A 72,089-nucleotide genomic window follows, 5' to 3' on the forward strand; every position below is an offset into this window, starting at 1 on the left:
TACCCTGCGTTGCTCGGGATTGATTGGGATTTTGACATGAATGCAATCATCAATTTAAAGAAGAGAAGCATGGTATTTGAGAAGAATGAACTTCGAGTAATTGTCCCATTGGATCTTGCTGAAGGTGTGCCGTACAAAGAAATTAATCTTGACTATTATGAAGATGACGACATTGAGAAAATTTATAAGTTAACTGCGTGGGATGAAGATTGGATCAATCCCACTGTGGATGGAAGGATCAATTGAGAAAAGGATAGCTCCCACCAATTCAACTCATATGAAGAGTTAGAAAACTGGCATAATCAGTTGCATGAGGTCTCTACGTTGTGATGCAATCGGCTTACAAAATCACCATGTTGTGTATCTGTTGAGGTACGTAAGTTACCCTATTATGATCGCTTAGGTGATGTAGATTTATTTCTCGAAAATTTTGAAAGAGATGTACCAAAGGAACATCGTTTCTAGGCCTTAGATCTAGCATTAAGATCTACACCTACAAGATGGTGGGGTACACACATGGATAATTTTTCTGATTGGAAGGAATATCGTCGAATGATGTGATTAAGGTTTAGCTACGTGAACACCCGACTCACAGAAAAGTACACAGGGAAGGATGATCTGCACGAATATCTAGTGCGATGGACTAAGGTGTGGGGTGAAATACCTCAACCTGAGTGGGTGCATGTTTTTATTCATACCCTTGATGTTATTCCAAAGAATTGGTATTTAGAAACAGAGATACGACACAGGACCACTGACTAGGATGAGATGAAGGAGAGATTCTTGTTCACATTCAGTTTTGAAGATGGGTTCACATGCATTGATGAAGCGCTTCAGGAGATTAAGGCAGGAATATTCTGAACACTCATCAAACCCATCACATGGGTACAACCTGACTAGAGTACGCAATTGCAACATGCTTTAGAATGTTACAATGTTACAACAGAAGAAGTTGATGAGGATCCAAGGAATATTAATATCCCTGAATTAGAAGGACAATGCGAAGTTGAGGGACCTAATGCGGAGATCCCTGATATTTCGCAACCGGTGTGCACAAAGTAGGTGAACATTGTCTCAAATACAAAATCAAAATTCACGAACATTGGTGGCTATTGGGATGAAGATAAAGTGGATAAGGTAGTTGAATTGCTACGTGAATATCAAGACTTATTTCCAACCAAGTTCTCTGATTTGAAGGGGATAGTAGGATATTTGGGGGTAATGAAGATCAATTTAAAACCCGATGTGAAGCCCGTTAAGCAGTGGCCATATCGGTTGAAACCCAAATACAAGGAAAAGGTACAAGAGGAACTTGAGAAAATTCTCGCAGCTGGAATAATCGAGTCTGTAGAGGAATTCGATTGGGTCAGTCCCATGGTGGTCCAAGAGAGTAAACAAAGGGTGATATCAAGATTTGCATAGATCTCCAGAAGCTAAATGATGCATGCGTCCATGATCCATTCCCTACGCGGTTTACAGATGAAGTTCTCGAGAATGTTGGCGAACAAGAAGCTTACTCATTTATGAATGGATTCTCGGGATACCACCAAATTAAGATCACGCTGGAAGACAGAAGCAAGAATACCTTCGCTACTGAATGGGGGTCGTTCTAGTATACAATTATGCCTTTTGGACTAAAAAATGTCGTGCAATTTTCTCTAGGGTGGTTGTCGCAGCGTTCAAGGAGTTCATTCACAAGTTTTTGGAGGTTTATTTCGACGATTGGACAATGTTTGGGTTGGTCAAGAAGCATGTCTCTAGTCTGCGCTTAATGTTGGATACCTGTAGGAAGTACCAAATCTCTCTGAACTTGAAGAAATGCATTTTCTGTGTACCTTATGGAATATTGTTGGGCCACATTGTCTGTAAGTAGGGATTGATGGTAGACCCTACTAAGATCACTATCATTATCAATCTGGAGCCCCCTAGGAATGTAAAGCAGCTACACACGACATTGGGTCATACTGGGTACTATAGGAAGTTTATTAAGGCATACGTGTAGATCACTGCGCCCATGGAGAAGTTGTTAAAGAAGGATGTTACGTTTTGTTGGGATGACGATTGTCAGAAAATCTTGGATACTCTGAAGGAGAAGATGGTTATGACGCCAATCCTAGTATTCCTCGATTGGAAGAAGGAATTTCATGTGCATGTGGATGCATCTTGCATAGCGTTGGGAGTCGTCTTAACACAACCAGGGGCAGGAGATATCGATCACCTGATTTCCTTCGCTAGTTGAAAACTATCTAAGGCTGAAAGGAACTACTCAACCACAGAGCGCGAAGGTTTGGCCATGGTTTATGCACTACAAAAGTTCAGGCATTATCTACTAGGTGTGCACTTTAAGATGTACATGGACCATTCTTCTTTGAAGTACCTAGTCAATAAGCCTGTGTTGGGGGCAAAATCTATAGGTGGTTGCTCCTTTTTCAAGAATATGATTTTGAAGTCATAGTGAAGCCCAAAAGATTGAAAGCTAGAGCAGACCACCTGTCTCGGATTGAAAATGGTGAAGAGCCTATAAATATTGAGGAAGGATTACCTGACGCGCAGCTCTTTGCTATCAGGGTTGCGGAAGAGCATTTTGTAGACATCATTCAGTTCTTATATACTGGTGTAGCTCCTGAAGGTTATACAACACAGTAAAAGAAGGAACTAGTTGTCAGGGCTGCCGATTTTTCTATGATTACAAGACAACTATATAAGATGGGGTCAGATGAAGTCCTATGCCGATATGTACTTGAATATGAAAGGCACAGTATTCTAGCAGAAGCACATGGTGGTGTCACTGGAGGACACTATGCAGGTAAGGCTACTGTGCAGAAGATCCTATGTGCAGGACTATGGTGGCCAACAGTACATAAAGATTCTAAGGAATATTATAGTGCATGCAATGTGTGTTAGAGGACTGGGAGACTATCGCAAAGGGGTGAACTTCCATTAAATCCATAGGTCACATTACAAGCATTTGATAAGTGGGCGATTGACTTTGTTGGACCTATTTAGCCACCAGGGAAAGAGCCAGGAGCGCGTTATATTATCAGTGCAATAGAATACTTAACCAGATGGACCGAGGCATAGCCTGTGAGGATTGTAGTGCGGACACTACCGTGAAGTTCATATTTGAGTTTATTCTATCAAGGTTTGGATGCCCAAAAATTATGATGAGTGACAGAGGGCCACACTTCCAGAATGAAACAATCACAACTTTAACAGAGGAATTCTAGATGTATCATCAGAAGAGTATGCCATATCACCCCCAGGCGAATGGAATTATTGAAGCTTTCAACAAGATCTTGGAGAATTCATTCACAAAGGTATGTAATGTTAATAGGAATGACTGGGATGTGCATATACCAACAGTTCTGTGGGCCTATAGGACTACTTGTAAGAAATTGACTGGGCAAACACCCTTTCGATTTTTTTACGGACAAGACGCAGTAATGTCAAGGGAATGCATAGTGCCTAGCCTAAGAATCATAGCAATAACCAAGATGGAGGATCATGACATCATGGAGGAACGACTTGTGCAGTTGTTGGCATTAGAGGAAGACCCCTTTTTGGTTAGTTTTCATCAGCGAGTAAAAAAAAATTGAGAAAAGGTATGGCACAATCGAAACATCAAGCAACGCACCTTCAAAAATGGTGATTTGGTACTAATGTATGACAACAAGTTTACCAAGTTTCCGGGGAAGTTTCAGATGCACTGGCTGGGACCCTATATCATTAAGGACATTTTGGATGGTGGCGCAGTTCAGCTCGCGAAGCTGAATGGGGAAATATTTCCAGGCAGGATTAATGGAAGCAGGCTGAAGGTTTATAGGGATGATCTTGCCCCTGCACAATGACTATGTTAGGTCCCTATACTACTAGTGTATACCCTTATTATTATTAGTGCAACCCCCTTATTAGATTATTGTGCCCATGTAGTCCTCATATTGTTATTATTGTGCCCCATAGAAGCCCACTATTATTATTGTTGTGTCCTTACATTATTATTGTTAGGTTAGCTCTGATTATATTATGACCCCTTAGACTCCTATATATAGAAAGTATGTCTTGTCATTTGTATCATCCAAGAATTGTTCATTTGTGTAATGTAAAGGAGGTTTCCCCTCGAAGAGGCTGAATTCTAATGCGTTTATCTTTATTTTCTATCTTTTTGTGAGCTAGTTTCATAACATTTGGTATCAGAGCTTGGATTCTAGGGTTTCGCTGCTCCAAACAAGTCATCGTGGAATTTTCGCTATAATGTTTTCACTACGAAGTTTCAGAAGCTAAAAAAAACCATTTGAGCCGAGATCATTTTGAACCTCAGGTTCGAATTTTAGATTTTTTCTCGCTATATGTTTGGAGATATGATCTGAGGAACTTAGGGATTTTGCAAGCTCCAAAATTCCATCTCAAATAGGTCATCGTGGAATTTTTGCTATAATATTTTTTCTACGACGGATCAGACTCTGCAATTAAAACCCATTTGTGCCTAAATTGTTCTGAACCTTGGGGCCTAATTTCATATCTTGTCTCTCTATATTTTCGGAGATAGGATCTAAGGAAGTTAGGGTTTGTGCAGACTCCCGAATTACATTCCAAGCAGGTGACCTTGAGAAAAGCATCATAACTTTCTCTCTGAGCATCATATTGAAATTTCTTAAGAAGTTATAGAAAGAGGACGTCCTGTAGTTTTATGTGTATGAATTTCAGCTCCGAAGGTCGAAACAATGGTACGTGTCACTTCGTACAAGTTCGCTCTACTGAAAAATATATAATTAGATCATCTTGGGACATTGGGAATAACTCTTTCTTGAGGAATCCAATTGTGATAAGACTGATGAAATTGGAAAGAGGACGCAGAGGGCTACCGCAGGTCGTAACTTTGGACCTTGGAGATTCGGAATTTCAGAGTTACAACATATTCAAGAGCGAGCTCCTAAAATCAAGAAAAGGAGGTATGAGGAAGTTTGATGGCAAGGATCCGGTAAATTGGATACTACATATGGAGCAATATTTTGATCTACATGGTGTACAATTGTTACAAAAGGTACATATTGCATCTTTATATTTAGAACTGAATCAATTTTTATGGTATAAAGGGCTTTGTTCTCGTAAATCGCTTGTCACTTGGTCAATTTTTATGGAGGAAATTATAGCGCATTATGAGGATACAAAGAGCAACACCTTCTTTATCCAATTGATAAATCTCAAACAAAAGGGTTCAATGACAAAGTACATTGAGGACTTCCAAAAATTGAATATAAGGGTAAATGATATTCCAGAGAATCAAAGGATTTATGTCTTCATAGGGACTTTAAAGGATAAAATTCAACATGAGGTTCGTCTTTGGGAACTTGATTCATTGGAGAAGGCATTTAGGTTGGCAAGAAAAATTGAAAGAGAAATTATGGAAGCAAGGAATCCTACCACTCACAACTATAAATATGGAAGTGTTTTTTCTCATAGCCTTCCACAACCTACAAGGTTTACACCACAACAATTGGAAGAAAAAAGAGAAAAGGGGCTTTGTTAAAATTGTGATAGCAAATACACTAAAGGTCATAAGTGTGCTAAGAAGAAATTATTTTACATAGATTGTGAAGAGGAGGAAGAAAAGGATCAAGAAACGTCAAAAGAAGATGATATACACCAGGAACCAACCCCAGAGAAAGAAGAAATGAATCTGACCATATCTTGTAATGCATTGGCAGGAATTACCACTCCTCAAACTCTCAATATAGAAGGACATATCAAGAAGAAAAATGTTCAAGAAGTGAAAGATCTTGTTATCGCTCAAGAAAAAATATTTTAAATTCTGAACATCAATTTTTTAAATTTGTCAAAGGGTTGGTGTCAGTTTTGGGTCTAGTCTTTTCATCTTGTTTTAGAGTCTTGTTAAGAGTCTTGTTAGTATGTCAAAAGCGGTCAATTATCTGTTTTAGTCTATCATTGGTCTCATATCTCACATGAATATCATATGTCGAAACTCATTTCAAAGTTCGTAGTGCAGAAACCCGGTCTAGGTGATTTAGTAGCGCAGAAACCCAGTCTAGGTGATTTCATAGCACAAAACACCGATTTTGCACTGACTGCGCTACGAAATCGGGGATTCGTGCTAATCCATAGCAAATCTCATCCAGCTGTCAAATTTATAAAAATCTATTATCTTTCTACATCATCAGTTATCCGCTCATACACTTTGCCTGTCAATTCAACCGCTTATCCTCATCATTAGGACATTAGGTGTCTTGGTACGCACAGGTTGCAAGTTTTGAAAAGGAACCAAGTGTTCGGAATCCTGATGATGTTTGGGTTCATACATGGGAAGCAAATTTTGTTGAAGGAAAGATGCAGTACTTGTTTGATGAAGATGGGCGATGATACCTGGATGCTTTTGCAGGCATCGTCTGTATCTCCTGTGGGCACTGTCACCCTGAAATTTTTGATGCTATTATAAAGCAAACAAAGCTCCTGTAGCATGCTACCACAATATATCTTCATCATGTGGTCACAGATCTTGCAGAGGCATTAGCTGCAAAGATGCCAGGAAATCTTAAGGTATTTTTCTTTGTAAATTCAGGCACGGAGGCAAATGAATTAGATATGATGATGGCCCGATTTTACACTAGTAACCATGATATGATTTCAGTGAGAAATGGATACCATGGAAATGGTTCTAACACAACAGGATTGACCAGTCAGAGCAAATGGAAATTTAACGTGGTGCAGAGCGGAGTGCATCACACAGTCAACCCTAACCCATATCGAGGGATTTTTGGTGTTGATGGGCCACAGTATGCTAAATATGTTCAATATATTCTCGACTTTGGAACTACTGGACGTGTTGCTGGCTTTATTGCAGAGACTATACAGTGTGTTGGTGGAGCCGTAGGACTAGCACCTGGATACTTGCGAGCAGCTGTTGACATTATGATGCATGTGTTGTACTTGATGGCAACCAACTCGTATAAGATCAACTCACTTATATATATCTAGATGAATCTACGAAAGAGATATCAGATGTAACAGAGTGCATGGGATGCCAGACAACTCAAAGAAATCAGATGACAATTCTCAGGTTAGCTTTGCCATCAAGTCGAAAGGGGGAGATTGTTGGCATTATGAGACAAGTGTTGTCCTTGATGGAAAATCACTCAGATGATAAATTATAGTGCAACAAAGTTATTTTCAAGTTCACGCACTTTCATGCAGAGAAAAGTTTCTTTCATGTAGAGAAAATTTCATGCACTTTCATGCAGAGAAAAGTTTCTTTCATGTAGAGAAACGTTCACACACTTTCATGCAAAGAAAAGTTTCTTTCATGTAGAGAAACGTTCACGCACTTTCATGCAGAGAAAAGTTTATTTCATATAGAGAAAAGTTCACGCACTTTTATGCAGAGAATATTTCCTTTCATGAAGAGAAAAGTTCACGCACTTTCATGGTTGGCTCATGGTATTAGTCTGAAAATTTTTGATCCTATGGTTTTGGTCCGTGGTATTGCATCCAAAAGTGTTGATCTCACGCACCTTCATGGTTGGTTCATGGTATTAGTCTGACAGTTTTTGATCCTATGTTTTTGGTCCTTGGTATTGCATCCAAAAGTGTTGATCCCAAGTATTGGGTCCGTGGTATTGTGTTATTATGGTTTTGGACCGTGGTATTGTGAAAGGCCTAAAACTATAAAAGAGGAAGGAGATCATTTGGCAAAGCATCATCTGAATTATTGAATATCTGATAAAGTGCTAGATCTGGAATACTGTGATTGGGTTATGGTGCAGATCTAGACCTGAGCTAAAGAGGGATCTCACCGGTTGATGGAGAACAAGATCTAAGGATAGATCGGGATCAAATGGTTTGAAATGAACTATCTCTATATATTTGATTATGCTTATTCTAGATCTGTATACTAACGCTTGTAATGATCTGAACTGGGTATAACTTAAGTTTGAAATCGCTGCAAGTCATGTTTGAATATTTATAGATCTGTACGCGGGTTGGCTTTGGTGTAAGCGCGTATGTACAAAGGTTTGGTTCATTGTAGTAGCGTATACAATTTGAGCTATGATATTTGAAGTCACAGGTGGTTCTGGTTGTTGATGGGTTCTGATGACAGTTTAAAGGTGTTAGTATTCTGCATATCCTGTTTGGTTGATTGTGTTTAGCTTCAATATTGATGGATGAGAACTAATATTGGATCAGGATCATAATGACTTATCTTTATGTGATCTGATGGACTAGATCTGGTTGCTAACTCACATATTATCCTTGTATATGTATTGATCTGGTGATTGGGTGATTCAGAAGATTGATTGATTATGTGCTTCAATGATATTAATGGGTCCAGTATGAAAATTGGATGAAACGTGGCCTTTTAGATTATGTGTTGTGCTTCAGGAGTATCCAGTATGAAAATGTATGAAACGTGGTACCCAGAGGAGAGAAGATTGTAGGGCGGCACCTACGTACTAGTATCTTAGCTAGTACAAGAGCAAAGGGGGTAGTAGCTCCCTTCCAGTAGCAGTTGAAAACTTTGGAGCATTGTAGCAGGTAGCAGCCTGCGTACTAGTAAATGGATCGTCTAGTACAAGAACTATGGGGGTTATAGCTCCCTTCTAGGAGAGACTGGAGAACGAGAGAGGGTTGTAGCTCTCTGCAAGTAGAAGCCTGCGTACTGGTATAAGACTGCACCAGTATAGAAATATTGTAAAAGGATTTTCTTATTAAGAAGAAGATTGAGATGACTTGCAGTAGGTGGTTTTCTCCCACATTGGGTTTCCACCTTATATCATGGTGTTCATGTGTGTGGCTTATGTGTGATGATCTGTTCTATTTTACTGCACCTGTTTACTGTTAATATGGTTGATAATGTTCTAATGCACTCATTAAGGATCAACTAACTGAATCATAAGAAGTTGTGGAAGTAGCATATATGAATCTGAATATGGAAATGAAAAAGTTTTATTGATGTGATAATATTGATTCACCCCCCTCTCTCAGTATTATTTCCAACAATTGGTATCAGAGCAGGTCCTTTTGTAGAAGCTTGATCACTTGAAGGAGATCCGTGGAACAATGGGAAAGAAGCTTAAGAAGAAAGCGCCTAAGCAGAAGAAGACATCTTAGAAGAAATATGACAGTGGGAGAATCGATTGGGGATTATGTGGAAGAAGCACTTCAGATTCAGAATCATTTCAGAATGAAGATGAACTATCGGGTATGAATTTGTTATCCTCTAATGTTCCAGCTATCTATCCATTTGGAAAAGATGAAAGTGATAGCGAAACAATTGAATTTGCTTTTATGGGTGATGAGCCCCAATTTTTGGTACAATTTGGGCTCATTTGACCTACTTACCTTGCTCAACCATTCATCTTTTATCACTTATGCATTCATTTCTTAGTATATTTGTGTTATTTGTAGGAAGAAGGGCAGGCATTATATCTATGTGGCTAATACATGATGATTTCAGGTTTTTGGCATTAAAGAGAGCAAAAGACCACGCAAAAGGAGACAAGGAGACAACAAAGGTGACATTACGGGTTCATAGGGAGGCTGTCCACAGTCTTGATGACCTTCCTCGTGATTTTCACCTTAACTTCGAGCTCCAACAACTCTCCCCACTGAGCTTAAAGGCAGCCAACACGTTCTACAGGATCAGCAATTTACAGCAGTTTGACTTTCAGTTGGACAGCCAAGCTCCACGAATGGAGGAAGCCAGCTTGATATTCATTGTGTATAAATATGAAGGCCGTAGCCTTTGTTAGGAGCTTTTTGAACTTTTGAACTGATATTGTAATTTCTGAGCACAGCTCGGTGTTGTTTTTGTAAGCCAGTTTTGGCATGACATTAGACTTTTGATTATGAATAAAGGCAAGCAGATTTGGATCTAATTCTGAGCTTTTAAGGGAGCTATAGATCTCAGGTTAGGGCCCAACCTGAGAGCAATAGATCTCCTCTTCTTGTAGTGTTATTTTCTTTTCTTTCCAGCACTTCGTTTCTTTGTTTTGATATGCATTTCAAGAACACAGTCTGCTGATGTGATTTCTTTAATGAGATTGAGTAGGATTAGCTTATGGTTAAATCACTTTCAGTTGCTTAGATTAGAATAGGAGGATTCTAATTCACTGGAGCTCCAAGAAAAGGTTGTTAGTACTTCACTGCCATCTCTGTTTAGGGATTGGGGTGCAGTCTATACCAACTACCAAAAAAAACGCAGTCTTTTTCTACTTTTATGCAAGTTGCAACACAGTCGTTTTAATCATAGAACCATCCATGCACTCTGACCTTGAGCCATACTTCTTCATTACAACTCCATGCACAACTTCTCTTCACGGTTTACATTGTTGTTCATTGGTTTAATAGCACAGGTAGCACAGGTTAATGGATTCTCGTTTTCGGTGCAAGACATAAGCAATTTGTTTTATTTACACTGCTCAGTATCATTCCACTTCCTTCTTCTTCTTCTTAACCACGCCTAAAGCCACCTACTCGACCTCTGTTCATCTCGTTTACCTTCCAACTCTTCCATTGCCACGTAGCTTCATTTTCTTGACCTTTCGTTGTTTCCATCCTTCTATTCACCAACCAACTCCGTGCACTCTTTCTCCATCTTATTTCTCTGCTCCCGAGCCATCACAAGTTCCATCTCCATCTTGCCCATCCTCCCATACCACTCCTTCACTCCTCCATCACCCAAAACTCCAACCATAGCACATCCTGTAGAAGTTAGCAGACTTCTTGTAGAATTCCTTAGTTTCCTGTAGGATCCCCTGCAGACATCCTGTAGAAGCCTGCAAACTCGATTGCCGAGCACCTGAATGTTGTGGACTCCTGTGGACTGATGCTAGGGACCTCTCCTAGCCCTCATGACCTTTCCCAAGCTTTCTCTCCCTTCGCACCACCTCTGCACAGCCAAACCCTAATAAGAAACAAAACCGTAATCACTCCAACCACTTAAGCAAAAATACAAAAACAATGTTCTTTTTAATGGAAGTAGTTTGAGTTCATGCATTTCACATCACTAGAAGTAATGGCATCATTCTTAGACATTTGCACTCTCACTATTGCATCATAGAGGTTAAACTAGTCAGATTAGGGTTTACTAGGGTTGGCTTTCAGTTCATTTTTGCAAAGTAGATTAATTTCCTTTGAGATAGCCTTCGTCCATCATTTAGAAAGCTTCTTCTAAGAACATATAGAAGTTGGCTTGAGCCCTAGCGGACTTGTGCCAACTGACCAAGTGACAGCTGCGACAAGAGCTAGTACTTGTGCATACAACACCGTCGCTTCCAAGTTTGTACGAACTACCGGGTTGATAAAATTAGAGATAGGAAGCCCCAGGAGTTGTAGCATTATTGCTACAATACTGGAGCCCACCATATTTTTGGCGCCGTTGCCGGGGAAGCGTCAGAGTATTAGTAATTGTTGCTTTTCTTCTATTTTCTTACTCTTGCCTTCTGCTAAGTAGTTTATTTCATTTCCATTCTGCAAAAGTAGCATAGACATTTCCTGCTTTCATAGATTAGCATTTCCTGCTTTCATAGATTAGCATTTCCTGCTTTCATGCATTTCCTGCTTTCATAGACTAGCATTTCATTTCTGCAAGCGTAGACTAGTGTTTCAATTCTGCAAGCGTAGACTAGCATTTCCATTCCTGCAATTTCATTTGAGCAAAGTAGATTAGTTCTTTCCTGCTTTCAGTTTAATTCTGCATCTTTTTTAGTTAGTTGTAGATCAATCTGTTTCAGTTTTGCAGGTACCAAAGAGAAAAAAAAACAAAAGCAATCAAAAAAGAAAGTCTTTTCCATTTCATGCCTCGTAGAAACCGGGATAAATCAGGCAAATTCCTACCCAACACCCCCACCACATCACTGAGTCACCCTTCTCTCTTCTTTGGTGACAGTGATCCAGAAGAACCTATAGGTGAACATCCCGAGATATACGAAGATCCTATAGTAGAAGAAGAGTTAGAGACCACTCCATCTGAAGCTATGGCTAACAATAGAAGAGAAGATGAGAGAATAGAAGGTGCCTTCCCCATCCGAGAGACCAATGGAGAGATGAAAATGAAGAACATTAGCCCCTCCGCCTTACCTCACTTCCATGGACTGACTACTGAAGATCCTGATACCTTCCTGTTTGAGTTTGTTGTCCTTTGTAGAACCTATGACTATACTGAAGATGAGCAAAAGCTGAAACTCTTCCCTTCAACTCTTAAGGATGCAGCATTACGCTGGTTCATGGGCTTACTTGGGAATAGTATCACCACCTGGGCTCAGATGCAGCAAGCTTTCAATACCAAGTACATGGATTACTGTAGGTCCAAGGAAACCAAGGGAGAAATATTTCGGATGACCATGGGAAATGATGAGTCCTTAGAGGATTATGAGGAGAGGTTCCAACTTAGCTATAAGCGGGCCAGGTGCACACTTGACCCTGAATCCCTCAAGTTGGTCCTGCTCCGAGGAGTCCCTGAAGACCTCTTAGATACCCTTCACATGTTAGCTGGGGGGGACATTTACCAACTGCCTTATGAGGACATCAAGACTGTGTTTAGAAACCACTCCAGGGCAGCTCGGAAACGAGGTAGAGGAAACCTCCTCTCAACTAGTGTTCCTTTCTCCAAACATGAGCTTGCAAATCAATTAGAAGATCTTAAGAGTGAGGTGAGACAGACCATTGCCATGCAGCTGGACACATTCAGGATCCAGCAGAAGAAAGAAGAAGCTGAGAGAGCCTTGGCTGTCTTCTGCCCTAGGTGCACAAGGAGACACCCTAAGAACAAATGCCCATTGCATTCGGTTGAAGTATGTTTCGTTTGTGAGGAGGACCATTCCACAAATCAGTGTCCAACCTTACCTGGGTTTAAAGCCATGTACCAAGGGATAGAAGCTCCCACTGAACCTCTCTATTACCTCAACCAAAGGAGGCCACAAGGGTCTAGACCTTATCAGCAGGGAATGCAAGGGGCACCTCAAGCTTATTACAGCCCCAACCAATCGACTCCTATGCCTTCCTGGGGTCCCCCTGCTCATCCTTCCTGGTCCATGCCTCCTCCATGGTCTTATCCACCTCAGTACCCTACTCAACCTACTTCTCATTCATATCATTCACATGCCCAGCCACAGCCTCAGTGGAATGCACCTCAGTCGGGGTGGAGGCCCCAGTACAATACTCCTCCCGCCATTTTGCCTCCACCACCAGTTCAACCTCAGCCATTACCTCCTGCTCCTCCAAGGCAACCTCAAATGCCTGCTCAACCGAACCCAAACCCCAACAATAGACAGGCCCAACAGGTATACACTAGGGAAACCTCATGCCCTACCTATGCTGTGGAGATCTAGGAGATCAATCTTCGATCTGGAAAGACTCTACCAGATCGCCAACCTCCTCCCCCAGAGGATGAGGCAGATAAACAGGAAAGTGAACCAAAGGCTATTCCACCCTTTCCTGAGAGACTAACAGCCACCACACAACCCAACCCAGAAGAGGATGAGCTTCTGGGTGAGCTCAAGCAGTTGTGTGTAAAAATACCACTTCTCCAAGCCATCAAGGATGTGCCAATATACAACAAACTGGTTAAGGAAAAGTGTTTCAAACACCCAGGCAGGCGGAAGAAAGATGCTTCAACCATCAATGTCATAGGACAACTGTCTGACCTTATGTTAGGACAAGTCATCTGCCCAAAGTACCTAGATCCTGGAAGTCCTGTAGTAGATGTCCACATCAATGGCACCATCATACCTCACACCTTGATTGATCTGGGGGCTGCCATTAATGTGATGACCAGGGATACCATGCTCAAACTCAATCTTCAGGGTTCCTTGAGGAAGACCTCGACAGTACTGCAATTAGCAGATCGCTCCACTGTGACTCCCGAAGGGATTGTGGAGGATGTCTTGGTCTCTATCGACTCTTGGGAATATCCTGCAGATTTCTTGGTTCTGCAACCCAAGGCAAAGCTTACTGGATATCCTCTCATTTTGGGAAGGCCTTGGTTAGCTACTGCAGATGCTTACATAAGTTGTCGTGCAGGAAATATGACCATCAAAAATGGTCCTATGTCCAAACAGCTAGTCCTATACCCTCCTGCCCAACCCTCCTTAGAGCATGACTTACCACTCTGGTTAGAGGAAGGAGAGGAAGACGAGGTGTACTCAGCACCTCTGTGCACCCTAGATACCACTAGAAGAGACCCCCCAACCGAGGATGAATTGATCGAGACCTTGATCCAGAATCCACCTTCCAGTGCACTATCCTTAGAGAAATTGGTGGAGGATGCCCAAGCTAGCACCTTAGTGGATCTTTGTACAACCAACCCTTTCACTCCCAGAGTCAAGAATGTGGATTTCGGCCCTGAGAGAATGTTAAAGATCAGCTCCTCCCTATCTCCTTCCCAGGAAAAGGAGCTGTGTAGCCTGTTGGCCAGTCACCTAGATGCTTTTTCTTGGAGCTATAAGGAGATGAAAGGAGTCCATCCTTCGGTCTGTACCCATCACATATACATCAAAGAGGATTGTAAGCCGGTTAGGCAACCCCAGAGGAGAATGAATCCAGCCCTTAAGGACATTGTCAAGGAAGAATTGCAAAAACTGTTGGATGCCGGATTCATCTACCCCATCTCAGATAGTGAATGGGTGTCCCCTCTGGTGTTGGTTCCCAAGAAAAATGGGAAATGGAGAATCTGTGTGGACTACTGAGAACTGAACAAAGCTACCAAGAAAGACCATTTCCATCAACCTTTCATAGATCAAGTGTTGGATGGACTGGCAGGAAAGAAGTTCTTCTCTTTCCTGGATGGGTTTAGCGGGTACAACCAAATCCAAATCAGCCCGGAAGACCAAGATAAGACCACCTTCACTTGTCCTTGGGGCACCTTTGCCTACCGAGTCCTTCCCTTTGGGCTATGCAATGCTCCTGCTACCTTCCAGAGAGCTGTCTTAAGCATCTTCTCGGAGTTGGTCCGTGATGCAGTGGAAATCTATATGGATGACTTTACTCCTTATGGGGCCAACTTCCAGGAAGCATTGTCCAATCTGGGAAAATTCCTAACCAAATGCATTGAGATGAACTTGTCCCTTAGCCCTGAAAAATGTGAATTCCTAATGACTGAAGGGACCGTGCTAGGCCATACCATTTCTTGCCAAGGGTTACAGGTGGATCCTAACAAAATTGATCTCATCAAGAAGGTTCCACCTCCCCAAAAGGTAAGGGATGTCCGGAGTTTCTTGGGATTAGCAGGATATTACCGGAGATTCATTAAAGACTTCAGCAAGCTAGCCTCACCATTGTTTGGCCTGTTGGCAAAAGATGTGGAGTTTAAATGGACCGACGATTGTCAGAGGGCTTTAAATGAATTGAAGGACAAGTTGGTGTCAGCCCCAATCCTGAGAGGTCCAAACTGGGCCCTACCTTTCCACATCCACACTGATGCCTCGAACAAAGCCATAGGTGCAGCTTTAGGACAAGTTGAGCAAAAACTTCCATATGCCATTTACTTTGTTAGCAAAAACTTGTCCAAAGCTGAGCTGAATTACACTGTAACCGAGAAAGAATTCTTGGCGGTGGTCCATGCACTGAACAAGTTCCGACATTATATTACTGGCTATCAAACCTTTGTACATACAGACCATGCTGCAATTAGATATTTAATGAATAAACCAGATGTGAATGCTCGTATTATTAGATGGTTACTTTTATTGCAGCAGTTTGATTTGACCATTGTTGACAAACCAGGTAGAGAAAATGTTGTTGCTGACTTTTTATCTAGATTGGATTTGTCTGCAGATGAGGATGGAACAGTGGATGACCAGATGCCCGATGAACATCTGTTTGCTATTTCAGTACTCTCTCCATGGTTCGCTGATATAGCAAACTACCTTGTTTCAGCACAGTTCCCTCCGCACCTATCTTCAAAAGAGAAGAGCAGAATCATCAGAAAAAGTGCCTCATTTACTTGGATCGGGGGCAATCTGTTCAAGCTTGGCCCCGATCAGATCTTAAGGCATTGTGTAAGGGAGGAGGAAGTCTTTGATATCCTCCTCACTTGTCATGATGGGCCTTGTGGAGGACATTTTGCAGCAAAGAGAACTGCCTTCAAAATCCTGCAGGCAGGCTACTATTGGCCCACACTTCATCAAGATGTCAGAAGATATGTCAGCCAGTGTGACCAATGCCAGAGAATGGGGAAACCGACCCAAAGGGATGAGATGCCTCTCCAACCTCAGGTGACTCTTGAGCCATTTGAGAAGTGGGGTATGGACTTTGTGGGCCCAATCAACCCTCCTTCGAGGCAAAGGTCTTACATCATTGTGTGCACTGACTACCTGACAAAGTGGGCAGAGACCAAAGCAATCAAAGCAGCAACAGAAGAAAATGTGGCCGAGTTCCTAAGAGAAAACATCTTCTATAAGTTTGGCTATCCAAGAGAGCTGGTCACCGATCAAGGGAGCCAGTTCACCTCCAACCTGGTTGAAGATCTACTAGCCCATCACAAGATCAAGCATAGGACTTCCACCCCCTATCACCCTCAAGCAAATGGGCAGGTGGAAGTCACCAATAGAGCATTAGAAGGCATCTTGACTAAGGTGGTGAGCAGCAGCAGAAAGGACTGGGCAGATCGCCTGGTTGAAGCCACATGGGCTTACAACACCACTTGGAAGACCACCACCGGCTTCACACCTTATGAGCTGGTCTATGGGAAGAAAGCTTTGTTGTCCATTGAGTTTTAATACAACACTTTGAGGATGGCAGCTCAGCTGGACCTAGATCTCAGCCATGCACAACAAGAAAGGTTATTACAGCTGAATGGACTGGATGAGCACCGAATGCAGGCCCTCCTTCACTCAGAAGTGGTTCAACTTCAGAGAAAGGTGTGGCATGACCAACATCTCCATGACAAGCAATTTCAGCTGGGAGATTGGGCCTTGTTGTATGACTCCAGATACAAAGATTTCAAGGGGAAGCTGAGAACCAGATGGCTAGGGCCATATTCAGGGGAGAAATGTCATGACAATGGATCTGTTCTTATTCAGACCATTGATGAGGAAGCCATCCCCATGCTTGTCAATGGGCATCGATTGAAGATCTACAGGAAGCCTCTCTCAAGACAAGAGTTCATCAAAACTATGGAGAAGGCAGTGTTGGTCATAGAGAAGGGTTCTGCCCCTGATTTGGGCATACCCTGAAAAATCTAAAAAAAAAAAATATAGAAAGAAAAAAAAAAAAAAAAGTGAAAAAATAAAGAAATAATAAAGATCCTTGGGTGAAAACCTTTCTGAGGCGCCCAAGGCAGGTGGTAGGGGTGAAAACCTCATTGAGGCGCCCCTATTGTCTTTTCAAAAAAAAAAAAAAAAAATATTGGAAAAGATCCTTGAGTGAAAACCTCTTTGAGGCGCTTAAGGTAGATGGCAAGGGTGAAAACCTCAATGAGGCGCCCCTGTTATCTTTCAAAAAAAAAAAAAGGAAAAAATGAAAAAAGAAAAAAGAACAAAAAAAAAAACAAGGTCAGCAGATTCATTATGTAAAATTGCATGCAGGTGTTCTATGGAGGAGAGGAAGCCTCTCAACTCAAAGCCAAAGGTCCTCATCATGCAGTCAGGACACCTCACCAGCACCTCCTCCAAGAATACTCATTTTCTCCAAGGTATGTGCAATTTTATTACAGCTTGAGTCTTCTACAGGAAGACGCAGATTTTCTACAGGAAGACGCAGATTTTCTACAGGAAGATGCAGATTTTCTACAGGAAGATGCAGAGTTTCTACAGGAAGGTGTAGACTCTCTACAGGAACACAACCTTTCTACAGGAAGCTCTGTATTTCTACAGGAAACTTCTTGTAGAAGCTCAGAACGGCCCAGAATTCATTTCATGAGGAGATCTAACGGCTAAGGATCGGTTTGGACGCATGCAAGCCACTGTTGTCACCCTTGCACATTGCTGTTATCTTGTTCCACCATCCTTGTCGACATGCAACAAAGTTACCTGCACCAGCAAAGCAGGTCGATGAGTTCTCAAGAAAAGGCAAATTTTAAATGAAAAAACGCTGGAGATCTCGCACCATATTCATCCCAGTCATCCAGAAGCTCCGGGAGCGTGATCGTGAGGCCATCCATCGTCGTGCAGCATGCACCCAAGGAGGAAGAACTGTTCCAAGACATCCCGCGGGAGTCCTGTAACAGTTAAGCCTGCTAGAGTGGATACCATTCACAGCGCAGGCCATATGCAATGAAACGTGGGTGCATGCAACTAAAGCATCCCATCCATCGTCGGCAGCTTGTGAACATGGACCTCCGGGCCTGTGTAAGTTCGCCAGCAGCAGGTAAATCCACTCATTAGTGTCCAAAGAACCGAAACATCGTGTGCAGTCGCGTAGGTAAGTGTCTCGACCCTTCCTTCCATCAGATTGCATGAATGTTACTTTGATTGATTGCTAAGTGTAAAGGTGAATGGGTTGAGCGGCCGTATGGCCATTTGGCCAGCCACGTCGGCTAGTTAATGGCCTAGTTGGATGTGTGGGTGGCGGCCATGACAAAAAGAATGGGCAGCACGCACGTGAGAGCAATCCCGTCGGAAAAAACGAGTTTAACAGAAGAGGTGGCGACAGATCTGCGGGAATTGATGCGGCAGCAAGTGAACGCGCAGTTGAATGATGGGATGACGTCACCCAATGGTCCGGCGGGGACAGCTCACCCCCGCGCCACGGATTCTGCCGAATTCAAAATCTAATCGGCTAGATTGCACTCATGCATTTATCAACCACCGTTTTGAACTCGAGCGGCTATCCTGATCTTTCTGCAGTTCGATACGCCGAGCCTTTGGCTATCAGAACGATTGTGAAGCACACCCAAGGCGCAGACCGACTGCAGTCTTTCCCGAAAATCGCGCGCTGCATTCTACAGGAATGTTGTCATTCTACAGGAACGTTGTCATCCTACAGGAACGCAGTTTCTACAGGAAAGCGGGTTCCTCACGTAAAAAGGTGGCAAATTAAAAAGGTAACCCTGAACTCTTCATGCAACTGGTTATTAAAGGTGGCAGAATTGTCGTCCACAGTCTGGTCATTCTAGGAACTTAAGTTCCTCAGGGATAAGGTTAAGTTCCTCAGGGATAAGTTTTGTGGATTATGTGCATGACATTCTACGCTCTGTCTCAGTAAACCAAATTTCTTCCACAATCACCACCTCTGGTCCAGGAAGCTGTTTTATCATGCCGAGTGGGTTTATTAGACGAGAACCCACTGATTCAACCAAGTTAAGGGAAAACCAGGAGGTGGTGGAACTCTTCACACGGGTTCAATGGATATCTTTTTGTGACAAATTGCAGGGTTACGACGATGAAGTGGCAGAAGAATTTTTGCAGGCTCTAAGGCCGAAATCCAAGACACTGGCCACAGTGAACTTCAGGGGTCTAAGCCTCAAGCTCACCCCGCAATATATCAGTCGAATTACTGAAATTCCAATGGGTTTGCCATGGGATAAGGAAGAAAGGAAGTTGAGCCAGCAGGCCAAGAAATAATTATTTCCACTGGAGGAGGAATTCTCGGAGGACAAAAATGGGGTGCGAAGAACCAGCTTGCTGCCACCATGGAATGAAGTTAGCCTGCAAATCATGAAGTATATAACCTGTGAAGGCCGTTTTAGCATCGTGTACGCGTATCACTTTCGGTTGCTCACTGAATTGAGGCACCGGGTTGATCTTCCTGTAGAACAGAAACTGAGCATTCCTTATTTCCTGCTACAGTCCCTAATTGAGTGTGCCACAAAGTTAAAAGAAGGCATACCAGATCAGGTAGCCCACCATGGGTTGATCAAACTTCTTGTGGAGGATGCGCTTCATTCATATAAGGTTCCCCTCTCATGGGAATCATTCAGGAATTTGACAAGAGATGGAGACATAAGGATGTTGATTGAAGAAACGGGTTCCTCCAGCAGTGAGGAAAAAGAAGCAGTGGCCGAGGGAAAGAAAGAAACAGGCTAGAAGACCCCGACCACAGTGCAGAAGAAAGAACAAAAGAAGAAGCATGAGAAGAAGGATGACAAAGAAAAAGGTGACACACCCATCTTGTCAGCAAGAGAAAAGAGGTTGCAGAGCAGAACGGACAAAGCTGAGGTGGTCCACATCAGCCCAAGTACCTCATCAGCACCTGCAACCAAACCAAAAAGCAAAACCCATGCAGCAAAGCAAGCAAAGGTGGCGACACCCGTGTCTACAGGAAAGCAGAAACAGGCTTCTACAGGAAGCCCGAAAACAGAGAAAGGGTCTTCTACAGGGAGCCCGAAATTGGCAAAGGGTCTTCTACAGGAAGCCCGAAAATTACCAAAACAGGGGCTTCTACAGAAGGCCCAAAAGTGGGTAAAGCAGGGTCTTCTACAGGAAGCCTGAAATCAGAAAAGAAGGGGCCCTCTACAGGGAGCCCTGAGAAAGCAAAACGCAAGAAAGAGAAGGCTGACATTCTCGAAAAGGAGGCAGCAGCTGCGCTGGCCGCCCTCAGTACACCTCCAAGGCCAAAGGAGAAGAAAGAGAGGAAAATCCCTCTACCTTTTGAAGCTACGAGAAGTAAGAGAATAAAAACACGCAAGCCGCAGCCTCCACCCAGCAGCCAAACCATTTTAGGGGGTGTCCCTACTTCACCCAGTGAAAGATCCCCCTCTAAAACATCGGCCACCCCCGAGGGGGGAAGCCCAAAAATAACCTCCTGGACACGAAGGATAGGCCAATCGGCTTCCGAAGCCCGGCTCAAGGAAACAGGAAAGGGGGAGGAAGCGCCACCCTCGTCACCGCCAGGGGCAGAAGAGGCAGGGCCACCAAGAACAGGAAAGAAAGAGCATGCTCCGGGCCCTAGTTCTCGGCTGAGGACAAGGAGCTGGAGCAAAGTTGCTCAAGGATGAGCAAATATTTTAGCTGGGGGGTGATGATGAGCCCCAATTTTTGGTACAATTTGGGCTCATTTGGCCTACTTACCTTGCTCAACCATTCATCTTTTATCACTTATGCATTCATTTCTTAGTATATTTGTGTTATTTGTAGGAAGAAGGGCAGACATTATATCTATGTGGCTAATACATGATGATTTCAGGTTTTTGGCATTAAAGAGAGCAAAAGACCACGCAAAAGGAGACAAGGAGACAGCAAAGGTGACATTGCGGGTTCATAGGGAGGTTGTCCACAGTCTTGATGACCTTCCTCGTGATTTTCACCTTAACTCCGAGCTCCAACAGCTCTCCCCACCGAGCTTAAAGGCAGCCAACACGTTCTACAAGATCAGCAGTTTACAGCAGTTTGACTTTCAGTTGGACAGCCAAGCTCCACGAATGGAGGAAGCCAGCTTGATCTTCATTGTGTATAAATATGAAGGCCGTAGCCTTTTTTAGGAGCTTTTTTAACTTTTGAACTGATATTGTAATTTCTGAGCACAGCTCGGTGTTGTTTTTGTAAGCCAGTTTTGGCATGACATTAGACTTTTGATTATGAATAAAGGCAAGCAGATTTGGATCTAATTCTGAGCTTTTAAGGGAGCTATAGCTCTCAGGTTAGGGCCCAACCTGAGAGCAATAGATCTCCTCTTCTTGTAGTGTTATTTGCTTTTCTTTCCAGCACTTCGTTTCTTTGTTTTGATATGCATTTCAAGAACACAGTCTGCTGATGTGATTTCTTTAATGAGATTGAGTAGGATTAGCTTATGGTTAAATCACTTTCAGTTGCTTAGATTAGAATAGGAGGATTGTAATTCACTGGAGCTCCAAGAAAAGGTTGTTAGTACTTCACTGCCATCTCTGTTTAGGGATTGGGGTGCAGTCTATACCAACCACCAAAAAAAACGCAGTCTTTTTCTACTTTTATGCAAGCTGCAACACAGTCGTTTTAATCATAGAACCATCCATGCACTCTGACCTTGAGCCATACTTCTTCATTACAACTCCATCCACAAATTCTCTTCACGGTTTACATTGTTGTTCATTGGTTTAATAGCACAAGTAGCACAGGTTAATGGATTCTCGTTTTCGGTGCAAGACATAAGCAATTTGTTTTATTTACACTGCTTAGTATCATTCCACTTCCTTCTTCTTCTTCTTAACCATGCCTAAAGCCACCTACTCGACCTCTGTTCAGCTCGTTTACCTTCCAACTCTTCCATTGCCACGTAGCTTCATTTTCTTGACCTTTCGTTGTTTCCATCCTTCTATTCACCAACCAACTCCGTGCACTCTTTCTCCATCTTATTTCTCTGCTCCTGAGCCATCACAAGTTCCATCTCCATCTTGCCCATCCTCCCATACCACTCCTTCACTCCTCCATCACCCAAAACTCCAACCATAGCACATCCTGTAGAAGTTAGCAGACTTCCTGTAGAATTCCTTAGTTTCCTGTAGGATCCCCTGCAGACATCCTGTAGAAGCCTGCAAACTCAGTTGCCGAGCACCTGAATGTTGTGGACTCCTGTGGACTGATGCTAGGGACCTCTCCTAGCCCTCCTGACCTTTCCCAAGCTTTCTCTCCCTTCGCACCACCTCTGCACAACCAAACCCTAATAAGAAACAAAACCATAATCACTCCAACCACTTAAGCAAAAATACAAAAACAATGTTCTTTTTAATGGAAGTAGTTTGAGTTCATGCATTTCACATCACTAGAAGTAATGGCATCATTCTTAGACATTTGCACTCTCACTATTGCATCATAGAGGTTAAACTAGTCAGATTAGGGTTTACTAGGGTTGGCTTTCAGTTCATTTTTGCAAAGTAGATTAATTTCCTTTGAGATAGCCTTCGTCCATCATTTAGAAAGCTTCTTCTGAGAACATATAGAAGTTGGCTTGAGCCCTAGCGGACTTGTGCCAGCTGACCAAGTGACAGCTGCGACAAGAGCTAGTACTTGTGCATACAGCACCGTCGCTTCCAAGTTTGTACGAACTACCGGGTTGATAAAATTAGAGATAGGAAGCCCCAGGAGTTGTAGCATTATTGCTACAATACTGGAGCCCACCAATGGGTGAGCAAGAAAGATATCAAATAGACGCAGAATTTAAAAGGCTTACAGACAAAATTAGAGATCAACAAGATCTATTGAACAAAAGGGAATGTGTCTTCAAAGAAGAAGCTGCCAAACTAAAAGCTCAACTAGAGGAAGGAAACAAGGTAAGGAAGTTATTCAAGGACAAATATCAAAAGTTGTAGGATGAAGTAACATCACTAAGAGATGAAGTCAATGAAAGAAGCAAAACCATCAAGAAACTTAGAGATAGATCCAGTTACTATGAAAGTCTTGAAGCCACGATCTGCTCGCTAAAAGAAGATCTTGAAGAATCAAAGAAGCAGAATAAATATCTACTCCTAACTATTGAAAAACAGGAAAACGAAGTCATCAGCTTAAAATCTCAGCTAGAATGTGCCTTCAGAATTCGTCAAATGCAGCAGGATCTGAATGAAGAACAAGAAAAGGAGATTCTCAAACTAAGGCAACAAATGGAAGAAGGAAGAAAATCTGAAGAAATTTTGAAGAAGCAATGTCTGGAAAGGGAAGAACAACTTCAGGTTGAGGTAAATATCTTGAAAGGTAAATTAGAAGAAAAGGATAAGCTTTTACAATTTCAAGATAGTACTAAAGTCTTGGATGATATTCTTAATAGTCAAAGGTCTCTTGCTATCAAAACTGGTCTTGGTTTTCATGAATCTATTGATGGTGAATCTAGTTCACAAAGTAAGACAAGGGACTCTACTGCAAAATCTAAAATGCTCAATAAGGAGATGAAAGGTCAATCTCATCATCAACCAAGGAAAGAAATTCTTCAAAAAGAAATCTTTTACTCCTCCTATGAATAATGTTGAATGTTATGTATATCATAATCTTGGACATGTTGCAGCCAGATGTAGAAGAAGAAGGTTTCAAGACCATCATGCAGAAAGATCATCACATTCAAGGTACTTTAATGGATATTGCTTTGCTTGCAATATGTTTGGTCACAGAGCTGTTGATTGCTATAGAAGAAATATGAGACATGTAAGATGTTACACATGTAACAAGCTTGTACATATAGCTAAGAAATGCAGGAACAAAGTATGGGAACCATACCCAAAAGGAGAAAACATCATCATCACACTTGAAGATGTGGAAGAAGAAAGAAGTACAATCAGAAAGAGGCGGCACAACACAACATACATACATAACAGAATCAGAGGGCGCTGGAAGTGTAAAACTTCAGTGTCCTAAATCTCATACGCAAGTTTCCTAAAGAGAAGTTACGTTTATACGCGAGTTGGTTATGGCATAGTCGCGTATATGATTGTTTGAGGAAAGGCAGTAGGGACAGGTTCAGGAAAAGGATCAGTTATGATTCAGTTTATTATTTGCACTGTTTGATAATGGTTACAATTTGATGTGTGGAAATGACTTGATGGTTAGAAGTTTTTTGTTTCTAACTTGATAATGATGATGTCTTCATACTTCTTGCTGATATGCATGATCAGATCTGACAGTAACCAAGATGGCACAGGTTTAGGGGGAGCATATGCTTTTAATGCATTGTTGGCATTATGGTTAATAGTCCTTGGTGATGATGCTTATATGGATAAATGACTCATCTTGCTATGATATGGTTATGAGTTGTTCAGATGATTCTTGGGTTTACATAGTTGATATTTAGATCAGATTTGTGGTTGATTCTCTAATGATGCTTACATGGTGATCTTCATAAGGATAAGGAAAAGTACATAGCTTGAATTCACTTCTTCTTTACTTGATGATGAGTCACTCATATGCTGTTGTCATCATATGCATAAAGATCATATATTACAGTTATGATTCCTATTGTTCTTGGCACATATATGGATGAGGATTGTTGGCTGGATACATGGATGATTATTCAAAGTTGCATTGTTGGAGACATGATGATGATGAGTTCTTACCTATATGATGATAGGTTGTTTCGTACATATGTTGATTGATGCAGATATTCCCAATTGATGATACTTGGTTCATGCAGATCTGGATGGCTATGGTGTTTCTCACATATGATAGAATGTGAATGATTCTGTATATACAGAATTCTGTTCAAAAGGATGAGTTGATACAGACATACCTTGATGATTCATGCACTAATACAAGTTGCTGGTCTAGTTGCTGTTGACAGATGCTATGGAGCAGATCATACAGTGTTGTTGCTGATGTTTATCATGATGTTTGGTCTTTGTTATAAATGTCATGTATATCATTCAATGTAAAGGTCATATCAAGACTCATGATGTAATAGTGTGTCTCTATCTATTGTAGTCATTTGATGAGATCTCTTCAGGTCATGTAACGTCCTATGTTGGTTTCCCCACTATGCCTGGGATGAATGATGTTATTCGCTTATGTTATCATACGTAAACTTTTGGTATATCACCATTGTGATGGGAGATAGATGTATGTATGAGTCTTTGGTGATAGGAAGGTCATTTATGATGTATAGAGTCATGTTCTTCTTGTAGAACATCTTTTTGCAGACCTTGCTTACAGTCAGGGGGAGCATGAAAAAGCATATTTCAGCAGTTCAGAGATTTCAGCAGGTACTCAGGGGGAGTATGGACAGCAAAGGAAGAGAATATCTTGGCCCGCCCTTTGCCCTTGATGTCAAAGGGGGAGAGTGATTTGGTATTGTTGCCATCAAGTCGAAAGGGGGAGATTGTTGACATTGTGATGCATGTGTTGTACTTGATGGCAACCAACTCGTAGAAGATCAACTCACTTATATATATCTAGATGAATCTACGAAAGAGATATCAGATGTGACAGAGTGCATGGGATGCCGGAAAACTCAAAGGAATCAGATGACAATTCTCGGGTTAGCTTTGCCATCAAGTCCAAAGGGGAAGATTGTTGGCATTATGAGACAAGTGTTGTCCTTGATGGCAAATCACTCAGATGATAAATTATAGTGCAGCAAAGTTATTTTCAAGTTCACACACTTTCATGCAGAGAAACGTTTCTTTCATGTAGAGAAAAGTTCACACACTTTCATGCAGAGAAAAGTTTCTTTCATGTAGAGAAAAGTTCACGCACTTTCATGCAGAGAAAAGTTTCTTTCATGTAGAGAAAAGTTCACACACTTTCATGCAGAGAAAAGTTTATTTCATATAGAGAAAATTTCACGCACTTTTATGCAGAGAAAAGTTCCTTTCATGAAGAGAAAAGTTCACGCACTTTCATGGTTGGCTCATGGTATTAGTCCGACAGTTTTTGATCCTATGGTTTTGGTCCGTGGTATTGCATCCAAAAGTGTTGATCTCACGCACCTTCATGGTTGGTTCATGGTATTAGTCTGACAGTTTTTGATCCTATGGTTTTGGTCCGTGGTATTGCATCTAAAAGTGTTGATCCCAAGTATTGGGTCCGTGGTATTCTGTTATTATGGTTTTGGACCGTGGTATTGTGAAAGGCCTAAAACTATAAAAGAGGAAGGAGATCATTTGGCAAAGCATCATCTGAATTATTGAATATCTGATAAAGTGCTAGATCTGGAATATTGTGATTGGGTTATGGTGCAGATCTGGATCTGAGCTAAAGAGGGATCTCACCGGTTGATGGAGAACAAGATCTAAGGATAGATCGGGATCAAATGGTTTGAAATGAACTATCTCTATATATTTGATTATGCTTATTCTAGATCTGTATACTAACGCTTGTAATGATCTGAACTGGGTATAACTTAAGTTTGAAATCGCTGCAAGTCATGTTTGAATATTTATAGATCTGTACGCGGGTTGGCTTTGGTGTAAGCACGTATGTATGCAGGTTTGGTTCATTGTAGTAGCGTATACAATTTGAGCTATGATATTTGAAGTCACAGGTGGTTCTAGTTGTTGATGGGTTCTGATGACAGTTTAAAGGTGTCAGTATTCTGCATATCCTATTTGGTTGATTGTGTTTAGCTTTAGTATTGATGGATGAGAACAAATATTGGATTAGGATCATAATGACTTATCTTTATGTGATCTGATGGACTAGATATGGTTGCTAACTCACATATTATCCTTGTATATGTATTGATCTGGTGATTGGGTGATTCAAAAGATTGATTGATTATGTGCTTCAATGATATTAATGGGTCCAATATGAAAATTGGATGAAACGTGGCCTTTTAGATTATGTGTTGTGCTTTAGGAGTATCCAGTATGAAAATGTATGAAACGTGGTACCCAGAGGAGAGAATATTGTAGGGCGGCACCTACGTACTAGTATCTTAGCTAGTACAAGAGCAAAGGGGGTAGTAGCTCCCTTCCAGTAGCAGTTGAAAACTTTGGAGCATTGTAGCAGGTAGCAGCTTGCGTACTAGTAAATGGATCAGCTAGTACAAGAACTATGGGGGTTGTAGCTCCCTTCTAGGAGAGACTGGAGAACGAGAGAGGGTTGTAGCTCTCTGCAGGTAGAAGCCTGCGTACTGGTATAAGACTGCACCAGTACATAAATATTGTAAAAGGATTTTCTTATTAAGAAGAAGATTGAGATGACTTGCAGCAGGTGGTTTTCTCCCACATTGGGTTTCCACCTTATATCATGGTGTTCATGTGTGTGGCTTATGTGTGATGATCTGTTCTATTTTACTGCACCTGTTTACTGTTAATATGGTTGATAATGTTCTAATGCACTCCTTAAGGATCAACTAACTGAATCATAAGAAGTTGTGGAAGTAGCATATATGAATCTGAATATGGAAATGAAAAAGTTTTATTGATGTGATAATATTGATTCACCCCCCCCCTCTCAGTATTATTTCCAATAGCAGCTTATGATATTGTCCGGAAAAGCTGGAGGTGTTTGTATATCTATTGAGGCTCAGACAGGATTTGGTCGTAGGGGAAGTCATTACTGGGGCTTTGAAACACAAGGTGTTATCCCTGACATTGTAACTGTGGCCAAGGGTATTGAGAATGGCCTTCCTATTGGTGTTGTTGTCACAAATCCAGAAATTGCACAAGTTTTAACACAATGAGCACACTGTGTTACGTTTGGTGGAAATCCAGTCAGTACTGCTGGCGGCTATGCTGTGCTAAAATTTTTAGACAAAGAAAAATGACAAGAACATAGCATTGTTGTGAGTGCTCATCTAATCAACTGTTTAAAAGAACTTCGCTCCACACATTTCAAGACTGTAATCTTCAGGATGTTTTTTTGGGAGAATACCTTGGTGTGGAAGATAGTTGGCTTGAAATTCTTGCAATGCAGGGACCATCCCTCCTGGCAGTTGATATTTCTAGTTCAGACGTGAACATTCAGGGCTTTCACTATTGCAAAATTGTCTAAATTTGCAGCATCTAAATTTTAACTATTGTCAACGTATTTCTGATGCTGGACTAGAATATCTCACAGGCCTCATTATTTGAATTCTAGAGCAGGAAATATCAGGGAGCACATTTTCATCTTTACACAAGGAAGATTGAAATCACTGGCAACATTTGGACTTACAAACTTGAAGGAGCTGCAAATTTCTCGAAGTCTTGTTGCTATGACATATCTCAACATAAATTCATGTTGTATAACTGATGCTGGATGCCAAAAGCTTGAAGGACTTTTGAATTTAAAAACTCTGAACATGGCCTATAATAATATTACACATGTTGGCCTAGTACATCTAATGGTCATTATTCATAGCCAGTTCGGTTCATGATGCTTTAGGTAGCCTTAGACAAGTTTTGTATTTACACGTGTACATGAGCCAGAGTACATGAAAAACATAGCTGCCCAATACATTTTTGTGTAATCAAAGAATAACAACAGGGATAATTAATCTCGAATATCCTTGAGGAAACCAAAAGCAGAAAAACAGGGGAAATTTCCTACTTTCTAGCAGCAGTTGAGAAATGTGACATTAAGGGCCAGCAAGCAGTTTCAAACATCCATCAAAGTTAAATTGAAGGGAACCACTTGTCAGAGAACGAGCTTTTTTTGTAATAAATGCTATTATCAGCATGATGTGGAGTTAGACTCCTAGTTGTCTTAGGTTTCTAAAACTTCCAGTTAACAGTTGTTGTATTTAATAGTTAGTTAAAGTTTGAATAGGTGTCATAGCAAGCAAAATTCGAGTTCCCCTCATGTTGGAGGAGAAATCTCTGCCTTGTGAAGAATTCTATATATAGGAGAAAGAGAAATGTACTTCAAGTTGGAAAATTATTGAGAACAACTCTCATATTCAGATTTATGTACAGACTTTGTTTTATAGTAATACCGTATTGGCCTTGCTTCTCAGGAATCATAAAGAATTCGATGTTCTGAATGTCTTGTGTTTTCTTCTTCCTATTATCTACAGTGTTATGAATGTGTGATCACTTAGAAATCACTTAAAGTGCTCTAATTTCCTGCATGCATTTGTAAACTGTGTTGGTCCCCTATGTGTTTGATATGTTCTACATATGTTGGATTCTGAATGCCCTGACTTCTATGCAAAGCTAACTTTACTGTCAATACTGAAGCATGTCTAACTCCATAAGCCCAATGGATACTTTCTAATTGTATTTCAACCTCTTTCATTTGTCATTTGTCTACTAGAGTTAGCCATCTAATCCATTATCAATATCATTAATCCTTTTGAGAGAGCCCTCTCAGGTTGAGGAGGCTAAGCCTCAGCCTAAAGTAGGTTTGAAATAGTTACTTAATGTCAACCTGATCACAGCAGCCTATCAGGGTCTGATTTTGAGTTAACAGATCACATCGAGCACCAAGAAATGAATCCAACCATATCTTGTAATGCACTGGCAGGAATTACCACTCCTCAAACTCTCAAGATAGAAGGACATATCAAGAAGAAAAAGGTTCAAGAAGTGAAAGATCAAATCGATCATCTAGAAATGAATCTGACCATATCTTGCAATGCATTGGCAGGAATTACCACTCCTCAAACTCTAAAGATAGAAGGACATATCAAGAAGAAAAAGGATCAAGCAGTGAAAGATCACATTGAGCAACAACAACAAGTTCTCCAACTCTTAAAAGATAAACGCACCTTGGCACATAATAGAATGAAAAAACAGGCAGATCAACATCGTAGCGAAAGAAGTTTTGATGTAGGCGAATGGGTATTTCTACGACTAAAATCATACAAACAAATATCCCTCAAGCAAGCTAAGAAGGATAATAAATTATCACCAAATTACTATGGTCCTTACAAGGTGATGCAAAATATTGGTACTACGGAATACAAATTTGAGCTTCCTGCATCTTCTCGAGTTCCCCCAATTTTCCATGTTTCATGCTTAAAGAAGGTTATAGAAAACAAGCTCCCAGTTCAAACAATATTGCCATAACTTGACGAGGAAGGAAAAATCATATTGGAACCTAAAGCAGTCATGGAAACAAGAACCTGAGAATTATGAAATCGATCAATTTTAGAGTATCTCATCAAGTGGAAGAACTTACCCGCTAAAGATTCCACATGGGAGGATGAGAATTTTATACAGAAGCATCCAAGAACTACTCAAGCGTTGAGGACAACACTTTTTGAAGGAGAGGGGCATGTTAATTCCCTATACTACTAGTGTAACCCCTTATTATTATTAGTGCAACCCCCTTATTAGATTATTGTGCCCATGTAGTCCTCATATTGTTATTATTGTGCCCCATAGAAGCCCACTATTGTTATTGTTGTGCCCTTACATTATTATTGTTATGTTGGCTCTGATTATATTATGACCCCTTAGACTCCTATATATAGAAATGAGTTCTTGTCATTTGTAACATCCAAGAATTGTTTATTTGTGTAATGTAAAGGAGGTTTCCCCCTCGAAGAGGCTGAATTCTAATGTGTTTATCTTTATTTTCTATCTTTTTGTGAGCTGGTTTCATAACAGAGTACATGGATGCAAGAAAGTCTTAGCGCTACTAGAAGTTGAAAGAAAGCGCAGGACTATAAACTACGTTGCCAAGGAAAATTTTTGTTGAAGAAAGACGACTGCGCGATGTGTTTGAGGAACGCGCAGATGGAAGATGTGACAAAGTAGCCGTGCCACAAGGAGGATTTTTGCGTAGCCTACCCAAACAATGACCGTTGGAACAACTACAGTTGATTTGACGGTTATTTTTCCGTTAAAAGGAGCAGGGGAAGTGCATTTAAGGTGGAAATTTGGGAGGATTTGCCGCCAAAATCACATTTATGGGCACAATTTACGGGGTAATGGATAATTTGAATTCAAATCAATTTATAAATATTGCACCCCACTCCAAATTTGGCCACTTTGCTTCTTGAGAAATTGTTATGTGTGGTTGCGCTTAACGAGCTGAGTGAATTTCTATATGTCTGGTTACCTAAGTTGGGCAGAAGTTGAGCAAGAATTCTTGAAGAGAGGGGTAGGAAATATCATGACTGTGACACTACCAGTCCCTACTACAACACCCAGGTCATCGAGGCCAAAACCTATTGCCTCTGCGGCAGAAGAGAAAAAGCAGAAAAAACCACAACAAGCCCGGTTCAGCAATCGTCATGCAAATTCATAATTGAGATCAAATAGAAGGGTCATATGGATAAAAACAAACAGCCTATGGAACCCTAGGACTTGGATGAAGAAGAGATAACTATGGGGATTGAAAATATCAGCGCAGAGGGCACAAAGCCAATTTCTCGGCTGCCACCATATATACCCCCAAGGAAATCAACTGCCAAAGTAACTAAGGACCCTGACTCATTGAAATTCAAGGTATTCATGCCATTGCTACTGAAGGAAGTACCTATTGAGGGTGAATTGTTGGCCTGGGTACCATTTCTGAAGATGGAGGATTGGGATTTGAGTGATCATGAGAAATTTCTGTAGTTAGAACCCAATAAATTCTTGAAATCGGTCTACTATGAGGAGGCAGGCATCACAAGGCTTGAACCAATGAAGTGGGCGGCTGGTATTGAGTGCGCAGGGTTGCTCAACATGTTGTATGTCCCACATTTTAGCCACAACATTATTAATACCATCTGTGTGTGTCAGTTGTTGGCGCTGGTTCATGATGGGTGCCTCTGGCTGGGAGGGCCCATCCCAATTGATGATATGCTGGTCCACAGAATCACAATGCTACCATATCAGGGTGCGAACCCCACAGATGCTTTTGTGGGGAAGTCACAGGAGAAAAATCTCACAGATCAGATGAAGAGTGACTTCGGGTTGGTGAAGAAGTCACAAGGCTACACCATTAGCTCTATATCGGATGAAGCTATGCGGTTTGCTGCACAGATCTTGGTAGGAAAAATAATGAGGAAGTGTCGTGCCGATGAAGTACTGGCACCAATGGTATCCTTAGCTGCGCAGTGTAGTTAGGGGGTCTAATTCAATTGGGAAAAGTACCTCTACCAAGAATTCTTGGATGATTGTCGCGAAGCCTAGGAGGACGGAAAAGTGTTCCACTATGTGTGGTTACTATTATTGATCGTGCTGATAGCTGGGAGGACGCTAGAGAATTCCCAGTGCCCAACGACAGATCTAGACTTGTGCGAGGCTGCAAAATTCGCCTTGTTGTGGGCAACAAAGGACCCTGACCGTATCATTGAAAACAAGATGTTCTGGGTACTGTTTGAATAAGAGTTGTGTATGGTGATTAACCAGAAGCCACAATTGTCACCTACTTTGTTCAAGGAATTTCGGCGCATTGCAGATGGAAAGGCCGATTTCCATAATGTATACATCTGCGCAAGGCATGATATGATGAAGAAATGGATGACGTTTCGATTTTTAGTCATCGAAGATGATATCACACAGTTAGTCATTAAGTGGCCGACTGACTGGCTTCTTCCCATGGTTGTTGTCGAAGGTATCATGGGGACTAGTGCCGAAGGCATAGCAAGCACGAGTAAACTAATGTAGAAGGAAAAGAAGAAGGTGACCATCAATATAGAGAAAAAATTTTGTGCAGGAACTAGAGGGTGAGCATGATGAAGAGACACATATCGAAGAACTGTATCAGGGTAACCGGGATAATGTTGGTTCTCTTTTATTCTTAAAAGGTGACAAAAGTCAGGTGTGGGAGGTGCACAGAAGAAGCACAAGTCTGATAAGATTGTCAGTGTGGAGGCCATGGTTCCCACTGAGGGGGACCTTGATGAGATTGGAGACACTGTTCGGATTGCGACAAAAGAAATTTGGGGTCATATTGAAGATTTGTACTAGTTTGTTTTGTCAAAGGTCCAAACAGGCCTCACAAAGTTGCAGGTTCAAGTGAGCTAGGTTCAAGCGAGTCGGTCTCAAGAGACCGTGAAGGCAACAACATCAGGTAGTGTGTAGTCGATCCTTACCTCAAAGCTCCGCGTTGTACCCCTACCTTATGGATATTTACATTTGAATGATGCCATGGAATGGGAGAGTGCCCAACTACCCAAAGATGTAAGCGTTAACCTCGCAGTGCTCCCCCTATCCACTTTGCATGAGATACACCAGGGTGTAGCAGATGAGCTTAAGGTGCGAGAGAGATAAGCTCTCATGGTGATCAAGGATGTGCAGATCACCAGTCAATAGATGTGTGACGAAGAGCACAAAGCTCTCCAGGACCGTGATGAAGCAATTGCAAGAAGGACACAGCTGGAGCAGGCCATTTCAAGGGTATGCAGTGAGCTCCTTGAGCTTCAGATTCAGTCGGAGGATGCTTCCGTAGATAAGGTGCAGCAGTTGGTAGATGCGTTTAGAGAATCAAAGGCACAGGTGGATAAAGTTCGTTTCAATCTGCAACTCCAAATTACTGAGCTTCAATTGAAGCTACAGCCCACCACACCATCAGAAATCAGAGAGCAATGTGAGGTTGCCATCAGAGCCAACAGGGCAAAGCTCGATGCTGTACTAAAGGAGTGTAGCTAGGTGTCTGACGAAGCTCTCGAACTATGGGATTTGCTGGAGGAGGACCCACAGGTGAAGAAGATCGAAGTTTCCATTTGGATAAGTAGCTGTAGTATCATGGGATAAAGACAATGGTGCATACCCTTTCCCCTGTGCAACGGTTCGCCCAATTGAAAGAGGGGACATCCCTACAAGGACAGATTGAGGATTTGTAGAAGAAGATGTAGATCATCACTGCATGAATGCATCCATGGGAGGAAGAAGCAGGGAAGATATCATAGATCATGGAAGGCACTCTTAAGAGTATGCAGCAGATGCAGCGGACCATCGGCTTAGCAGCAGATGGGCCAACTATAAAAAGTTGGTGGAAGAAGTGTGACAGGAAGTTGTTCAATGCACGGAGGCACTTCACCTAGTGAAGTCTTTGTTCAACAGCCTGAAAGAAAAGATCCATAGCGTACCAACGGAGTGACTCGAGGACGAGTCACATAATTGTGTTGGGGACCTATTGGGACGGGGTCCCCTGGGTAAAATTTTGTTAAATATTGTAAGTCTCTGCATTTTAAGGAGTGGAGGGCGAGTAGCGTAGGTCAAATAGGAGTGAAGGGGTTTAGGAAGGTCAAAACCCCTTATGTCTTGATATTGTTTTGAGATCCACCCATGGTTTGTGGAGCATGGTATTGTAATAACGAAGGATATATAAAGAGATGTCTTAGCAAGTCTAAGGCAGAATAGAAAAAGGTACTTCATGATGATATGATTTTTTGTTTGTAATTGTAGATCTTTTCTGTATTTTGGGTGAAGGGGAAGGCTCTTGCAGCTGAGTGTGTGGGCCCCTGCAGCTCTGTGCGCAGGGTGCAGCTGTGTGCGCAGGGTCTGGAAAGGTTGTAAGAGAATATCTAAAGTAATAGAAATACATTTGAAGCAAATATGTGTCTATTTTTATGCATTGTGTATTTTCTGTATTTACGCACAACTGAATGATATTTTTGTGTATTTTATCTTAATTACTCTGCGAAGATATGGATCAACTATTAGATGTGGTTTTATGCATGATTAGATAGTTACACAAAGTTATAACTTTCTTTAACTGGAAATCATATGTCTCATGAATAAGGGTTTGTGAAGGTCAGATCTAAACTAAATCTACAGAAAGCACCTCAAACCATATCACATAGCCTTCTGGATGTAGAAGCTTGGTTCTAGCATTCCCCAATACTACCTCTGGTGAGACTGCAGCCTACACTACGCGTGTTTTTAACGAAAGGGCTGGTAGTGTAGGGTTTTGTTGGTTAGCACAGCTAAATATGAACCTAGGTCCAAGCCCCCTCAAGCCAACAATGGACAAGTAGCAGGCATTAGGGAAGATAGAGGAGGTACGGGTCATCAAGATATGAAGGAAGGAAATGACAGTAGTTGAAGGGAAATAATGGAACCTGGATCACATAATCATCTGCTAGGAGACGAAATTTATGGGAAAGGATGTTTGAAGAAGTGGAGAAGGACAAAACATAGTGTGAAGCAAAACTAGAACATAACTATGGCTATAATGGGCCTGCACAGACCACATACAGAGGCAAATGAGAAGGAAGATGGTCCTATTATCGCATGAATGTACTACAACCGCATTGGTAAATGGAAGTTGCCGGAAATATACAGGGAAGGTACCCAAAGGATGGGGCAAACTGCACTGCTATGGGTTTTTCCTTTATATGTTAGGGAGGGGAACCGAATGGGATGCATAATGATAAGTTTGAACAAAACTAAAGGGATAAACAACAAGATAAATCATGTTTATCAGAGAACGGTGGCAACCAAAACAATTATGGCGAGAAATGGGGATAGTAGTCCTAGGGGGAGGTCGAGAGTGGAAGCTCAAAGTTCCATGGTTGGCAAGAGAACCAGAATGGAGGACACAGTGAAGGAGGAAGCACTCAACTATCATGCAAACGTCCCAGAGCGAGGCAAATAAGTTATTGAATTATGGGAAAATGAAGTGAGGCATTTGTGAAGGAACATCTCAGATGATGAAATCAAATTGAAGGTCGAATGGATAATAGACACATGGAAATATCGAATGAGACAAACGGTCTATCAAAGTACTTTAGAGACGACCTGACATGTTAAGACTTTAGTGGGAAAGCTGCAGGTGAAAGCAATGGAAGAGGATCCGACGTCAAATGGAATACCAACTGCATCTGAAGGTAATCGAGCAATGACTACGGGGGGTCGAGGAGGCACTCCAAAGGGTGGTGAATATAGAACGACTGCAGGATGATCGAATTAGAGATATGAACAAAATATTTTCAATCTACCTGAAATATATCCATAACTTGGATATTAAACTGGGGAAGGGACATGGAGACATACCCAAATTAATGAAATAAAAGGTCAGAGATGTAATTGGAGCCAGCGGTAAGCAACCGGTAACTTCGAGAGTGGCGACAGGCTGACAGCTACTTCAACAACTCCAGTGGTGAAAACTACACCTGCATCTGGATTAGGTGTGGCGGAGGCTTCATCATTGTTCCTGGATAAATGATCATGTTTCTGAATCTAATTTTGTTATATTTTTTCAATCGGCTGTGGGTAGGCCAGGAGGAAGGCAGTAACCCACCTGGCGAAAGGAATTTTTAATAATCAATATGAGTGGAAAAGTAGTGGGCATTAGGGAAGATCGCAGAGGTACATGTCTTCAAGATATGAAGGACATGATCGTAGTTGATGGGAAAGAATGGAACCTAGGATCACATAATCATTTGCGAGGAGATGGCATTTATGGGAAAAGACGGTTGAAGAAGTGGAGAAGGACAAAACACAATGTGAAGCAGTATTGGAACAGAACTACGACTATAATGGGCCTACACAGACCGTATGTAGAGGCAAATGAGAAGGAAGATGGTCCCATTCTCGCATGAATGTACTGCAACCACATTGGTAAATGGAAGTTTCTGGAAATAGACAATGAAGGTACCTAAAGGATGGGGCGGACTGCGCTGTTATGGATTTTTCCTTTATATGCTAGGGAGGGGAACCACATGGGATGCATAGTGATAAGTTTGAACAAAACTAAGGGGAGAAACAACGAGAGAAAGCATGTTTATCAGAGAACCACGATAACCATAATAGTTATGGTGAGAAATGGGGGTAACGGGTCGAGGGGTAGACCAAGAGCGAAAGCTCAAAGCTCCACGACTAGCAAGAGAACTAGAATGGTGGATGCAAGAAAGGAGGCAACACTCAACTATCATGCAACTGTCCCAGAGTGAGGCAAAGAAGTTATTGAAGTCTTGGAAAATTAAGTGGGGCGTCTGTGAAGGAACATCTTAGATGATAAAATCGAAGAGAAGGTCAACTAGATAATAAACATGGGGAAATCCCGAACGAGACAAACGATTTGCCAGAGAATTTTAGAGATGGCATGGCACGTTAAGACTTTAGCGGGAAAGCTGCAGGTGGAAGCGATGAAAGAGAGGATTCAACGTCAAATGGAATACCAACTACATCTAAAGGCAATCGGGCAACGACTGTGGGGGGTCGAGGAGTCACTCCAAAGGGTGGTGAACATAGAACACCTACATGATGATCAAATTAGAGATATGAACAAAATATTTTGAATCTACCTGAATATATCCATAACTTGGATATTACACTGCGACAGGGACATGGAGATCTGGCCAAATTATGAAATACAAGGTCAGAGAGGTAACTAGAGTCAGCGGTAAGCAACAGGTCAAGTCGAGAGCTAGGGAAACTGATTCAGCAACTCCAATGGAGAAAACTACACGTGCATATGGATCAGGTGTGGCGAAGGCTCCATCATTGTCCCTGGATAAATGATCATGTTTCTATGTCTAATTTTGTTATATTTTTTCAATTGGTTGTGTAGGTCAAATCATAGTAATATGATAATAGGAAAAACTGTACGTCTAGAACATAAAGTTAGATATTCACACAGACCTTCGGCAAGTTGTGAATGATTAAGTAGCAGTAGAAAAGTTAATTTTGTTGATATGCCTAGGAAATACCATAGACATAAAAACCTTTGGGAAAGTCTGGTTAAGTTCTGGAACAAGGCTATATGTTACTGCAGCTCGTCTGGTAGACCAGCGAACTATGATATAATTTTTTGTTCTATTGTAATATAAGAATTTTACTCTAACTTACAAAAAAAAAAAAATGGACCATTTTGCTAAATAAAATTTTTTTATATATAAATGAATGTTATAAATAATAATTAGGAACTAATTAGAATTGGAATAATCTCAAATCCCTAGGGAATTGGTAGGTGGGAAGCCACGTGGCACGAATATAATTTTTTAAATTTATTAAAAGTAATGGACCATTTTTCTAAATAAAATTGGAGTCGTCTACGGAGGCAGAGGAATTTCCCGGACGGCCAAAAGTGGTCGGAATTCGGGCAAAAAAATTTCAAAAAATCTTGTAGAGGTAGTGTTTGAATCATGTTTTTGATGGTGGAAATGGATTCAACACCATCAAAAACTTCTAGGGCACCTAAAATTATGAATTTTGACAGCTTTTACTTGGATTTACAAAAATCCCTGCCAATTTTTTTCAAAATATGACCAAAATTTCCATAACTTTCCGGGCAAAAAAACATTATTGTTAGACTATGGCAATAAAATTTGCTTATATATAAATGAATATTATAAATAATAATGAGGAACTTATCGTGGAGGAACTTATTAGAATTAGAATAATCTCAAATCCCTAGTAAATTGGTGAGTGGAAAGCCACGTGGCAAATCTAATTTTTTAAATTTATTAAAAATCAATGCAAACTAACAAACTCTGTAATACACTACAACTAAGCATATTCCCTTGATAATCAATCTAGGCCCTCAATTTAAAAAATTAAAAAAAATTCAACAAATCCTCATCCACCTTAAGTTGAAATAAAAAGCCTTTAGCAATTAATAATTAAATTAAAATTTCAAAAGCTATATTCCAAATTAGACATGTCTATTAATATAATAAGATTAGACATTAACAAAATCTTAAATTATTGATAATTAGAAGATTGGCATTAATCAAATCTTAAAGTATTTGTTAACCTAAGAGGTCCAGTATGGTAGAGATGTTGTAATGTAATGTTTAATATTTTGACTAAGTCAAATTAAATAAAAAAATTAATTTAATGTGATATTTTTATTTTACTTTCTCAAAATAAAATATAATAAAAACATATATATATATATATTGTGACTTATGATATTGAGAATCCAATGCTAAAGGGAACTAAACCAACCTATCTATTTTAACTCTAAATTTACCAATCTCTTTTAAAAAAAAAAAAAATAAATCAATTTATTCTTAAGACTCCTATATAGTTATTATATAATTAAAAAGACTCATATATAGTTATTATATAATTAAAAGATTAGTCGCCGTTTATGACGACTCCTATATAGTGATTATATAATTAAAAAGACTCATATATAGTTATTATATAATTAAAAGATTAGTCGCCGTTTATCACTTAATGGTCAACACGCATGTATATTTGTAATAATGAATATGGTAACCATAAATCCTTGTACAACACAAAATATGGGGTGAGAGAGGCTCGAACTCTCGACCTCAGGATTTCTCAACGGTTGCTATGAGACCTACGCGCTAACCAACTGCGCCACCACCCCAGGATGCTTTTACGATGTCGTTGTTTTAATGTGACCTTTTTAATCATACTGTTTGTTTTATTTGAAAAAACAATTTCGTGTTATTTAATTATCTTTTGAATCCCCTCATTGGAGACACACCACCATGAAAACGACTGAATTTTTTCTTATATACGTCATTTTATATTTTACGTTAAGTGTCGATATTGATGTATCTCACATACCAATACATGGAAAAAATAAAATGCAGTTCATTTTTTAATGGCGCAAAACGCAATTTGGGTGTTGTTATGGAAAAAAATAATTTCCTTTCGTTTAACACTTAGTTGTCTTTGGTGTGATATTTTGGAACTGTTTTTGTGGGTTTTTGTGGTCTAATTTCTCTGAAATCCGGTAGGAATTTATTGAAATCATAAGGATGATGGGTAACCCCTGCACAATCTAAATGCCTTAAGGTTTTGAGGGTGCTGAATCCATATATGAAGCCAAAAAATCAATTTAAATAGCACAAATCAAGATTTCACCTCAAATTTTTCCACCAAATTCTAGCACCAAAATGTCCAGAAATCACATTAAAAACAACTCCGTTTAAAAAAATCTTAAAATTAATATTAAATTTCAATGACTTTTATTTGTTAATACTCATCTTTCAAGGATAGAATTTGATTCTCAATGTATTAATAAAAACTTTTTACAAAATTCATGAGCATCAACATTATATCATAAAAAGTCAATGACTAATATAAAGGCCACCCATATTATAATATATGTTTGTGATTATGCTGGGTACTCTTTCCTTCTATTATTTATCTATTTATTCTTAAATTATTTAAATTAATTTAAATTTTAATTGAAATTATTAGGATTATGTAACTTTCCTTATTATGTTTTTAATTTTTAGAATTTAGTAAACATGATATATAAATAATAATAATTAGGTTTAGAATTATTAATTTTTTCTTGTTAACTAATTAACTGATTATTTGGTATATATTTAAGTTTAATTCTTAATATAACTAGCATTTGCACCACATGTTGCAAAGGAAACGCCGTAAGGCATAAATTCGAGAAGAACGGAACTTGATATTGCAAATTATCATCAAATGTTGGTAGCAACATCATGATAATCTATATGAAATCAATAGAGTTGTGAATTTATCCTTTCATCCACTAGTTCTTAGATAAGTTGTCCACTGGTCATCCTCGTCAGCTCTAGATGTGATGTTAACACAACCAATTTAACAAAATAGAATTAGCTAGACCCTCTTTCCAACCACAAATTTGACAAGAATCCAACAGGAATTTCAGGCACAATCAAAGTTCTCTATGGTGGAATGATTCCATTGGTTTGTTTTGCCCAATTTTAAATTAAACCAGATCATCTGAAACAGAGTTCCAAATCAATCAACACTCTGACTAAATTGTACATCAGACTTTGGAAAGGGAGGGAAAAACTTTTTAATAGCTACAATTTCCCCTGTTTCTAAGCATTTCACCTGTACAAGTACAAATTAGCTTGCCCTTAATTTCATTAATTTAAAAATAAACAACATAGTTTGACCTTGTCAAACACTAACAACAATTTAACTAATTTCTAACAGATTTCTATCTAACCATTAAATATAGAAACCAACTAATCACCCAGAATTGGTCAAACAAGTGAGAGAAACTAACTAATCACCCAGAACAAGTGAGATTTCATTTTAACAGTTTCATCCATAACTATGCAATCCAAATCCAAATTTTGCTATGTCTTTTGTTAAAGTAAGGCAAGAATAGTACAACAAAACCTACAACTCTCACAATTACGATAACCTTGCCATTTTATAAACCACTCCACTGAATTGTAATGCTTGATTCCATTATGTAACATATTGATGTAATGCACACACCTAGATGAAAATAATGTGATTCCAAAGTACGATAAATGATAGAAAATTGACCTAATTTTGACTCGCTGCATGATTTCATCCTTTGCACATGCCCTGACAACATGTTAGTTTCATCCTTTGCACTTGACTTTGACTAACACGTCTCTTCTGCAAATCCACATTGTTAGTTTCATCCTTTGCACTTGACTTTGACTAGCACGTCTCTTCTGCAAATCCACATTCATTTTTTGCTAGAACGTATAATTCAAAGCCATACATAAATAGATTAAGATAGAGAAATACAAGAATATCATACCCAAAGCTAGTAAAGGGTATTCTCAAACATACTAAACAACTCCAATATAAAATAGCGATAATAGAAACAACCTTGAATTATATTTCCTAACCAAATAACTCAGCAAAATATCTTATAATAAAAACAATAGCGATAATAGAAACAACCTTGAATTATATTTCCTAGCCGAATAACGCAGCAAAATATCTTATAATAAAAACAACATAGAATTTACGAAATATAATTAAAATAATACTTTGAAATTTAATTTAAAATTTCAACCAAATAACATTATATTGTTTTGAAAACGTTTAAAAACATTTATTGCAACATGTAAATAAAACACATCATATCATCTAATAAAATTATGATAAAAGAAATCTAATATTAATTAAAAAACATCTTTAAAATAGAAACGGCATTATTACAATTATTTATTTTATATTCATTATAAGTAGTTACAACGTAGGATAAAAGACAATGAAACTATGTATGTGTAAAGGCTTTGACACTACAATGTCCAGCCACTGAATAGTGGCTTGCAATTTCACGTACAAATAATATTGAAACGTGTCAACGTGGAAAAATTCCAAAGCTACGGAGACATTGCAATCTCTATAGTATATATCACTGGAAGTTATAGGAATCCACGGAATGTTATTTTTGGCTCTTCAATCGAATGGCAGATCCTATTTCAATCATCGAACATCAAAATCAATGTCTCATAATGTTACGAACGCCTTACGGTCTAATTAGTAATCTATTCAGTTGACATCAATAGTTTAAACACATTATTTGATTAATTAATTAATTAATAAACTTTAGATTCTTTTCCAAGTATTTCATATATAAGTATTTATGTGAATTTATATACATTTTTGTGGGTATTAAAAAAATGATAATACATATATTATCACATATACATAGATGTAGTAATCAAACTCATTATTTAACTTATTATCTATTTAATTAATATTTTATAAGATTCCCTATAGCATTATGAGTTTAGTTGTAGTTATATGAAGATAAATAAACAAGTTAACCGACTATTTCATTATTTAATTAATATTTATATTTGTATCCTAGTAATTAACTTGTTAGTATCATAATTTATTGAGTTGAAAAAATATAATGCTTAATTGGTTACATTTAAATAAACTTTGCAATCATATTAACTTATTAGTTAACTTAATATTTATTTCATCCTATAATATTCCCTATAGTATTATAAGAGAATAAGAAATTATTTTTATCTTTAATGTTCTTAGTTCATATAATTTTAATTAAATAAAAATAGTTTTATTTATTTACGTATAGATTTAAATAAAATAAATCTAACAAATTAACTAACTTATTAAATAAATATCTAATTCTTCCCTAAATCTTGATCGGGTCAAATATAGTTGTTGCCTAGTCAATTATAGTCGTTCTCTTTGGTCAAATTAGTTATTTCTTTCTAGCCGTTGGAATGCTCGATCTCTCTATTTAATCTTTGCCAAGGTTTGGTTCTTCATCTTGTCCTGACGATGAACCACACTTGTTGGTTCGAAACACGTTGACGAATGAATTTCGATGTGATTATCGCCGAAACCATGTCTCAAACACTTGATAATGATCACATAAGCCTTATTTCTATAATCATCATCATGTTCATAGGAAATAACCATATAATTGTGCATGCCAAGAACATTTCTAACCCTTGTGTTCTACAATAAAACATGTAGAAAGAGACAAAAAAGAAAATATGAAAGTCCAAAAAGGGGCCATGAAAGAGGTGATATCCGAAGCCTGAGCCGCACCAATTGATATCATGTTGTGTTTGCCCCAGTGCAATACAAAATTCAACACACCATCAAGACTAAGTTGTATTGCACCAAAAACAAAAAATCAAAATGACCAAGTATAATGGAACATCAAGAATAGAAATAATGAAACAACGACTATAAGATAAGAGATAGTTCCGGTCCTCTGGCAGATGTCACAAGTAAAGTGAGAATAGTGAATCACTCTGAAAGGGAGTGTGAGGCTTTCCTTTAATAACATGTCTACATTACTATTCAGCTCCTGGTGTACATGAGTACAAGTAATCCTTTGAAAATGTGTATTGAGAACCCAAATACACTACATTCAATTGATTAACTATGGAGGGGTGAAGGTCGTGTGTTTAGATGCCCAGTCAATAATCGATTGTGACTCCCCCACAACATCCAAATTCTCAATTTCTAGCTAATGTGCACAATATAGAAGACCCCAAAGTGCCAATACCTCAGCTCTAGAGTTGGATCCGAATCCACCGAACCATTTGACATTGTAATGTGGATATGGATGTAATGTGATGAATGCCCCACAACCACACAATTCATTCTTACCAGCCCCATCGAAATTTTCATGAGGGGAGATATGAGTAGGTAGTGATCTGATCTGTCACATAGATGAGAAACCAACATGTTAAACCAACTTCCCTGTAAAAATCCGCTATACATACACATGTATTGGGAATAAATGGAGATGATCCTTCAAATGTTAATTTGTTACAACAGTTCCAAATACCCTATAAGATGTATAAAGGAAGTGGCCCATATGCCCTTTGACTGTAAAACTAGTCATGTATACTTCCTTGACAATGATATGGCCTTGTAACAAGTTACCAACCCATGTGAAAGTGCCCTCATGGTCGTAAAGTGAAATGTGTGCCAGAGTGAGATCATGAATATACCGATCCAAGCGTATGCCCAGATCACCATATAAACCAAGTTCAAATTCCTTCATCTAGGATGTATAAAATGTATCATTATGGATAACAATCTAACTCATGTAATATATTCCCATGTCATGTACGAGTCTGAGTAATTCCATTGGAAGAGTATGATATCCCTAATATCCATAGATGGGATCAAGTCCAATCTCATCATTCGCCGCATTGCCTACTTTCCTCCTGATGTTGCCCAAAATCCAAGGTCTGACCTGCATGAAGCTTCACAATATATATGAAGTGGTACAAGGAATGTGTGCACCCATCTTGATCCAATGTATCAAGGACCGATTGTTGAGGTATTTGTACTTTATGATGCGATTCCAAATACCATCACCAATAAGTGCACGCCAAAATATTTTCAATAGGAGTGTCCAACTCATTCTCTTAAGATCCTTGATACCCCAACCACCTTTATCAGTCCTCCATGATATAACCTAGAGACGAGCCAAATGGAATTCGTGCTATCAGAAGTTCCAACCCATATAAATCCAGAGATAATCGAGTTGATTTGATTGGCGATATTTTTTGGTAGAGAATAAATATGTAACCAGTAGATAGATATACTTTGTAAGATAGCCTAAACCATAATCAATCATCCTCCAATAGAAAACCATCGATGAGACTAGGTAGATAAATGATGTTGTAACTTCTCAATCAACAAGAACCAATCCCTAATCCCATATCTATTAGGTTTAATAGTAAAACCAAGGTATTTGAAGCCAGAGTCTAAGGATACACTGTCTACAACAAATATACCCACAATCTACAGAACTGCGACATATTCTAGGGAGGAGGAGATAATATTAGATATAGTATTGTTCATGATAACTCTAGTCACATCCCAAAATAGACAAATGATTTGTTGCATGTTGTGCCACTTTGCCACATATAGATCACCAAATACAAGTACATCATCCACGAAAATGAGGTGTGTGACCTCAATATACCTAAATATCCTCACACTTGGAAAAACTCCACTTAAGTGAGCATCTGATATTAATTTTCCCAAGTCCTCAATGACTAGGAGGAAAAGCAGTGGTGATAAAACAACCTTGTCGAAGACCTCGAGAAGCATTGAAGAAGTGGGTGGGCATACTATTAATCAAGATTGCAAAGTTTGCAAATGATACAAATGCCATAATCCAAGATATAGCCTTGAAGGAAAGACCAATCTTATGTAGATCTAGATGTAGAAACATCCAGTCCACACAGTCAAAGGCCTTGTTAAGATCCATTTTAAGAAGAATACTTTATTTTCTTAAGTTTGATAGTTCAAATACAAGATGTTATGGCTATTTCCCTGAGATGGGATTTTTATGATAACTTAGATATGTAATTTATTTTGAGAGATCTTGTCTGAAGAGGTGGGTGCTAATTAATACTCACATTTGCATATATCATTATGATAGTGTAGTATCTCTTAGTTTTAAAGTTTTAAATTTGCATGGAGGATGTTTGAAATTTTAATTACTTAATTATCAAAATTTATGTTTTTCGAAATATAATTTGTAACATCTTAGTTTTGACTCCTATAATTAGCCAAGTGATATAATATGTAAATTTTGTACATTGAAAATAATAAATGAAATATATTACTAGTTGTAAGATGGACATGAATTGAGTTAGAGGGGACTATGATTACACAAGAGAGGTAGGCTGAAAGGGGGTCTAAGGAGAAATCCACATGCATATAATTCTATGTCATTTTTCTGAGCAATTATCCTTACCATATCATCTTCCTTTGACTTATCAAATTTTAGTCACTGAATGCATGTGTGAGGTTGGTGGAGGATTCACCTATGCCAATTATTGAAGCATGTGAGTAAATACACTCATGTAATAGGTGGATGAGTATTGGACAACCCCCTCTGGCTAGGAGGGCCAAAAAAGGAAAAATAATTGAAAAATCATAAAAACATCTATGAACAACAAAGAAAACTAGCATATCATTGCTGCAAATAAAAATCATTGTTGTTGCACCTAAATCGAAATTGGAGATAAAAAAGAGAATTCATCGCACAAGCTGCAAAAACACAAGGATGCTTGTAACCACCCCTTCCCATATTTACACAATTTCATTAGCATGCCAGGGTAAACATGATACGAAGAGTTACTATGACATGATCCAACCTCCAACCTCCAGTTAAGGAAGTGGGGCCTTAAAAATGACCACAAAGTGAAAACTCACAAAATCTCTGAGGGCTACAGGACACTCAAAGGCCAAAGGACCACCCCAAGTGACCAAACCCTGAATTGGGGCTCTTTTTCACTGACCTAGGCCTCCAACCACATGAAAAACATTGCCTCCATGTGGTTGTGACCCAAATAGCCTAGTTTAGAGGGTGTGGTATCGAGATCTAATCCACCTTTCCAGGGAACCCTCCAGACCACTTTTGAAAACTGCCCGAGACTTCTAAAAATCATAAATGACATAATGAAAAAAAATTCAATATAAAACTTGAACAAGAATTGACCTAGGACATGCCTAATCCATAACCGACATTTCGTCAAACACATGGAAAACATGTAAACTACAGGTCATGAATTCATATCTGATTATAATAGTTTGAGATTCATATGAGAATCAATAAGAAGGCCATATTCCCTCTCCACATAGATGCAACAACACTTATTATTCCATACATTCATCAACCAATCAATAACTAAATAATTCATGACAAGAGCCATGGATAATATGCATCATATAACCAACATATAACCAAAAAATAAATGGCATAGATACCATGGAAACTCAACCATAATATCACCAATATAATCACTACAAACGCTTATATATCACAATAAGGAAATGTCTCATATTAACATGTGAAAATACCAAGCAAGTCAGGGACTTCCACATACCACCTGACCAAAGATTTGGTTGAACCAAATCTCTCTTTCAAGCAATCACCCCTGCGCCATATTCCAAGCATGAATGTGGGATCTCGTGGATTAAACTAAAACCAAACCAAACCAGGGCTTCTAGAGGCCAAACCACCTCAACCCTCAACCACAGTGATTCCACTTCCATGGTTGGACATCACTAACACTAACCAAATTAGTCTTAACCCAAGCTGTTTAGGGCTCTAGGAACTAGTAAATCAATGCACAAACTTCCAAGTCTCTAGAGCATTTGTTCCAAACATGGCTCCAGGAACTAGTAAATCAACCCACCAAGGGATCCAAAGTGTTTGTCCCAACGTACGAATCCAGGAACTAGTAATTAAACCCAAGTTGTTCTAGGGATTCCAGAGCATTTGTTTCAACCCACAACTATAAGGAACACAAGCACCAATCAGCAAAAAAAAAAAAAAAAAAAAAAAAACAGTGGAAAAGCCCACAACTCCATGTCTATCCAGAAAATGGAAAGGCAAGGCTAAAACTGTAGAAATTCTCACTATAGATCACCTAATAATGCAATATACTAAAGCAAAATACTAGATCTACTTCTACAAAAAACTTGCGGAAGCTTAATCGATTTTGAGCAAGATCAAATAGAACACATATAACAGATGAGGAAGAAACAATAACACATGAACACAGAAGAATACTCTGGGGAAAGCCTCAGCTAAAACCCCACTATCTGTATTATCATACAAGTGGAAATATCTCAAGATTACACAAAGCTTTAGCTCACAAGCTATCCAACTCTCAGTACAATCCCTCACTGCTGCTCATAGACAGAATAGACAACACATATGCCTCCCTTCAGTCCTCCAAACCTCCTATTTCCTTGCGCAGTTTCTCCTGGGTCCTCAAGCTGCCACCTGTGTGTAATAATCCCTCACACACTGCTCTAACCTCTGAAATAACTATGCAATCCTGAAGGATTTAATTCCTTCTGCATGGATGAGTTTCCTTTATAGAAAAATTCCTCCAACTGATAGTACACTATCCCTTCCTTTAATCTCAACTAGATCTCTGTCTGAACTGACATGCACGAGTTATTTATGAGAGAATATTCAGTTATCTGAAGTACACTAGTTGCATGCATGCATGCATTGACTAACTGAACTCACAATCAGTTCCACAAACTGTTGGAACTAATCTAACTAGACTTAACTCAGTGAAATGAGCTAACTAATTACAACTCAAAGTACAACTCATCCTGATTTCCTTAATTAAGGGATAACTTCCTCAATCAAAGGGATAACTGTTGCATGTCTTCACATAGACTTCATGTTTGATTTTCTCTAACTAATTAACTCAAGATGAATTAATTAATTATTTTACAAATAGCTGCTGAGCTCAAATTCGAATTTAATTCACAATTTTAATTCAGGGACTAATTAAAATTGGAATCGATCCCGAAATGCTATTTATAGCATATCTATTTTATCATTCCTTGTTGTTATTTCCAACACTGGTACTTGAAATGCTATTTATAGCATTTCTTGTTGCTATTTTCAACAAAAACAACTGTTAATCTTGGAAAATATCCATGCCAATGATAACACATAACTAACAAATCACATGCATATACCATGCATCCAGAAATCAGGAACGAAGTCACACATGCAACCTGTTACCTGCAAAGAAATCTAGTTGTAACTACTGATCCACATGTTCCCTTGCACTTTCCTTCTTTCCTACTTTCTCCAAATCCAATGTATGCCAAAGAGCTCCAAGAATGCTCCAAGATTTCTCTAAGTATGCAAGAGTGTGAGATAATAAGAGTATGAAAGAGAGCTCCACCTAAAATTGTCAAAAGGGTCAATTGACAAAAGCAGTGAATTGATCCTCATAAGCCTTTTTATCATTAAGGCCTTTATTTTCTTCATTTTCCTTTATTTTTGCTTCAATTTCCCTCTCATGCAAATTTGTGTCTCTTCACCTTCCTTTTCTCCTATTTTCCTTTATTTCATAAATATAATGCCAATTAATGCCTCTTTACCTTTGCCAATGCCTTTTCCAATTTCCATAGTTGTTAATTAATCACCAATGATACTCATCTATGTTTTTCCCAACATTCAACTTGGAATGTGTGTCCCATGACCTTGGTCTTATTTTATTTACATGGAAAATCAATCAAGGGCTATTAGAAACCCCTCCTCCTTAGGGGAACACCTTCCTCGGTGTTCTATGACACCTATGACCAAAAAACCATTGAAAATAAAACATATTTCCTATGAAGCTTTATAACATAGCTCTATGCCGTATTTACAATGAACAACTACTGCAAACCATGACCAACATAAAAATCATGAAAATCATACTACTTATTGGAGCTTTATAACACAACTCATTGTGGTATCTACAACAACATCCATATATACATATACATATACCAAAAATCATTTTCTCGAACCAATAAATAATGAAGCATACATAACCTTCATTTGATCAACCATCTCCCACATAGCTTCATCGGGCCCAAAGTGCTTCTACTGCACTTTAACCTACTCAATTTCTTTTTTCCAGAGCATGAGTTGTTTCCATTGCAATATGTATTGTGGTTATGGCTATAGTTATCCCTTTCATTCCACCTGCAATACAAACTAGTCAATCACATGATCAACATCATGAACACACTTCTTAAGTAATGAAACTTGGAAAACATCATGGACTTTCACTGTTGGAGGCAGTGCAAATTGGTATGTCACTGGTCCAATCCTCTCAAGAATCTCAAAAATCCCACAATATCGAAGTGCTAGCTTGGCACATGACCCAATCCTCAAGGAGCTCCTCTTGGGGTTGATGCACAAGTACACATGTTCCTCAACCTGAAACTCCTTAAATACCCCGTGTTGATCTACATAACTCTTCTGCTTTTCCTGTGTTGCCTTCAAATTCCTCTTAATAACCTTTATTTCTTATTCCATCTCTTCCAACATATCTAGTCCAATAAACACCTTATTCACTGGATCACTCTAGCTGATAGGAGTATTACAACTCTGCCCATAAAGTGCCTCAAACAAACTCATCTTCAAGGATCCCTGATACCCATTATTATAAACAAACTCTACTAGTGGAAGATACTCTTCCCACTTTCGCTGCTGATGCATGACATACATCCTCAACATATCCTCAAGGACCCTGTTCAACCTCTATGTTTGCCCATCTATCTGTGGATAATAAGCTATACTAAAATTCAACTTTGTCCTCAAACCTGCAAAAAACTCTTTCCAAAACCTAGAAGTGAACTTGGCATCACTATCTGATATAATCTTCTTAGGAACACCATGCAATCTCACTATCTCCCTGATGAAAATCTAAACTACCTCACTAGCTAAATTCATAAACTTAATTGCAACGAATTGAGCTACCTTAATTAACTTTTCAACCACAACTATAATAAAATTATATTGTCTCGATGTCCTCAGAAAACCTATAATGAAATATGTGGAAATGACCTCCCATTTCCACTCTAGAATTGGAATCAGTTGTAGTAAACCACCTGGATAATTACACTCCACTTTTACCTACTAACAGTCCAAACATCTAGCAACAAAATCAACCACCTCTTTCTTCAAATTTGGCCAATGATAGAATTTATTAACTATTGTCAATGTCTTATGGTATCCTGGGTAACCTGAATACGACTTAATATGAAACTTCCTCAAGAAAAGATTCTTGAGCTCACTGTCATCTAGTACATAAATCTTGTTCCTTAATCTAACCAAACCATTTTCCGTGAGATGATACTCCTCATCGCTATCGCCTTCACTCTGCTACTATAACTTGTGCCTTAACTGTAGATACATGTCATCATGTTGTTGTCCCTGCGAGAACCGCTCCTGCAAGTTTGTCCCATAAGAACTTGTCATCACTTAGGTTGTTCCCCAAAAGCAATGGAAAAGGGAATATGGCCGAGGTAACCACTAACCAGTCTTTTAGCTGCAGATTCTAGCCAATCTGCAACCAGAGAGGGCTCTCTCTTTATAATTTAGCTTTGTTTTGCTATATGTTAGGCTAGTTATGAAGTACAAGTATTTGTTTGGTGTTTGGAAGGTGACATTCAATAAAATGGAGCTGCAAAGTATAAGAAGTTTAGACCATTGGGTTAAGGGAGTCAGTGAAAATGAATTTCTGGGTATGGTTTCTTAGGAAAAAGGAGGAACTACAGAGCAAGATAATTAAACATAGAACAATTTTCAAGCTGGAATAAGATGAAATGAAGTCAGGAAATGAAAGGCAATTAATAATCTTTCATTATGCTAACAAAGGGAATGTGTATGAATATTACCAAGGAGCAGTTAAGAATTCCTTAATTCTATTCAGGGTGTAAGAACCAGGGAGACATGAGCAGTCAAGAATTCCTACCTATGCTAGTCCTGAAGAAAACATAAAAATTGACAGGAATTGAACACAGAGTACAATAAAGTAAATTCTGGGCTATTCTTTTTTCCTACAATTCAGAACATGATATATAGATGATATATAAAACATAGGAACATTAAAGCAAGAGTTAAAAAGACTTATTGATCCATGAGGTAACACGAGTATTCTGTAACATATTCTTCTGCCATTAATTCCACAACCAGCAAGTTCATCAGCAAAGCATTCCAACAATCTTTATTCTGAAGAGTTCTCAAATTTACAGCGCAGGTCCAGAATGATATTCACCAGCGAACCCCCAATACATCTCTAGAGGAGTTATTTATACAAAAAAGAGTTACAAAATATCTCATAGAGAAAATATCAAGCATTAACTTTATCTATCTACTTCTTCAAAGAAATGACATTGAAAATAGAGCATAATGAATGCAGGAGTAATTTCCGCTATGCTGGCTGCCTTAGGTGGTCTGATATATTTGACTTTTTGACTCAACAAGTCGGCTGGTAGCTGTTCCTTTATTTCGCGTTCCTACGTTGCTGTCCTGGCCCTTTCATCTGTGCCTGATTCCGCTTTAATGCGTTCTGGCGTGCCTACCTTTTTCTGTTGTTTTCATTCTCATAAAGTGTGGCATGTACATTGAATTTGATTAAATGCAGATAATAAAAAAAGGAAGAGAACCAAAACTACCTTGGCAAAACCTCTAACATGCCCTGCCACCATTGGTTTGTTGGTAACTGGTGTCTTTGTAGTTTTATTAATGTTTCATCAGCTTTAGTATACCTGTAGTAATTGGGCTGGACTTCAAAAAGATGTGTTATCTCATGTTCAATGTAGAACAGACTTTCCAATTTGTCACATAAGCTTTGTCCAGTGGGAGGTACTATGTCTTCTGAAGTGCTTGATGATGTTGTAATCTGATTGGTAACATATGTATTCACCCTGCGAGCATATTTTTCATGTGTCAACAGCCTCTGATTGCTGGTTAACAAACTGGGTAGACCCTTTTTCTGTAAGGCTGTAAACTTGGCTGTAAAGGAATTTATTTCTGTCTGCATCTCTTGGCACTTTCTCTCCAGATTTTGTACAAAATTTTTCATAGTCAGCACCTTTTTAATTGTCAAAATGGTACCTGTTCTGTCCTTGATATCTAGAGCTTCCAGTTGCTCTCTGGTATGAGTATTCAAAAAATAAATTAGTCTATTGGCCTGTTCGGGTTTGTTTGCTAATAATTCTTTGGCCTTTTGAATCTCAACTTGAGCTATTTCTATCAATTCAATTTTCTCATGGATTGTTTGAATTGTTCTCCATTGATCAGTGATGGACTCGCCAATTTTAGTCCACAAAATTGTTTTGATCTCTGAGAGAGTTTTATGAAGAGTAAGGTCTTTCTCCAAGGATTTTACCTTATTTTCCAAGGCCTTTACTTCTCTTGTTTTCTCGGCCACAATTATTTTGGATTTATCATAGCTTACCTCCAACTTGGCCAATTTTTCTTTGGCTTCCTTTAGCTCTGCCATTTGGAGTTCTAAGGCCTTTATTTCCTTCATCATCTTTTCCATGCTTATGCTGGTATATGGTACTGTTGTTGTTACTGCTGTTGTTGATGTAGTTCTTGGTGCTATTGATGCCGGATCAGTAGGAGGGACTGCTATTGTGACTGTAGAAGGGGCAGTTGTAACAATTGGAGCTGTTTGAGATGGCTGAGAGGCCAACTCTCCCTGTTTTCCTTGTAGTGCCTCCTCCAATGCCTTCTCTGTTTCTACCAGTCTCTCATTCATCCTCATCAGTAAACCCATTGTGTCATCCTCTGCTTTCTGTTGTGCAACTTCTGTGGTTTGTGGATGCATTGTGATCGACAACTTTAATTGCTTTTTGAGGGTTGCAATGTCTTCTTCTTTCTTTTTTATTAATGCCTAGATGCCTTTGGGATCCTTGGGATCATGTCCCAGCTCTATGATAATTTCTTCTAAGGATTTAATTCTGTTATCCTTAGCCAAAGAAGAAGCCTTTTCCAACTCTAATTGGGCAGAGGTATTGTGCAATGAATTCTGCAATTTGTGAGCTAATAGTGCTTTGTCTACCAAGGTGGAGTACACCATTTCTCCGGTTTGTTTATGTAATTCAATCTGGTCCATTGGGTGGATGTCTTTAGAGAGAACTTCCAGATTGGTCCTGATATAATCAACAGCTGACTGTGGCTGCTGCATTGTGGGCTTGAAGTGACTAAGGGTCATTTTCCCTTCTTGAATATCATAGGCTGCCATTAGCCTTTGTTGATTTGTGGGAGCCATTCTCAGCAATTGATTATAAAGTTGGATCCTTATTGGCTCATTTCTAGCCTTTATTTCAGTAAATGCTTTCTTGATATCCGAGCCTTGCTTGCTCTGTGGCCTGGTGGATGTAACCTCCACACCATGCTGCCTCTCTAGCTCTTGCTGATATGAGCTAGTTGATGTGTCCAAAATTGGAGGAGTCTGCTGTTCAGTTCTTCCCTCACCTCTTAGGTTTCCTGTTGTCTCTTCCAAGAGTTCCTCTTCAGAGTAAGGATTTAACCTTTGCCTCTTTTCCCCTTGCTGTTCTGCTGATCCACTTACAGGTGTGTCTTCTTGTCTCTCTCTTTTCTTGGCTCTTTCTTCATTGAGAGGAGTTTGTAAAACAGGGATTTCAGGTACCTTTGTCTGTGTTGAAGGACCTTGTCCCTTTGATGCATCTGGCTGGTCTGCCATTGTTTCCTGTTCCTCACCTATTACCTCCTTGCCTTTAGCTGATGTTGTGCTGGCCCTTTGTGATGGTTGTTGAGAAGTCCCGGCAAAAGATGTGTCACCTCCTATGTGCTGGGGCAGCTTGAAGGATACCTGTCCAAAAGAGTCCAGGTCAAGCATTTTTTCAAGCCCTTTCATAGCCTTTTCCAGTTTTTCTTCTTCAGTAATCTCTTCAACTAATGTGCCCTCTAACCATTCTTGTTGGTTAGCATACTGTTGGATTTCAGGGATCTTGCAATGAACGTATGGTGCCAGGTTGTATTTGACCTTTCTATAACTTATAAAATGACCAGGGTCATATGGTGACCAATAAAAGCTTTGTTTCAGCATAAGTTGCTCCCCTAGAATCTTATCTGCCTCCTCCCAGGCTTCCCTTTTATTAAAAATAAAAGGGCCCAATTGATTTCTTATTTTGAGCTGTGCCTTTTTCTTAGCGTTACAAAAGTGGATCAAGTCTGCATAGATAAACGGTCTGAAGTACTCTAGTGCAAACAGCCTCATGGGCACAAATTTGGGTAGCTTGTAGGGGCATAGTTCAGAGCCATATATTCTTATTTCAGTGTGATTCTGGTAAAAGTACCAGTCACCTATGCTGTAGTTTTTAGAGAGCTGTAAAATTCTCTGCATTTCACCAGAAAGTCTATCTGGAGGACTTGTCATCAGTAAAGAGGAGGCCGGATGTATGAATAGGTCAATGAATTCATAGTATGAATAAGGGGAGTCATTAACACGGTGGAAAACTGAGGTCCAGAAGATTACTGACCTAGGCTCTCCTTTGCAATCCAATTTTTTGAGGGAAATTTGAAAATTGTCTGGCTGATTGTATAGAAACAAATGATATATGTATGATGTGTATTTAAACACTCCCTCTCTATCCAAGTTCATGAATTTCTCATGGATTTTATTAGCTATGAAGGTGGCATAATCATATTGGACAGCAGGGGGCTGTCCTGGAGCAAAAATGGACATCAGAACTAAGGTAGTCTCATCAACAAACTCACTGGTTTTGAATCCTAAGATATAGGATATCATGTCTACAATGAATCTACCTGCCTCATTGAACCAAGAATGTAGATAAGGAGGAGGCTGCTGGGGTTGGCAATTTGGTTTCATGAATAGCTGAGCAATTCTGGTTATCTTTGAACTGGGCAGTTTGGCACCTTGGTCGAGCAAGAATCCCATGGAGAGAGGGGCTAGAGGCAGAGTTGGCTTAAAGTGCAACATCTTATTTATGGATTGAGGAGTAACATAGAAGAGGACAGTCCTAGATGGAGCCATAACTGCTCTTCGAGTGGGTTCATAATTGGCATGACATTGGTTAATGAGGTCAGGGAATACATTCACTGAAGGGAGGTAATACATGGGCATATTGGACTCCCAGATTCCAAATACATCAACTTTGTTCCTGTAGCTGTTCCTGATCTCACAGAAGGCTTGGAGATGAGGCTTGTCACCAACTAAATCATTAATTTGGAAATCCTTGTCAGCTAGGGGTAGCCATTCAAGTTCTTTATGTGGAGCATTGAGAGGGGTAATATTGAGGGCCAATGGAGCCTCCATTGCTTAACTGTCTGTGTTTTTAATTGGAATTTGGGTCTGTGCAGCAATAGAAAATAGAATACTAGCTCTGGGGTTTTTCTCAGGAAATTGCAGACTGAGCTTTAATTAGAAATTGCCTCACTGGGTAAAATTCATAGTAAAAACAAGGTTTGCAGAGTTTTAGTCGGAAAGCTAGACAAAAACAGTGGTAATGGTGTGCCTTTTGCAGGTATTTTGACAAATTCAACTCAATATTTGGCCATTTTTCGGAGATTTTGCAGAGGAAAGTTTAAAACAGGGGGCTTGGGAACAAGACTTTGGTAAATACCTGTTTTTATCAGCTCACTGTGTTTTTAGCTGCGGTAGTCGAGTTTTTCCAGAAAAAATGGACAAAAGAGGTATGGTAGGGGTGTATTTTGCAAGGGTTATGGACTGAATTTGTTGGATTATTGATTATTTGAGTGGAATGCATAGAAAAAACTAGAAATACTTAGGATTTGGGAGTAATGGAGAAATACCTGTGTTTTAGCGACGCGTTCGAGAGTAACTGGTCGGTTGGAAGATGATTTATGGAGCAGGATGCCAGATTATGGTGGTCAAGGTGACAGACTGGAGCTTTGGTGGAAAATTCATCATAATTTGCATGCAAAGGTTCCACAAATCAATGAATAGAAATGGACGAAAACAATCACTTTCACGGGTTTTTTAACAAAATTTGGGCTTTACGGGCTTTTGGCGCTTTTTTTTGTGATGACATCATCATTACATAAATTTTTTGTCGTGTAGCGGGGTACGGAAGGTGACGTGTCGGATGACATGGCGGACAGGGCGGACGACACAGTGGTGAGGCGGCAGCTGACGTGGGCGCTGACGTGGAGGTGACGTCATCGGATGATGTCATCGGGGGTTCCGTGGGGCGGTATATGGTATTCCCCGCACCGCTTTTGAACAAAGGTGGTTTCGGGCGGAGGGGATGCGATGGTAGCGGGTGAACGACACGCGTCCCGGAGTACGGTGGAAATACCGCTTTTCATCGGAGCCTATCGTTCGGTCATCGGGGCACCTCTGATATGGATATGAGCCATCCGATCTGCGGGATTGGATCCGACGGTTGACGGGACGAGGAGTTGGCAGGGAGGTACAGTGCGGGGACCCACCGTAATATTAACGTTTTATATGGTTTTGCGGAGTATCACAATGTATTTCAATTTTGGGTTTGCGGGTTGGTTATTTAATCAACCAAGTGTTAATTAAATCCCATGGTTATACGTGCGTGAGAGGGTTATTATAAGGTTCCAAGTGAACCTATAATTCCCGAAATGCCATGTTTTATGGCTATAATTGCCGGGGTGGGGAATATTTAAGTATTTTGGGGTTTTTATGTAGTTTTACATAGTATGGGAAGGGAAATATACATAGGAGTTATATAAATAGAGTTAGGATGTTAATATGGTTTTATGAATGGGGGACACTAAGTTTATAGGGTAAAAACTTAGGTTTTTTAGGGAAACGAAAGGATTTTGTTTACACAAGAAATGTGGCTTGTTTTGGCTAAGTAAACACAGAGTTCCACTTAGTTTTTCTCATAAAGTGAAAGGAACTAGGACCACTGAACAGATCCCAATGTCCTTGAGGGGATATTAGTAAATGTTCTTGGGGAAATGAGAGGAGAAGTTAGTCATGCTTCAACTGTTTTGCAGCCACTTTGCCATGGTACCTGTGATATCCATGAAATAAGTCCTATTCAAAAAGACAAAACTGATGACAAACTTGCTTCTGCAACACCAAACTGCCTACCCAGCCTAATACACCTAACAATTTTTCTTCCTTTTCTAGGGTGCATTTGAACTAGCAAACCCTTCCTCTCTTGTTTTCTTTTGACTGCCCTCCTATCTAAATCTGCCCTTATCTCTTCCAGGGGCTCAGATTTCACTATTGAGCACCCTTGCTTCTCTACCTAACTATTTGTCTGCCAAGCTTGAACTATTTGGACACGCTTTATTTTCTATCTCTAAAACAAGAAATTTAAACATGGATTGATCGAGATTGAGCTGTTGGGCCATCCATCAAGTGTGACAGAAGTCACTGATTTCATAACTTGAACTTGTTTGCAAAAATAGGATAGTAGTGGCATTTTGACTAGCCACTTTCCTGGTCTTTTTCTTTGGGGTTCATTTTCTTTCTTTCTTGACCAATTCATTCTTCTTGCCCTTTGATTTTTCTTTTAGGGCATACCCTCTTTAAATTTTTTAAGTTTTTTTGATTTTTGAAAATATGGAACCTTTGTAGCATGGAAAGGATGATCGTATTTGGCATTTCCACATTCAATCATGAAATATGACACCTATTGGTATAGGAACCTAACAGTGGCTCCACTTGGTGATGGCTTTTCCAGGTGAAAAGCCAAGAACAATAGGTCAGATAGCCTTACATTCAACTGTTGCTGTAATTTGAAATTTCCTTTTGCTGTAAATCAACAAACTGCATCTTTGTGGCATATATACATTTCTCATGAGCTGATATGAACAGAATTATAGCTCTGTCTCTGACAGTTTGTCTGAGTTTTTGTCATCATGTTTATAGCTCCCAAGTTTCCTTCTTGATTTCTTCTGATAAACTCAAAATATAACATAAAAAGGTGGCACAATTCCTTCCTTTTTCCTTAAAATTTGCTGCATCTCATTCCTTATCTTATTGTTGTAATAAACTGCTGAAAATAAACACTTATGTACAACATACAGTCCTGTCATCTCAATCAAAGTGGATCAAAATAATGCTTGAGCATCTGCCCATTGACTGGCCCATCCTCTGCTTCTGTACCATCCAAACTTCTCAAAAAGTAAGTGTTGTTTCCTTGTACAACCTGAATAGCAAAAGGTCCTTTCCATAGGAAATCAAATTTACCATGTTTTCCTTTATCTTCCCTCCTAGAGTCCCACTTCAACACTTTGTCTCCTATGAAAAAATCTTCTGCCTTTGTCCTTTTGTCAAAAATCTTCTTCAGTTTCTCTTGTAGGATCTGAGATCTGTGATACACTTCTTCTCTAGTCTGCTGTAAATGAATTGTTTGATTAATTCTTCTTTGAATGTCATTGGGTTCTGCCTGTATTTCTTGTAGCAATTTTATCACAGGGATTCCCAAGGATGAAGGAAATACAACCTCCATGCCATAAACCAACTCATAGGGGCTTGTCCCAATAGATCTCTTGGTAGTTAGCCTGTCTGCCCAAAGTGCATTAACAAGCTTTTTGTGCCAATTCTTCTTATTTTCCTCCAATACTTTCTTTATGATGTTGATCAAGCTTTTGTTGGATGATTCAGCTAGACCATTACCTTGAGGGTAATAGGCTGTGGAATGGCCTAAGGTAATGTGGTACTTGTGACAAAAATTGATCATTCTTTTGGATTTAAAGGCAACAACATTGTCTGTTATGATCTTTTCTGGACAGCCAAATCTAGATAGGATATTGGTTTCTAAGAATTGCATGATGATTGAGTCATTGGCTTGCCTACAAGGGATGGCCTCTATCCATTTGGTGAAGTAATCTGTGGCAGTTAAAATCCACTTATGCTGGCCAGAAGAGGAAGGGTGAATTTATCCAATAAAATCTAAACCCCATTGTTGAAATGGTCTCTCAGTGGAAATGGGTTTTAGGGGTAAAGGTAAAAGCTTTCTCTTGCCTTCAAATATTTGACATTTATGGCAAGAAACTACAATTTTTTTACATCAGCAAACAGGGAGGGCCAATAAAAACTAGCTCTTAAGATTTTATCAGCTGTTGAATTCCAATATAAATTTCCACCACGGTCCCCTGCATGAAATTCCTTCAGCACTTTGTCAGTTTCATCTTTTGTTAGGAAGCGTAGTAGAATCCCTTCATGATTTTTCCAAAATAAAAAATTGTCTACAATACAAAACTTTGAAGCTTTCATTTTCAAGAATCTCTTTTTAGTTCTGGATAACCCTGGAGGAGCTTGCAGGTTTAACAATACATAAATTATATCAGCATACCAAGGTGATTGTAAGAAGGCTTGATTGATCTGTGGAGTCGCCATCTCCTGTTTGTTATCCAGTTCATTGATGTCAAGGGCTTGAAAATTGGTTTCAGTCATCAATTTGGCTAATCCTTGTCCTTTTATCAGCTTTGTTGGCTTGATTTCTAGGTCATATTCCAAAATATTAGCTATCCATTTGCCGCTTTTTCCTTCAATTCCTTCTTGAGTTGAAATGTCTTTGAACACGACATTTGGGACATAGGCTATTACATGAGAGTACAAGATATAAACTCTGAAATCCTTGATGGCCTTTACAAGGGCATAGGCTTGTTTCTCCATAATTTGATATTTGAGTGGTGCATCTCTAAGTGCTTTGCTGAAGAAAGCAATGGGCTTCTCACATCCTTGATCATCCTTTTGCAATAGGACAGTAGCAATAGTATGCTCAGATGCAAAGGAAAAGATTATGAAGTCTCTATCAAACTTAGGGCTTGTGAGGACTGGTGTTTTAGTTAAAGCTATTTTGATTTCCTCAAAGGCTTGCTTAGCTTCTATTGTCCATTTGACTTTGGAATCCTTCTTCAACATATTATTCAACAATCTTATTAGTTCAGCCAAGTTGGGTATGAATCTTCTTAGGAAATTGATCTTTCCTAGAAAAGCTTGCAATTCTTTGATATTTCTTGGGTGAGGCACTTGGAGGATAGCTTGTATTCTGTCCGGGTCGATTCTAATGCCATCTTTTGAGATTATGTGACCTAAGAGTTTGCCTTTTTCTAGGCCAAACAATGATTTCTTTGGGTTCAATGATATGCCATATTTTCTGCAAATTAGGAACACTTGTCTTAAATTCTCCAAATGTTCTTGATCTGATTTGGAAAAAGTGGTGAGATCATCAAGATATTTGACTAGGAAGTCATGAATCTCTTTTGGAAAGGCTATGTCCATTGCTCGCTGAAATGTGGCCCTTGCATTTTTAAGTCCAAAAGGCATTTTGAAATACTTGAAGGTTCCCCAAGGTGTTGTAAAGGCAATTTTATCTTGATCATCTGGGTGAACTAAGATCTGATTAAATCCAGAGAATCCATCTAACAGTGAGATCCTAGAAGCTCCTACTACCCATTGTAAAATGTGATCCATCTTTGGTAAGGGGTAGTGGTCTTTGAGAGAGACTTTATTTAGATTTCTTAAGTCAACACACAGTCTTATCTCTCTCATTTTCTTCCTAGTGGGCACTAGATTTGAAATCCATTCTGAAAATCTAATAGGTGCAATTATTCCAGCTTGGTACATTCTTTTGACTTCCTTTTCAATGAGAGGAAGGAGGACTGGATTAACCCTTCTAAGTTTTTGTTTAAAAGGCTTTTGATTTTCTTTTAAAGGTATTGTGTGTTGGATGACCGAAGTATCATAGGACTTGAGGTCCTCATAGCTCCATGCGAAGACATCTTGAAACTCTTGAAACATCTCAATATATTTCAGTTTTTGATTTGGAGGCAAGGCTTTGGACAATTTTATCATTTTAGGGTCATCTGCAGTTCGTATATTATAGTCCTCAATTTCTGCATTTAAAGGCTGCATCTTTGGCTTTCTTGGTATATCATTTGAATAAAAAATATCCTCCAAAGGAGTCAAGCCTATGGGAAAAAAATTATCCTTCAACTCAATTACTTCAGATTCTCCCTCAGTAATTTCATCAAGGTCCATTTGTTTCAGCCCTTGTAAATTTTTGCTGGTAAAGATTGTTGGATACAAAATGTAATTCACTATTTCAGTTGATATATTTTTCTTAATTTTGTCTATTTGCTGTTGATCACAAATGATGCTTGTGTCTATGTTTGTGCTTGAGAATTCCTCTTTCAAAGTTAAGAAATTATTGATTTGTGTGTCATTTTCAAACACTTGCCAATTTTTGACATTATCTGGAACAACAGGTTTGTGTTTAATTTCAGCAATGAAGTGATGGTTAGGCTCGAATGGCAGCTTACAAGTGCTGGCAAATGTTGCCAAACTGTGAGCATGTAAATTGTGGCTTCTTGGAATTTTGGTGAGCTGAGATTCTAGAAAGCTATTGAGTATTTCCAATGCTGCCCCTCTATAAGTTCTCAGCCTGAGATCATTTGTAACAAAGTTTCCCTTCATCTGTTGGATAATCAAATCTGAGTCTCCTAGAACTGAAATCTTAGTTTCCCCTAGACTTCTAATCAGTTTGAGACCTAGCAAAAGGGCCTCATATTCGGCCATATTTTTTGTACATCTAAAATTCAGCCTATATGCATGTCCTTAAGCATGATCATTTTGCATATTGTGTACCCAAATCCCTTCCCCTGCTCCTAGTTTATTCACTGACCCATCAAATTCTAAGTACCATAAGATTTCTTGATTGTAACTAGCCTTAGGAGTTTTGGAAACTGTCTTAATGGGTAGATTTGGATTTTGTAACTCATATGGTTTGGCTTGTTTATCTGTTGCATCAATTATTTGAAGCATTTTTTGATCTTGAGCAGTAGATTCTTCATTTATATCTCTTGCTTGTGCTAATTGTAGAAGTTTGTGATCAGTTTTGGGACACATTTCAGCATTGTATAAGATAAATGAATCCATATCAGAATGCATGGAATAAATAGGGAAATTTTGGGGTTTCTCTTGACTGCTGACCACATACTTCATCAATGTTTCTCGGTACAATCTCTTTGGCTGGCCAAAGACTGAGATGGTGGCATAGGACATGTCTAGCTGCAAAGATCCTTGGAGTTTTGCACCCCAAGATCTGGACAAAAGCATTCCATACTTTGGTGGGATATCAGCTACCACTACATCCATTAAAATAGTCTTGGCAGGGTATTGCACCAGGGATACACACAAATCTTTGATTAGGCCTAGACACCTGACCTGGCTGGAATCAAATGAAAACAAGTCTTTATATGGCCGTGTGATATCTAGGTCCAATCTTTCCATCATAGACTTAGGCATTAGGTTATGGGAAGCTCCTGAATCAAACATTGCGTTATGCAGCACTTTGTCATGAATGTTTAAGCTTACATAGAATGGAGGAACTCCTCCATCTACTGTTTTACCATTTACCTCAGGACCAAAAATCAATTCTGGTTGGTCATCTAAGACATTGACTGCATCTCTACTCTCTGATATTTGAAGTGACCTACTGATTTGTTCCCTATAAACCTCATGTTTAGCCAATTCGGACAGTGGAATGGCTATTTTCAGTTTGCCTATTTCTGTTTCTAGGTTGAAAGGTTTTTCCACTTGAATTTTTGTATTCCAGGCAGCAAGGTTTTCCTTTTTTGCTGTGTTTTCAGTGATCTTTTCTCTATCAGAATTGCTGTTTGAAACTGGATCTGCTTTGAAATTATTTTCAGGAGGGCTATTTACATTTTCTTTTGGAGGAAAGGAGGTGGATGGCTGATTTTTTGAGGGCTGTAAGTCTGATATGTCCTCAACCGTGGGTTCTTTTGGGTTGAGGTCTGTTTTAGTAGGGAGTTCTGTCAGGGCAATTCTATCCTTTGCTTTCTTAGGCTGCTTGGTATCTTTCAGCTTGCTAGGTTCAGGCACATCTACTGTTCTACTTCTCAATTTGTATTGTTTATGGACTTCATAGACAACTGCATCATATCCTTCTCTGAAATCAAATGATTCTCTAGATTTGGTTTGAAATTGGTTGAAATTATGAGCTTCTTGGTCATCTTGTGTTAAAAAAATTTGTTGTTCACTGTTCAGACCCATTAGGTTGATTTGAGTATCCTCTGTTGGCTCACTAGAGGTTGAGGCTTCGACATAGTTCTCTTGAAATGGAGGTCTGATATTCTGATCAGGGCCAACCTTCTCGGTGTTAGGATTTTGATTTTTTCTAAAGTTTGGATTTCTAGTGATGTTACTTGGCTGACCTTCCCAAGAAGATTTCCTTTCAATGGTTTCCACTCTATCACCCAGTCTATCCATTCCTTTAATGATTGCATCTAGTTTTTGCTCAAATGCTGAAGGCTCTTCTTTGAAGGGAGTCCTTCTTTCAGCTCTAGCTCGAGCTCTTTTAGAGATCAGATTGGCCTCTACACTGACAGCTATGCTCTGCATGTCTTCTAAGCTTGGAGGAGCTCTTTCCCTTAGTTGATATGCCATGTCAGAATCAAATCCATCAGGGAATTTGATCAAGGCCAAGTCTGGTGGAGGTCTAAGGTTTTGAGGGATAGCATTGTACACGTTATTGAATCTAGCACAGTAGTCTTGGACCGTTTCTTGTGGGCCTCTTTTCAAACTCTCATATTCTGATAGGATATGTAATGGGTCCTTCTTCTTTTCCCATCTGTTCAAAAAGGTTTGGTACAGGGCATCCAGATCAGCAATTGTGTTTGCAGCAAGTGCCCTAAACCAGGTCCTTACATCACCGGTTAAGCTTTGAACAAAAATTTTCATTCTGACATCGTTATCATCAATTTCATAGTTCTCAAAGTAGTCCATCATTTTCTTAGTGTGTTGTTGGGCTGTATAGGAGCCAGTACCATCAAAATATGTAATTTTGCTTTGATAATCTTGAGGCATAGCCCCTGGATTTGCAGGCAACTGCAGAGGGGCATATCGGTTTGCCATATTTACAGGTATAAATGGGACAGCTAGAAGCACATGGATAACAGCTGAGATAAACAGAGTGGATGGAGGAGTGGAAGAGGTGCTTTGAAGTGATGATGGTGAACTAGAAGAAGCTGCAGCAACAGTAGAAAGGACTGCTGCTTTTCCAGGAGGTGATTGGGTAAGGTTTTGCTGAAGTATATCAAGATTTAAATCAGCCGAATTTTCTAGACTTTCTTGTCTTCTAAGGTTCTTAGAGATTAAGTTGGGATTTTCAAAAATAGCTGGAGGATTGGGATATGGATTTGATCTAGTGTAGTGAGTTTCCTTCTTTGGAGCCAGCTTCTAAGTCTGTTTTTGGTATTTTCTGAAAATATTTGAAGAATGATGCTTTTGACAATATCTTTCTAGGAAAATATAAATTGTAAGAACCTTGAATTTTCCTGAAGATTTTTTGAAAACAAAAGGAAACTGATCAAATTTTTGAGACAACTGTATAAAGCCTAATGCTAGACTGGAGATTGACTGAAGCAGCTTTTATTTACTCCTGTAATTGCACAGCAAAGACAGTTTCAAAGGCTACCTGGCTAACTTCAGGCTCCATCTGTAGCTTTAGAAAATAAACAGCAGTAACAAACACAGTCATTCAGTTCCCCAGTTGAGTCGCCAATGATGTTATCACTCAGGTTGTTCCCCAAAAGCAGTGGAAAAGGGAATACGACTGAGGTAACCACTAACCAGTCTTTTAGCTGCAGATTCTAGCCAATCTGCAACCAGAGAGGGCTCTCTCTTTATAATTTAGCTTTGTTTTGCTATATGTTAGGCTAGTTATGAAGTACAAGTATTTGTTTGGTGTTTGGAAGGTGAAATTCAATAAAACGGAGCTGCAAAGTATAAGAAGTTCAGACCATTGGGTTAATGGAGTCAGTGAAAATGAATTTCTGGGTATGGTTTCTTAGGCAAAAGGAGGAACTACAGAGCAAGATAATTAAACATAGAACAATTTTCAAGCTGGAATAAGATGAAATGAAGTTAGGAAATGAAAGACAATTAAGAATCTTTCATTATGCTAACAGAGGGAATGTGCATGAATATTACCAAGGAGTAGTTAAGAATTCCTTAATTCTATTCAGGGTGTAAGAACCAGGGAGATAGGAGCAGTCAAGAATTCCTGCCTATGCTAGTCCTGAAGAAAACATAAAAATTGACAGGAATTGAACACAGAGTACAGTAAAGTAAATTCTGGGCTATTCTTTTTTCCTGCAATTCAGAACATGATATATAGATGATATATAAAACATAGGAACATTAAAACAAGAGTTAAAAAGACTTATTGATCCATGAGGTAACACGAGTATTCTGTAACATATTCTTCTGCCATTAATTCCACAACCAACAAGTTCATCAGAAAAGCATTCCAGCAATCTTTATTCTGAAGAGTTCTCAAATTTACAGCGCAGGTCCAGAATGATATTCACCAGCCAACCCCCAATACATCTCTAGAGGAGGTATTTATACAAAAAAGAGTTACAAAATATCTCATAGAGAAAATATCAAGCATTAACTTTATCTATCTACTTCTTCAAAGAAGTAAATGACATTGAAAACAGAGCGCAATGAATGCAGGAGTAATTTCCGCTGTGCTGGCTGCCTTAGGTGGTCTGATATATTTGACTTTTTGACTCAACAAGTCGGCTGGTAGCTGTTCCTTTATTTCGCGTTCCTGCGTTGCTGTCCCGGCCCTTTCATCTGTGCCTGATTCCGCTTCAATGCGTTCTGGCGTGCCTACCTTTTTCTGTTGTTTTCATTCTCATAAAGTGTGGCACGTACATTGAATTTGATTAAATGCAGATAATCAAAAAAGAAAGAGAACCAAAACTACCTTGGCAAAACCTCTAACATGCCCTGCCACCATTGGTCTGTTCGTAACTGGTGTCTTTGTAGTTTTATTAATGTTTCATCAGCTTCAATATACCTGTAGTAATTGGGCTGGACTTCAAAAAGATGTGTTATCTCATGCTCAATGTAGAACAGATTTTCCAATTTGTCATATAAGCTTTGTCCAGTGGGAGGTACTATGTCTTCTGAAGTGCTTGATGATGCTGTAATCTGATTGGTAACATATGTATTCACCCTGCGAGCATATTGTTCATGTGTTAACAACCTCTCATTGCTGGTTAACAAACTGGGTAGACCCTTTTGCTGCAAGGCTGTAAACTTGGCTGTAAAGGCATTTATTTCTGTCTGCATCTCTTGGCACTTTCTCTCCAGATTTTGTACAAAATTTTTCATAGTCAGCACCTTTTTAATTGTCAAAATGGTACCTGTTTTTCCCTTGATATCTAGAGATGCTAGTTGCTCTCTGGTATGAGTATTCAAAAAATGAATTAGTCTATTGGCATGTTCGGGCTTGTTTGCTAATAATGCTCTGGCCTTTTGAATCTCAACTTGAGCTATTTCTATCAATTCAATTTGCTCATGGATTGTTTGAATTGATCTCCATTGATCAGTGATGGACTGGCCAATTTTAGTCCACAAAATTGTTTTGATCTCTGACAGAGTTTTATGAAGAGTAAGGTCTTTCTCCAAGGATTTTACCTTATTTTCCAAGGCCTTTACTTCTCTTGTTTTTTCGGCCACAGTTATTTTGGATTTATCATAGCTTACCTCCAACTTGGCCAATTTTTCTTTGGCTTCCTTTAGCTCTGCCATTTGGAGTTCTAAGGCCTTTATCTCCTTCATCATCTTTTCCATGCTCATGCTGGTATCTGGTACTGTTGTTTTTGCTGTTATTGTTGATGTAGTGCTTGGTGCTGTTGATGCCAGATCAGTAGGAGGGACTGCTATTGTGACTGTAGAAGGGGTAGTTGTAACAATTGGAGCTGTTTGAGATGGCTGAGAGGCCAACTCTCCCTGTTTTCCTTGTAGTGCCTCCTCCAATGCCTTCTCTGTTTCTGCCAGTCTCTCATTCATCCTCATCAGTAAACCCATTGGATCATTATTGGCTCATTTCTAGCCTTTATTTCAGTAAATGCTTTCTTGATATCCGAGCCTTGCTTGCTCTGTGGCCTGGTGGATGTAACCTCCACACTATGCTGCCTCTCTAGCTCTTCCTGATATGAGCTAGTTGATGTGTCCAAAATTGGAGGAGTCTGCTGTTCAGTTCTTTCCTCACCTCTTAGGTTGCCTGTTGTCTCTTCCAAGAGTTCCTCTTCAGAGTAAGGATTTAACCTTTGCCTCTTTTCCCCTTGCCATTCTGCTGATCCACTTACAGGCGTGGATTCTTGTCTCTCTCTTTTCTTGGCTCTTTCTTCATTGAGAGGAGTTTGTAAAACAGGGATTTCAGGTACCTTTGTCTGTGTTGAAGGACCTTGTCCCTTGATGCATCTGGTTGGTCTGCCATTGTTTCCTGTTCCTCACTTATTACCTCCTTGCCTTTAGCTAATGTTGTGTTGGCCCTTTGTGATGGTTGTTGAGAAGTCCTGGCAAAAGATGTGTCACCTCCTATGTGCTGGGGCAGCTTGAAGGATACCTGTCCAAAAGAGTCCAGGTCAAGCATTTTTTCAAGCCCTTTCATAGCCTTTTCCAATTTTTCTTCTTCAGTAATCTCTTCAACTAATGTGCCCTCTAACCATTCTTGTTGGTTAGCATACTGTTGGATTTCAGGGATCTTGCAATGAACGTATGGTGCCAGGTTGTATTTGACCTTTCTATAACTTATAAAATGACCAGGGTCATATGGTGACCAATAAAAGATTTGTTTCAGCATAAGTTTCTCCCCTAGAATCTTATCTGCCTCCTCCCAGGCTTCCCTTTTATTAAAATAAAAGGGCCCAATTGATTTCTTATTTTGAGCTGTGCCTTTTTCTTAGCGTTGCAAAAGTGGATCAAGTCTGCATGGATAAACTGTCTGAAGTACTCTAGTGCAAACAACCTCATGGGCACAAATTTGGGTAGCTTGTAGGGGCATAGTTCAGAGCCATATATTCTTATTTTAGTGTGATTCTGGTAAAAGTACCAGTCACCCATGATGTAGTTTTTAGAGAGCTGTAAAATTCTCTGCATTTCACCAGAAAGTCTATTTGGAGGACTTGTCATCAGTAAAGTGGAGGCCGGATGTATGAATAGGTCAATGAATTCACAGTAAGAATAAGGGGAGTCATTAACACGGTGGAAAACTGAGGTCCAGAAGATTACTGACCTAGGCTCTCCTTTGCAATCCAATTTTTTGAGGGAGATTTGAAAACTGTCTGGCTGATTGTATAGCAACAAATGATATATGTATGATGTGTATTTAAACACTCTCTCTCTATCCAGGTTCATGAATTGCTCATGGATTTTATTAGCTATGAAGGTGGCATAATCATATTGGACAGCAGGGGGCTGTCCTGGAGCAAAAATGGACATCAGAACTAAGGTAGTCTCATCAACAAACTCACTGGTTTTGAATCCTAAGATATAGGATATCATGTCTACAATGAATCTCCCTGCCTCATTGAACCAAGAATGCAGATAAGGAGGAGGCTGTTGGGGCTGGCAATTTGGTTTCATGAATAACTGAGCAATTCTGGTTATCTCTGAACTGGGCAGTTTGGCACCTTGGTCAAGCAAGAATCCCATGGAGAGAGGGGCCAGAGGCTGAGTTGGCTTAAAGTGCAACATCTTATTTATGGATTGAGGAGTAACATAGAAGAGGACAGTCCCAGATGGAGCCATAACTGCTCTTTGAGTGGGCTCATAATTGGCATGACATTGGTGAATGAGGTCAGGGAATACATTCACTGAAGGGAGGTAATACATGGGCATATTGGACTCCCAGATTCCAAATACATCAGCTTTGTTCCTGTAGCTGTTCCTGATCTCACAGAAGGCTTGGAGATGAGGCTTGTCACCAACTAAATCATTAATTTGGAAATCCCTGTCAGCTAGGGGTAGCCATTCAAGTTCTTTATGTGGAGCATTGAGAGGGGCAATATTGAGGGCCACTGGAGCCTCCATTGCTCAACTGTCTGTGTTTTTAATTGGAATTTGGGTCTGTGCAGCAACAGAAAACAAAATACTGGCTCTGGGGTTTTTCTCAGGAAATTGCAGACTGAGCTTTAATTAGAAATTGCCTCACTGGGTAAAATTCATAGTAAAAACAAGGTTTGCAGAGTTTTAGTCGGAAAGCTAGACAAAAACAGTGGTAATGGTGTGCCTTTTGCAGGTATTTTGACAAATTCAACTCAATATTTGGCCATTTTTCGGAGATTTTGCAGAGGAAAGTTTAAAACAGGGGGCTTGGGAACAAGACTTTGGTAAATACTGGTTTTTATCAGCTCACTGTGTTTTTAGCTGCGGCAGTCGAGTTTTTTCGGAAAAAATGGACAAAAGAGGTATGGTAGGGGCGTATTTTTCAAGGGTTATGGACTGAATTTGTTGGATTATTGATTCTTTGAGTGGAATGCAGAGAAAAAACCAGAAATACTTAGGATTTGGGAGTAATGGAGAAATACCTGTGTTTTAGCGACGCGTCCGAGAGTAACTGGTCGGTTGGAAGATGATTTATGGAGCAGGATGCCAGATTATGGTGGTCAAGGTGACGGACTGGAGCTTTGGTGGCAAATTCGTCATAATTTGCATGCACAGGTTCCGCAAATCAACGAATAGAAATGGACAAAAATAATCACTTTCACGGGGTTTTAACAAAATTTGGGCTTTATGAGCTTTTGGCACTTTTTTGTGATGACGTCATCATGACGTAAATTTTTTGTCGTGTAGCGGGGTACGGAGGGTGACGTGTCGGATGACATGGTGGACAGGGCGGACGACACAGTGGTGAGGCGGCAGTTGATGTGGGAATTGACGTGGAGGTGACGTCATCAGGGGTTCCGTGGGGTGGTATATGGTATTCCCTGCACCGCTTTTGAATAAAGGTGGTTTCGGGCGGAGGGGATGCGATGGTAGCGGGTGAAGGACACGCGTCCCGGAGTACGGCGAAAATACCACTTTTCATCGGAGCCTATCGTTCGGTCATCGGGGCGCCTCCGATATGGATATGAGCCGTCCGATCTACGGGATCGGATCCGACGGTTGACGGGACGAGGAGTTGGCAGGGAGGTACAGCGCGGGGACCCGCCGTAATATTAACGTTTTATATGGTTTTGCGGAGTATCACAATGTATTTCAATTTTGGGTTTGCGGGTTGGTTATTTAATCAACCAAGTGTTAATTAAATCCCAAGGTTATACGTGCACGGGAGGGTTATTATAAGGTTCCAAGTGAACCTATAATTCCCGAAATGCCATGTTTTATGGCTATAATTTCCGGGGCGGGGAATATTTAAGTATTTTGGGGTTTTTATGTAGTTTTACATAGTATGGGAAGGGAAATATACATAGGAGTTATATAAATAGAGTTAGGATGTTAATATGGTTTTATGAATGGGGGACGCTAAGTTTATAGGGTAACAACTTAGGTTTTTTACGGAAACGAAAGGATTCTATTTACATAAGAAATGTGGCTTGTTTTGGCTAAGTAAACACAAAGTTCCACTTAGTTTTTCTCATAAAGTGAAAGGAACTAGAACCACTGAACAGATCCCAATGTCCTTGAGGGGGTATTAGTAAATGTTCTTGGGGAAATGAGAGGAGAAGTTAGTCATGCTTCAATTGTTTTGCAACCACTTTGCCATGGTACCTATGATATCCATGAAATAAGTCCTATTCAAAAAGACAAAACTGATCAAAAACTTGCTTCTGCAACACCAAACTGCCTACCCAGCCTAATACACCTAACATTTTTTCTTCCTTTTCTAGGGTGCATTTGAACTAGCAAACCCTTTCTCTCTTGTTTTCTTTTGACTACCCTCCTATCTAAATCTGCCCTTATCTCTTCCAGGGGTTCAAATTTCACTATTGAGCACCCTTGCTTCTCTACCTAACTATTTGTCTGCCAAGCTTGAACTGTTTGGACAGGCTTTATTTTCAATCTCTAAAACAAGAAATTTAAACATGGATTGACCAAGATTGAGCTGTTGGGCCATCCATCAAGTGTGACAGAAGTCACTGATTACATAACTTGAACTTGTTTGCAAAAATAGGATAGTAGTGGCATTTTGACTAGCCACTTTCCTGGTCTTTTTCTTTGGGGTTCAGTTTCTTTCTTTCTTAACCAATTCATTCTTCTTGCCCTTTGATTTTTCTTTTAGGGCATACCCTCTTTAAATTTTTTAAGTTTTTTATTTTTATTTTTGAAAATATGGAACCTTTGCAGCATGGAAAGGATGATCATATTTGGCATTTCCACAGTCAATCATGAAATATGACACCTATTGGTATAGGAACCTAATAGAACTCACTGCTACAATGTGATTCACCTACAATATTCTACTAAGAACATTTGCAACCTTGTTCTCTTTTCCCTTATTGTACTTGATCTCGAAGTCAAACTCACTAAGAGTAGCTAACCATATTTCTTTCCTAGCATTCATATTAGGTTGATCAAACAAATACCTCAGTCCACTATGATCACTCATCAGAATAAACTTCCTGCCAAGAAGATAATGTCTCCACATTTTCAATGCATGAATGATATATTCCAACTCAATATCATGAGTCACATAG

The 72,089-nt window shown here is 39.4% G+C and overlaps 1 non-coding gene and 1 pseudogene across 1 annotated transcript; one reads left to right on the plus strand and one right to left on the minus strand.

Moving 5' to 3' along the window:
- The first annotated feature begins 1,221 nt into the window (after nt 1-1,221).
- Nucleotides 1,222-28,354, plus strand: LOC149260298 (alanine--glyoxylate aminotransferase 2 homolog 1, mitochondrial-like; annotated as a pseudogene).
- A 10,986-nt stretch (nt 28,355-39,340) lies between these two features.
- On the minus strand, nt 39,341-39,428 carry TRNAM-CAU (transfer RNA methionine (anticodon CAU)). Its single transcript is given in 2 exon segments — nt 39,341-39,376; nt 39,391-39,428. It is a non-coding gene; the product is annotated as a tRNA-Met (tRNA).
- Between the last annotated feature and the right edge of the window lie 32,661 nt (nt 39,429-72,089).

This window comes from Pinus tabuliformis, chromosome 6 (assembly GCF_031772625.1).
Source record: "Pinus tabuliformis cultivar Carrire ecotype Pingquan chromosome 6, CPIR1, whole genome shotgun sequence".
Classification (NCBI taxonomy): Eukaryota; Viridiplantae; Streptophyta; class Pinopsida; order Pinales; family Pinaceae; genus Pinus; species Pinus tabuliformis.